General features: G+C 41.5%; 1 protein-coding gene and 1 non-coding gene across 2 annotated transcripts; both read left to right on the top strand.

Moving 5' to 3' along the window:
- The first annotated feature begins 41,949 nt into the window (after positions 1–41,949).
- LOC137498997 (uncharacterized) lies at positions 41,950–44,554 on the top strand. Its single transcript, XM_068227000.1, has 2 exons — positions 41,950–42,202; positions 43,606–44,554. The coding sequence occupies exons 1-2, from the start codon at positions 42,058–42,060 to the stop codon at positions 44,271–44,273; spliced, it is 813 nt and encodes a 270-aa protein (XP_068083101.1). The 5' UTR covers positions 41,950–42,057; the 3' UTR covers positions 44,274–44,554.
- A 2,502-nt stretch (positions 44,555–47,056) lies between these two features.
- LOC136867508 (5S ribosomal RNA) lies at positions 47,057–47,175 on the top strand. The gene has a single exon (XR_010859707.2). It is a non-coding gene; the product is annotated as a 5S ribosomal RNA (ribosomal RNA).
- Positions 47,176–72,089: the final 24,914 nt, after the last annotated feature.

Here is a 72,089-nt window from a genome sequence, read left to right as displayed (position 1 = left end):
TTGTGACGACTGCCCATTAAAACCCCTAGAACTGATGTTACTCTCACTACACTACGGCTAGCCAACACTTCCTATCAGTCAAATTAGTTTGCATTCTGACCTATCGCTGCTTAAATATTCGGTGACTACTTATAGTAGATTATAGTTATTCCAAGTATGTAATTGGTGTTATTTTACGGACTTACTACATACTGTAGATACTGTGGTAGCCGGTCTCGCAGTGTAGGGGAAGCGTGCTTGCCTTTTACCCGAAGGTCTCGGGCTCGAATCCTGACCAAATCAGAGATATTTACAAGAGCCTCCGTGGCTCAGGCGGCAGCGCATCGGCCTCTCACCGCTGAGTCCCGTGGATCAAATCCCGGTCACTTCATGTGAGATTTGTGTTGGACAAAACGGAAACGGGACAGTTTTTCTCCTGGTACTCCGGTTTTCCCTGTCATCTTTCATTCCAGCAACACTCTCCAATATCATTTCAATGCATTAATCATTGCCCCAGAGGAGTGCAACAGGCCTCGGTAGCCGGAACAATTCCCATCCTCGCCGGTAGAAGGGGGCTTCATTCATTCAACTCCTCGCCAAGTCGAATAACTGGAAACAGGCTGTGGATTTTCATTTCCATCAGGGATATTTACATAGATCTGAGGGATGGTTCGAGGTCCAATCAGCATATGTGATTACAATTTAGGAGTTATCTGTCGCAGCAGCCCCGGTGTAGAAAGCCAAGAATAACGGCCGAGAGGATTCATCCTGCCGATCAAACGACATCTCGCAATCTATCGCTATTTCAGCATGGGGAAAAGAAAGGAAAAGGACTACTTACTGTAAGAATCTTAGAACACAGTCCTAATTACCGAAAGAAAAATTTGGCAGTTGATGGCTGATATAGTCCCAGGAATTACATAAATTTTCACTATAGGGTTAGGTACAACATCACCTGGTTCAACCTTCTAAAATGTTATAATTTATGTCCTTTTTGCAGTCCCAGCTTAAAGTTTTAGGAAGCAGGAAATCATGCCTGAATTTATACCTGATTTGTCTATCAGAGAGCACTTGAAATTGGGTAGTTAATATATGGGGAAGGCAACAGATTTCATTGTTACCGGGCGCGTTAGCCGTGCGGTTAGGGGCGGACAGCTGTGAGCTTGCATCCGAGAGATAGCGGGTTTTCCATGTTTTTAATTTTTTTACTTCATTTTTTAATTAATGATGTTTTCTTATTTCTTCCTTGTTTTTCCTTTTCTTAGTTCTTTCTCCTTAAGGACGACACACACACCCAGTCCCCGAGCCAGTGGAAATAACTAACTAAGGTTAAAAATCCCGACCCCCCCGGGAACCGAACCCGGGACCTCTTCATCCATTTAGCCATGAAGTCGGACAGTTCGAACCCCACTGTCGGCAGCCCTGAACTGAAGGCCTGAAGATGGTTATTTGTGGTTTCCCATTTTCGCATTAGGCAAATGCCGGGGCTGTACCTTAATTATGATACAGGGCAACTTCACTCACACACCTAGCCGTTTCCTACCCGTCGTCGCCATAAGACCTATCTGCATCGGTGCGACGTAAAGCAAATCTTTAAAAAGATTTCATTGTTTGTTACGAGAGCATTAATATAATAGTAGTCGTTCGTTCTTTGTTTTGATATGGATTGCATTGAAGATGTCGAAGTATAACTTGGAGTACAAATTTAAGGAAGGTAATAAATCTGAGTTCCCACTTCTTTGATAAGGAAGAAATGTATCTGAAGCAGAATGGTTGTTTTGAAAATCTCACGAGCAGATGAAATGTGAAATGTCGTATGGCTTTTAGTGCCGGGAGTGTCCGATGACATGTTCGGCTCGCCAGGTGCAGGTTTTTTTATTTGATTCCCGTAGGCGACCTGCGCGACGTGATGGGGATGAAATGATGATGAAGACAACACATACACCCAGCCCCCGTGCCAGTGAAATTAACCAGTGATGGTTAAAATTCCCGACCCTGTCGGGAAACGAACCCGGGACCCCTGTGACCAAAGGCCAGCACGCTAACCATTTAGCCATGGAGCCGGACTCTCGAGCAGATATTCTGAAGAAACAATCCCAGACCATAGTGCTGTCGTGGAAAGGATGCCTTCTTTGTTAGATTTCTATTGGACGGATGAGAGAAATAAGCTAAGTACAGAATGTACCAGGAATTTGCTTCCTTAAAATATGCCACTTGTTCTTAAGTCTATGACAGCATCAAATATAGAGAAGAGTGTCCTCGAGACGTAAGTAATATTTTACCGTAGTCTCAAAAAAAAAAAAAAAAAGAATGTTAAAGTAAAGAGTTCCCAGTGTCGTAACCAAACCTAGTCGTTGGCAAAATGGTCATTGCACATAGCTAAGCCATGGACTACTGGCCAGGCATTATGAGCCACAGTTTTCTTGCGGTAAGGTGGCTAGTTTCTTTCCGCTCGGCACGTGGCTACCCATCCAGGTGATGACCAAGCCCAATGTTGCTTACCCTCATACATCTCGCGGGTTCCTGTGTTTCATCATGGATACTCCCTTGGTTGAAAGTCAAGAATTTTTCTAGCCTCCCCCACCCCGCCTGAATTCGGCACTGATGTAGATTAAGCCTAGTTTTGCGGCCAGATTACAATAGAGGGATTCACTCATTATTGTGGGCTTTTGGTGGGTGGTAGTTTGATGTTTTGAATGTAGATGAAGATGCGTATTAAGATAATCACGAACACCCAGTCTCCAAACCAGAGGAATTAATTATACACAGTTAAAATTGTCGGCTCGACCAGGAATCGAACCAGGGGCCGTCTGAGCGGAAGGCCAGTACATTGATTATTTTTCAGCAAAGAAATCGTATGGCCAAAAATTGATAATTATTGATTAATTCAAACATGTCATAATACCCTCCGGTTTTTCTTCTTTAATAAATAAATAGACCGCCTCTGTGGTGTAGTGGTTAGTGTGACTAGCTGCCACCCCCGGAGGCGCGGGTACGACTCCCGGCTCTGCCACGAAATTGGAAAAGTGGTACGAGGGCTGGAACGAGGTCTACTCAGCCTCGGGCGGTCAACTGAATAGAGGTGTGTTCGATTCCCACCTCAGCTACCCTGGAAGTGGTTTTCCGTGGTTTACCACTTCTCCTCCAGGCAAGTCGCGGGATGGTACCTAACATGGCCACGGTCGCTTTCTTCCCTTTTCCTCGTCAATCCCTTCCAATCTTCCCATCCCCTCGGCAAGGCCCCTGTTCAGCATAGCATGTGAAGCCACCTGGGCGAGGTACTGGGCATCCTTCCTAGTTGTATCCCCCGGCGCAGAGTCTGAAGCTGCAGGACACTGCACTTGAGTAGGTAGAGGTGGGATCCCTCGCTGAGTCCGAGGAAAAAACCGACCCTGGAGGGTAAACTGATTAAGAAGAAGAAGAAGAAGAAGAAGAAGAAGAAGAAGCAATAAATAACTTAAAAATAAAAATGAAAAATAAGAAAGAAAAATATGTTTTTAACTAAAAACATTAAAATGAAAAGAACATTTGTTCTTAAATAAATTAAATTAAAAATAATAAAAAGGAAGTGAGCTCCTGGACGAAACTATCTTTACACCCGTTTGTTTTCAGACCAGCTCTGCTTTACGGGCGCGAAAGCTGGGTGCACTCAGGATATCTTATTCATGAGATAGAACTAAATGACATTAAAGCAGTGAGAATGATTGCTGGTGCAAAGAGGTGTGAACAATGGCAGGAGGGTACTCAGAATGAGGAGATAAAAGCTAAATTAGTAATGAACACGATGTATGAAACTGTAAGCATAAACCAGCTTCGGTGATGGGATCTTGTGAGGTAAATGGAGGAGGATGTGTTATCTAGGAGAGTAATGGACTCTGCTATGGAGGGTAAGTGAAGTAGAGGGAGACCGAGATGATGATGGTTAGATTCAGTTTCTAACGATTTAAAGAAATAAACGAGGCCATAGTTACGAATAGGGTATTTTGGTGTCGGTTAACAAATTCACAGAGGCTTGCAGACTGAACGCTGAAAGGCATAACAGTCAATTATGAAGTTTTTTTTTTTTTGTTGAACATGGTAACCTTTACTGTTGCAACAGCACTGCAGAAGAGCTGCGTCAAAGCATATTAATCTCACTCGAATTTTATCCGAGGCTCTCGATATCATTGTTTTATTATTATTATTATTATTATTATTATTATTATTATTATTATTATTATTATTATTATTATTATTATTCACTTACGGCTGTATTCTCCTAGAGAAACCTGTATCATTGACGTAAGGTGACACCCGAAGCAGCTGGGCGCCATAACAGTCAACACGAGACGAGAGTAGTTGTGTTTGTTGAAGTCTCCAGACTTCTAGTCCTTGGCGACAACACGAGACAGGCAAGGCCACTCACAACCACCCACGTCGTGGCCAATCCGCCCCCGCGTGCTAGCCTCATCTTCCCGGACATCGATCGTGCCGGGGATCACTGACTCCAGCGAGACGTAGCACTTTCATCTTTACCGATAGCAAATGTATAGAAAATACTCTAGGACAGCCTCTTGACGGAGTGCACACACGGACAGCTGATTTCATCTCTTTCATAAACAATATCATTTCTGTTTCCAGTACAGTAAACACAGACTGAATGTTCTACAACTCTCAGCACACCTCAACCAACAAGTCACACTTATGTTACTGATGAATCAGTTTTAGGTGCTTTGGACTTTGTAGTCCACGATATTCCTCCCCCTTTATAATTTCTTCTCGTGTTAAAATAACGTCTACCTCTGTGGTGTAGTGGTTAGTGTGATTAGCTGCCACCCCCGGAGGCCCGGGTTCGATTCCCGGCTCTGCCACGAAATTTGAAAAGTGGTACGAGGGCTGGAATGGGGTCCAATCAGCCTCGGGAGTTCAACTGAGTAGAGGTGGGTTCGATTCCCACCTCAGTCATCCTGGAAATGGTTTTCCGTGGTTTCCCACTTCTCCTCCAGGCAAATGCCGGGATGGTACCTAACATAAGGCCACGGCCGCTTCCTTCCCTCTTCCTTGTCTATCCCTTCCAATGTTTCCATCCCCCGCAAGGCCCCTGTTCAGCATAGCAGGTGAGGCCGCCTGGGCGAAGTACTGGTCATCCTCCCAGTTGTATCCCCGACCCAAAGTCTGAAGCTCCAGGGCACTGCCCTTGAGGCGGTAGAGGTGGAATCCCTCGCTGAGTCCGAGGGAAAAACCGACCCTGGAGGCTAAACAGATAAAGAAGAAGAAGAAGTAGAAATGTTAAAATAACCAACGATGGCAGAAGACGTAAAATGAAGACTTTTCTTAAGAAAAGAAATTTGCTCACTTCGAACATTGATATATTAATTAGAAAGATGTGTGTGAAGACTTTCGTTTGGAGTCTGGCATTGTATGGAAGTGAAACATGGACGACAACTAGCTCAGAAAGAAAGACAATTGAAGCTTTTGAAATGTGGTGTTACAGAAAACTTCTGAAGGGGGGATGGATAGATGTAATCACGAATGAAGAGATACTGAATACAGCTGGTGAGAAGAGATCGATTTGGTTCAATTTGACGAGGAGAAGAGATAGAATAATAAAAAAGATCTTAAGGCACCCGGGATTTGTTCAGCTATTTTTTGAGGGAAATATAGGCAGTAAGTGCGGAACGAGTAGATATAGGATGGTAGTAATTACGCAGAAATTAAAATATTAGCACAAAATAGGGTGGCAGGGAAAACTGCATCAACCAGTATATGGACTGATGATTCAAACAACAACACATATAGATAATCACGACCAACCATCACTTTCACGTCATCAAAAACCCCTATTGATGGACTTGTCAAAAGAACTTTGAAATAGTTAATATCTATCTTTCAAAATATGCTGTCAAGGCATGACATGTGCAAAATATCATTTAAAGTAAGTTCTTTATATCACATACAAACCGTTTCAACTCACCGCTTAAACCACTTTCCTCCTTCGAATATTGTAATGCCAATTAGCCCAAAATCTAACACAACTGCAAAGTATATGCCTAGGTTCATCAGACTTCCTGCGTGATATCGTCGTATCCGTGATCACTATTTGTATTTTTAGTAGTAGACAATGTTTCGCTTATTTATAATTGACATGGTCGTATTATGATGTTAGACTTGTATGAAAATTTGTAATAATTCTGTAGCTTTCGATCAGCTGAATGTACATAGTCAGACGAATACAATTATTTTATCTCTGTCCCCTGGTGGCGGGGAGGGGATTCTACTGGGGATGTACATTAATTAAGTTCAAGGACGCTTCTTTCACGGTTCTAATTCTGTCCTATTCCATCGTCGCCGTAAGACATTTTGTGATGCAGTGTGACGTAAAATAGTAGTTAATTGGGGTGGATGTCCATTTCTGTCGTTTAAGGGTTATTGCTATGAGCTACCGTCCTCGAAGGTCCAGGTTCAATTCTCTTTCCTGTCAGAGATATGAGTCTGACAGGAGGGCTGCCGCGTGGTTTTAAGTATACAGTCGCTCAATAAAACAATGAGCATGCGGTACTTCATACTTTCCCCGTAGTTACACTTTCTCAGGAACAACTGTACTTATGTACATAATGTTTGGTGTGGATATCCAAGGAGTTTGTTTCTGCATGGGGGCTAAGTTATATTTTAATAATAATTCAAATTAAATCTGATAAAATATTAAATGCAATGAACGTAGGATACCATGAGATTTATTATTATTATTATTATTATTATTATTATTATTATTATTATTATTATTATTATTATTATTATTATTATTATTATTATTATTGGTTCGTTTTGGCCTACTAGGGACCACGGGGATCATCTTAACTCTTAGCTAAGGTCTTCTGCTTTTTCTTAGCCCAGTATATTTTCATTTTCTGGCTGTGTGCCTGCTTCCTTCCATCCTTTCACTTAGGTCTGGTGGTCTCTGTACTCTTTTTGCCTGTGAGGGACAGTGGGAAGATTACCTGTATGATGGCCTGTCGGTACTGATATCGGTTCTCTATGGTCTCTTATGGGATCTGTAGTTCCTCTAGGTCTGATTTTACTGAGGTGATCCACTTGGTTCTGGAAGTCGTTCCCCTACTTGTCACTGTGACGATTCTGTTGGTGAGTCTGCGGGGTTCAAGCGGCTCATGTGCCCGTAGAAAGTAAGTCGCCTTTTTCTCATACATGTGACTATGTCCTCCTGATGTTCGTAGTGCTCGTTGTTGTGCCTGATCCTGTAGGTGCCATCCTCCTCTGTTATGTGTCATAGTATCCTCCTCAGGATCTTCCTCTCTAGTTTTAGTTTCCTCAGTGGGCTCTTTCGATTCATCAATAGGTGCTCAGAGGCGTAGAGTACAGGGGGGCAATGTGGCAGTCCGTTCTCTGATGATCTTCTCTAGTACACAGTTGAAGAGGATGCAAGAGAGACCATATCGCTGTCTGACTCCTGTCTGGATGAGAAAGCTCTCAGAGAACTCACCCCTGAATTTGACTTTGGAGGTGGTGTTCGTCAAGGTAGCTTGGACCGGTCTGGTGGTCTTCTCATTTAGGCCTAGTTTCCTCAGGGTACAGAAGAGGGTCTATCTACTGAATCGTATGCCTTTTGGAAATCCACCATAATGGCTACCCAGGGGTGTCCCCCTCGGCTCCTATATGTGATTATTATTATTTATTATTATTATTATTATTATTATTATTATTATTATTATTATTATTATTATTATTATTATTATTATTATTATTCATTCCGTGGCTCAGACGGCAGTGCGTTGGCCTCTAATCACTGAGGTCCGTGTTTCAAATCCCGGTCACTCGACGTGAGATTTGTGCTGGACAATGCGGAGGCGGGTCTGGTTTTTCTCCGAGTACTTCGGTTTTCCCTGTCATCTTTCATTCCAGCAACACTTTCCAGTATCATTTCATTTCATCTGTCAGCCATTAAGCATTGCCCCAGAGGAGTGTGACAACCTTCGGTAGCCGGCACAATTCTATTCATTCCATTCCTGACCCGGTCAAATGACTGTAAACAGGCTCTGGATTATTATTATTATTATTATTATTATTATTATTATTATTATTATTATTATTATTATTATTATTATTATTATTATTATTATTATTATGTTAGCCACGGTACTTGCAGCTTGCTTCTATCAGGGGGTAGGGGTATTTGAAAGGAGCTACACCGCCCTGAGAAATACGAGAACGCACGTTTATATTTACAAATTCCAGATTACACAGACAGATTCTGCACTGTTTGAACACCTCGCTCGTGCGACCGCTAGCAGCTGAGCTGCCTCTGTTTCACAGTGTTTTCCCAAGGGACTTCTTCAAACATTTTCCGTGCTCACATCGTGTTTCTCATTAGTGGGTCTGCTGCAGTCGGCTCACTTAGACATTTGGCTTCCCACTTAATTCCCATATGCGTACAGGCGACGATGGCTCTTGGCGGCGTGGTAGATGATGGCCTTCCCTATCCGTAACCTCAGCACTGGGGTAGAGTGATTAGTTCTATGCCCGGCCGCCTTTGCCCCCAGGAATTAACTTAGGAGGCTGAGTCATGAGCTCCTCAAAAAGTGGAAATGTTTAGACTTCCTGACGCGGAATCGAGCCCACGTCCTCCAAGGTGAATCGAACGCGCCTCTATAGTCTCGACTACGTAGCACCGAGCGTACAGTATAAACTTATATGCTTCAACCGACTTTGAAAGTCATTCAGTCTCCAAGCCAGAAGAATTAAAGTGGCGATTGAAATCCGAAACCCAGCCGGGAATCGAACCTGGGATTCTCTGAACCGAAGGGATGAACACTCGCCATTCAGCCAAGGAGTCGAGAAAATAAGTTTTGGAACATTACTCTATCAATAAATATATTGAGAGAGATCTTGAAATCTAAAGGACATTTGTTTATTTCTTCTTCTGTAAAATTAGTTAAATTGGACATCGTAGTCGATTAAAGTCCTCTCTATGGAAGGTAGATTAAGAACTTCGTAGACACCTCCATGATTAAAGGAGAGCTCAATCCAATTTAGCAAGGAAACAAAGCGGTTCCCCGGGCTTAATCAGCAGCTCGATATAGAGCTGGCCCGTCGTCTCTGTCTCAGTACACAATGCACCCGTCTTCGTGTCGCCAACAACAACAATACCTGAGATGTTCTCCTCCATTTCAGTTACTTTTTCCTTTTCTTCAGCTTTACAGAACTTGATACTCTCTTTCTCCTAGCCCACGTCCGCCTCCGTACCGTAATGGTTAGCACTATTAGCTACCGTTCTCGGTGACCTGAGTTCAATTCCGGTTACTACCAGAAATATTAGGCCTGGTGTGCGGTTACCCCTTTCAAATCCAGGTCCCATTGCAATGTAAATAGCTCTTGTAAATACTGTGTCTGTAATTATTCGTCTCGGTTTACAAATGTAAATGGCTTTTACATATAGCAGGACTTCCTTATTTTTGCTTTTCGTAACAAAGTGCTGTGTATCACGACCTACACAAGTAGAGGATATAAATGAATAACGAATAAATAAATAATGATAATAATAATAATTATTATAAATAAAAGACAAAGTATATCTGAACATACATCAGGTGAGGCAGTCAAAATATCTTGAATTTTACGAGTAAGGAATGTCACTGAATGGTACTGAACACATGTTTTCTTGGCTATGTTTCACCTTTCGTACAACATTATTTCATCGGTGGGACTGAAAAAACTACTACGTGAAATATTTTAGCTCAGAACTTGAGTCGGTAAGGTTCTGTCGTCTTTCTTTCTTTCTCAATCCGTTTACAGTCCAGGGTTGGTTTCTCCGTCGGAGGGATCCCACCTCTACCGTCTCAAGGGCAGTGTTCTGGAGCGTAAGACATTTGGACCAGTACTTCGCTCAGGTGGCCTCACACGGGCCTTGTGGGAGGTGGAAAGATTGGAAGGGATAGCGAAGGAAGAGGGTAGGAAGTAGGCGTGACTTTAAGTTAGGCACCATCCCGGAATTTGCCCTCAGAAAAAGTGGGAAACCACGGGAAACCAGTTCGAGAATGGCTGAAGTGGGAATCAAATCCCCCTCTACTCAGTCGATCTCCCGTGGTTAAGTGGAACCTGTTCCATTCCTCGTACCACTGTTCAAATTTCGTAGCAGAACCGGGAATCGAACCCGAGATTCCGGGAGTGGCAGTTATTCACACTAACCACTGCACCACAGAGGCGGACGGTTCTGCCATTTAAAGTTCAATATTGTGCGAATATTGTCAAGGAATTCTCGGTCTGACTTCTTGGCTGAATGGTCAGCGCTGAGGCCTTCAGTTCAGAAGGTTCCGGGTTCGATTTCCGGCCGAGTCGGGGATTTTAATCGTGTGTGATTAATTCTTCTGGTTCGGGGACTGTTTCTTTTGTGTTTGTGCTATCACTCTCTTCTTCATATTAAGGCAACACACCACACTACGAACCACCTCAGAAGCACGCAATAGTGATTACAAACCTCCAGACAGAGTTGCTTCAGGAAGGGAATCTGGCCGTAAAACAGGGCCAAATCCACATTTGCGACACAGTTCGCACCCGCGACTCCAAATGTTGTGGGAAAAACAGTATAAAGATAATATTGTCAAGGAATTAATGTCTTTGCATACTTTCACCCTGTTACGAATATATCGTCTTGCGCCTGCGAAAAGCGCCATGTGATAATATTTGTAGAGAAATACTGACCCGCTGCACATTTATTATGAAGAGAGAGAATAACATAATTTCTTCATGAACACAGAAGTGTCAAAAACATTAACAAAAACAATAGCTAAAATGTTTGGGAAACTGACACTAATTTTGGGTACATTCAGAAGACCAAATTTAATTAAAAGTTAATTGTATAACCCAGGAACAGAAATCAGGTATGAAAGTGTTGTACATGCAATTCACCTCCATTGGGTCCGACTCGTTGGCTGAATGATCAGCGTACTGGCCTTCGGTTCAGAGGGTCCCGGGTTCGATTCCCGGCCGGGTCGGGGATTTTAACCTTCGTTGGTTAATTCCAATGGCCCGAGGGCTGGGTGTGTGTGCTGTCCCCAACATCCCTGCAACTCACACACCACACATAACACTATCCTCCACCACAATTACATGCAGTTGCCTACACATGGCAGATGCCGCCCACCCTCATCGGAGGGTCCGCCTTACAAGGACTTCATTCGGCTAAAAAAAGCCACACAAAATTATTATTACCACCATTGGGGATATGCGAGAAAAGAGCTGCACCACCTCGAAAAGAGGACAAGAGTTTGCTTTTTACTTTCCTAGCCGGCAGTGTAGAATGCGGTAGGCCTGCTCAGTAAATCGGACGAGTTTTTAGAGCGCTTAAATGCGAAGATTCTCAAGATCACCAACAGGAATTTGCTGAACATTGAAAAATCCTCTCTCCTAGTCCTGTCATGTCAAGTACCCTTTATTTATTTATTTATTTATTTATTTATTTATTTATTTATTTATTTATTTATTTATTTATTTATTTATTTATTTATTGAAATATAAAATGCCCGAGAGAACTACCCACGATGATTAGGAAAAAGGCCGCCAAATTCATTGGACACACCCTGCGATACACAGATTCCTGAAGAACCTTATTGAGGAGAAACGTTCTGAAAAACAAAGAGCAAGGAAGAACATACGGTTTTAGAATGGGCTGCAGAAAGGTCATGTATATCTGTGCCAAGTTATTATTTGAAAACTGTGAAAATTGATTCCAAAATATCACATTTTAGATCTAATGAGTTCTGTCGCTGCCTCTTCCGCAAAACAATAATTTTCGAAACTGAAACTTACAAAGAACTACCTACGAAATGTTATGACCCAAGACTGACTGTGTGAACTCATCCTCTTCAGCATGGGATGCATCATCCATGGGCATAACCGAGATCGTTAAAGCCTTTGCATTCCAGAATAATAATAATAATAATCGTATGGCCTCAGCTACCGTGTGGAGACATTTCGATTTGACGCCATCTGGCTGTCTGCTCGTCAATTTCGACGTTCCGTTTTACTCTAGGTCCGCTAGATGGCAGACAGAGTAAATCGGACTCTCTTGGGCGTCTATGGCTGAGATTTAATTAATTTTGTCGGGTAAATACCAAATGTATCACCAGAGATCTTTTACATGCCGACATCGTACGACATGGAGTGTCGAATGGACTTTTTTCCGCCCTTCAAAAATCCGACTACCTTTGCCGGGTTTGAACCCGCTATCTTGGGATCCGGAGGCCGACACTCTACCACGGATCCACAGAGGCATTCCAGAAAGTACAGAGCATGGTCCATTTTCTTTAGAACAAAATTTGATTACAATACTTTTAAAACATGAAGACAAAAGTTAGAAACATGCACTTATTTCGTTGTATTTCAATTCCCACGAAATGTTTAACTCTAAAAATAAAATCTGTTATTAAATTAACTAGTTTAGTAGGTACTCTTATAGTGTGTCCTTTGTATGTAATGAATACACTGCCGGAAAAGAAAAATGCAACATCCTCGAGGACTGTGTTCAGCGGCACCGGGGTATAATATATGCGTACTGAGGGCTTGTTGTGTTAGTGATTCACTTTTCACGGACATCAGCGATCAGATGGCGCTCAGGAGGCCAGTCCGTGCGAACTCTGTTTGGACTCTGCAGGCGGTTAGAGGTGAACAGTGTTTGCAACATTCATTCTGGGGTATAATCATGCCCTGCTAACGTGCTCCTGTTGAACAACTGAAGCCATTTGAACAGGTTCGCAATATGGGCCTGCGGGAAGCTGGATGGACTGCTGCACATGTTGGGTACAATGAGTTGGTGGTGTGCCGCTGCTTTCAGCGTTGGTCTGTGAAACATTCCCACACCCGTAGACTAGGCTCCACGTACTACAGACGCACGACAAGATCGACGCATTTTGCAAGCAGCGGTAGCCAACCGAACACTATCCAGGAACAAAATCGGTCACATGTTGCACCGCCTGTCACCAAAGACTACTGGGAACCGTCTGCTTGCATCAAGATTACGATCACGTGTACCTCTGGCCAGGCTAACACCGCCATTCATGGCTAATCTTGTGTCGTGAAAGTGTCGACTGGACACGGGAATGTGCTCTGTTGTATGCAGTGACAAGAGTAGGTTCTGTATGTATGCAAGCGATGGACGTACAGTGTACGGCGTACACCTGGTGAGCGGCCTATTCGAGAGTGCATTCGCTCACGTAACCCGGGCTGCATAGTGTGGGGAGTGATCAGTTACATCTCACGGTCACGGTTGGTGTTTCTGCAGGGTAACGTAAGCAATGCCCGCTACATTGCACAGGTTGTTATCTCCGTGCTACTGCAATTTCTTCGTCAGGAAGGTGTTGTGCTTTTTCAGCAGTACAATGCACGTTCACATACGCAACGTGCTCTACGTGGTTTACAACAACTACCCTGGCCGTCAAGATCACCGGATCTCTCGCCAATTCAAGACGTATGGGACATGATGAAACGGGAATTTACGCGTTCTCCAGAACCTGCACGAACCATTGCCGAATTGCATCAGAAGGTGCTAGATGCTTGGGACAGTCTATAGCACGATGCCATTAGGAACCTTTATTTCGTTTGCATGCGCGAATTCACGCCTGCTTTGTCGCCAGAGGGGGGATACACTGTGAATTAATAGGATTGTTTAGGCACCTTTTATTATGACATGTGTGTTTCCTTTGGTCTGATTTTGTGTTCAAATATTTCTACAATTATGAACTACCTCTCGCATCGCTTTGTTGCACATTTTACTTTTCGGCATTATAGTCCCTGCTATGAATGGTGTGAAAATGTTGCTCATAGGGTCAGTTGGTGCCTTCATTTCAGTGGGCTTGGCAGACTGATATGTATTAGCAACTCTGGCTCGGTGACGAAAGCAATGGGAAACTACCTCACTCCTCATTTCCCTAGTTCGCCTCTTCAGTGATGCCTAGGCCATCTATGACAGCTGATGGCAGAGCTGTTGAGGATCCCACCAGCGGAATCGCTGACGGACTGAACATACATACAGATACAGGTGCATTAAAGTATCTGCTTTAGTTAAATGTATATGTGTTATTCATTAAAATCTTAGGTTTTTTAAAATTTGCTAGAGGGGGTGGGGGGAATTTTGTTTCCTTCAGGCAGGTCCGTACCATATTCGTTACGCATCTTGTGGAAACCCTGACGTGGAGTCCTTTATTAACTCCATCAATCTTACGCCAATAATTACACTCCTATCTAAACCCAAGGTAAAGAGCTGTCATTGTTCGGGGAAACAGCATGAAGTAAGTTCTATATTGGACCACAGATTTACGAGGACAGGAACCAACCTCTCCTAAAGATCTATCAATGACAGAGTACGATGACGTCATGTGGTGTGTGTGAACACGTCATCGGATCTGTTCTCTAAAGTGAAGATAAATATTAGTGACCTTGTGGAAGGCTTGCTCATCCATTGAACAATACTCAAGGTTTTGGAAGATACTTGTGACATCATTCATTGAAGAGAAAGGGAATTATTCTGAAATGACGAAATTTTCTGGCAACACATTATCCTGGATGGAGTCATAAATTAGGGGATATCAGTAGCGTGTATCAGTGGGAAACGATACAACTTCGTGGTGAACCACTGAAATGAAATCGTCTGTTCTGTATTAAATATTATCAGTTTTGCCTGGGGCTCCAAAGTTGATGATCTATAAATTGCATATAAAAGACCTAAAATCTGGCAAAAAGAACATAATAATGTGAACCAAATTAATTCAGATTTTAGATTTAATTACCTATTTAAAGAAGGAATATAATGTTTATAAAAACAAAATTCTGGTTCTATGCAACATACAGTGTAAAATATATCAGTAAAATACTTTTCTCAGACAGTATAAGAACTTGCTTCAGCTCATCGCAGTTATTTCTGGGGTTGCTGGAGCCACACAGGGTCATTTTGATTTTGGCTGGGGTTTAGGGCCGGACGCCCTTCCTGACGCCGCAGGTCTCGCCACAGGATTGACCAGGATTCGAGCCTCAGCCTTCCGGGTGGGAAGCCAGAAGCTAAGAAGCCACTGAGCTAATCACCCCCCCCCCCTATCGCGAACTTTTTCAAACAGTATATTTAGATTAACACAATTTTACAAAATGAATTCCGTGTGAATGAGAAAAGTATTTCCAGAATTTAGAATGGAATATCTTTTTTTCGATACAGAATTAATTCAGCGAACCGACAATGGACAAATATGGAGAAATAAATTTAAATTAGCACAATTGGAATCACATTTGGCTTAACCACTCTAAGGTTTCTGAAATTGGAATTGGTGAACCTTACCTCAGTTGGCTTTGTAGCGTATCACAATAGTCAACTTTGGATACTTGGCTGTAAAGGATCGTCTGTTTACAGGCAGCACGTTGCGAAACATCGAGAAACTTCTCTCCTCAACAACGGATGTTAGGGTTTCGTACTAGAAGCAAGTGAGTTCTTCCTCTTCAAAAACACTCACATCAAAATCAATGTTTCACTTATCTTGCACATTATTTGATACCCCTGGATTTTTTAAGCACTAGTTTCACTGTTTCATTTTCATTTCATTTCCAAATATGGCTCAAATATATATACCAGTATATACTAGAGAAAAGATGTGTAAGAGGTGATGGATGAACTAAATGATTATTCGAAATGAGAATGGCTGGTAAAAATGTCGAAAGAAGGTGCTGAAAAAGAATCCATTAAACCTAAAAGTGGCTAAAAAGGACCAATAAGCCAAAATAGGCCGAAAAAGGGAAGAAAGGACAAATAAAACCCACCTTATTCTGGTCTACAATGATCCAGAATGGACATATATTATGTTGGGGATTGTCTTCGGCCGCTCAAGATAAAAGGGTTTTTTCTTTACTTTTAGACAACTGAAAATAAAAAATGTCGGCCAACTGTGTTTCTATATAGTCTACTCTTTTCTAATCTTGACAATATTAAATAGTTTAATCGACTTAAAGGTATAAAAAATATACTTCAAATGTTGCCATTGACGCTTTCACACTTAATTGATAGCCAGTCTCAGACACTGTATGTAATATCTGGTTGCCAGCCATTAAGGAGTTGCATACGTAGTTCCCTTCCCTGTCCCTTCACTATTGTTATTTCTAGAGTCCGGATTTTTATGTATTAATAGGTTAGAATGCAAACTTACTGAAGCGAGCAGCAAGTATAGTCTACCTTCACAACGATAGTGCTATGGGGTTTGCATTAACATTAGGGGTACGGCCCATCAGAACCCTTACAATTTATGTTACTCTTGCTACACTATGGAAGAGCGGGTGGCCGACACTTTCTACTAACCAAATTGGTTTGCAATCTAACCCATTACTGCATGAAAATCCGGTCTTTAGTTATTTCGTTTCGGTTTTTCCCAAATCGCCAGATGTTTCATTCCAGGCTTGTGTCAATGTCATATCTTCATATGTGCGTACGCATGTTATGTTATGTGACCCTCTCAGACTGATTCTGATCGTTCCGTCAGCTTCCTCTTCGAACGCTAGCGCTGTACCACGTCCGGGGAGCCGTTTTACAACACTATATTGTGTAATATGTTACGCGATTTACACTGTATGACATTATTGTTTAATATTTGACGTATATTGTTTATGCCCTTAAATCGACTTGACTATTAATACTGCCAAAATTACAAAAGAGCAGACTATATAAATTATTGAAAGAAACAAATATGACTTTATCATAAAATATGGAAGAATTTTAAAAATTAAAATACAAACATAAGCCATAATACTAGGAATATACGATAATTCTTGTATATTTAGTGCATTAAAACTGTTACATATTTAATTACAGATTTCACTGCCCTCGAGGTGGTAGAGGTGGGATCACTCGCTGAGTGTGATGGAAAAACCAACCCTGGAGGGTAAATGGATGAACAAAGAACATCATGAATACAAATAATAACAAAAACCAATAAAATATTGAATGCAGAAAACCGAAATCTAGAAATACAAGAAATGGCAATACAAAAAGAGAAAGAAAATAGAAATGAATAATAATTTATACAGTAAAAAAACATTACTGGATAAAGCAAATTCGTATCCTCATGTGCTCTTTTCTGGCACCCCACACCTTCAACCCCCAGAAGCACAATCATTTTAACTACATACAAGATCTCCCGCCATTATTAGATATCTGGCAGTACCGGGAACCGAACCCAGACCTCGGAAGACGGCAGCTAACCGCTACGAAATTACAGGATGAGGACATGACTTAATTTATAATAGAATCTACAGTTGTTGCTTCAGCTGAATAGCTGACATCGATGCTGTCAGGAGGTCGTCGACAGTTCCTGAGAAGACCCTGAGAGGGCCTGAAGACAATGTGGTTTTCTTTCCCACAGTCGCAACTTGAAAAAGATGGTCGGCTCAATAACTCAGAAAAGAGCCACTTCTATCCTTCACATTGAGTGTCAATCAATCGTCAATGAATTAACATTGATCTGCATTTAGGGCAGTCGCCCAGGTGGCGGATTCCCTACCTGTTGTTTTCCAAGCTTTTCTTAAAATATTGCAATGGATTTGGAAATTTACTGAATATCTCCCGTGGTAAATTATTCCATTCCCTAACTCCCCCACCTATAAAAGAATATTTGCCCCAGTCTGCTCTCTTAAATTAGAACTTCATATTGTGACCTTTCCTACTTTAAAAAACTCAAAAACGTATTCGTCTACTAACATCATTCCACGCCATCCCTCCACTGACAACTCGGAAAATACCACTTAGTCGAGCAGCTCGTCTCCTTTCTTTCAAGTCTTCCCAGCCCAAATTTTGCAACATTTTCGTAACGCTACTCTTTTGTCGTAAATCACCCATAACAAATCGAGCTGCTGCTTCTTTGGATTTTTTCCAGTTCTCGAACCAAGTAATCCTGGCGAGGGCCCCATGCACTGGGACCATACTCTAGTTGGGGTCTTACCAGAGATTTATACGCCATTTCCTTTAGATCCTTACTACAACCCTTGAATACCCTCATGGTCATGTGCGGAGATATGTGCCCTTTATTTGCAATCCCTTTATGTGATTACCCCAATGAAAATCTTTCCTTGTATTAACACCTATGTACTTACAATAATTTCCATAAGGAACTTTCACCCCATCAACACAGTAATTAAAACTGAGATCACTTTTCCTATTTGTAAAACTCACAACCTGACTTTTAACCCCGTTTATTCTCATACCGTTCCGTACTGCCCATCTCACAACATTGTCGAGTGGTTTTTTGCAGTTGCTTACAATCTTGTAACTTATTTATTACTCTATACAGAATAACATCATCCACAAAATAGCCTTATCTCTGATTCCACTTCTTTACCCATATCATTTATATATGTATAAGAAGATAAAAAGGTCCAATAATACTGCCCTTAGGAATTCCCCTCTTAATGATTACAGGCTCATATAAAGTTTCACCTACTCTAATTCTCTGAGATCTATTTTCTAGTAACAGCCTCCCATTCAACTACTCTTTTTTTTCTAGTCCAATAGCCCTCCTTTTTTGCCAGTAGTCTCCCGTGATCTATCCTATCAAATGCCTTAGATAGGTCAATCGTCATACAGTCCATTTGACCTCCTGAATTCTAGATATCTGCTAGATCTTGCTTTAATTATGCCTGTTTATAGGGACTTATACACATAGTGGAAGGTAAAATTGAGGAGTTTCGTAGGGTCGAAGATCGATTTCCAATGTTCGGGGGTCTTTGCAGTCCATTCTTCATTCTATGTTCCCAGTCCAGCATAATTTTTATAGATCATTTTTTAAAACAGCAGCTGAGAAGTGTGTCTCATCATTTTCAATAGTGAAGACACCCTGCACGTAAGGATGCATTTGGTGAGGGTGTGGGGGGGGCTTAATTAAATTCCAGTACCAGTTTGCTAATCCCTTATTGATCTTCTCGCCTGGAGCTGCTTAGAAGGTAAGTATATGTGAAGTAATAATAATAATAATAATAATAATAATAATTAATAATAGTACTGGTCGACAAAAATTAACATTTTTTTTCACAAGAATAAAATTAAGAATTTTAGAAGTATTTTTGATGCTGAATTCAAATATAATTTCAGTTTTTTCCCATCAGGCAGGAGTTTTGTGACATATTCACCTAAATTTTTTACAATTTGTACTGGAACTTTTCATTGCGTAAGACTGGCCTCATTACAAGTGGAAAATTCGGATACGTAACTTTACATTTTTATGTAGATGTGATTCCTTTAATATTTGTTAAACAAAAATAACAATCACTTCGATGATCCTTCGGTCCCCTCCAAATCATGGGAATTGCAAAATGGCATATGACGTGTACCATTTTCCACCCAGTCAACAATCCAACACACGAAATACAGCATATATTTAGGGCCTAGCTCTTATCAAAATCACCCACTCGACAATCAGCGTAAAGTTCAAAACACTCTTTCACAAGTCGCGTGAAACGTCGCCTCTGAGACGTGAAGGTCAGTTCACCACAAATATATAAAGCTGCCTCTGTGGATCAGCGATCGAGTGTCGGCCTCCGGATCCCAAGATAGCGGGTTCAAACCCGGCAAAGGTAGTCGGATTTTTGAAGGGCGGAAAAAAGTCCATTCGACACTCCATGTCGTACGATGTCGGCATGTAAAAGATCTCTGGTGACACATTTGGTGTTTACACGACAAAATTCATTAAATCTCAGCCATAGACGCCCAAGAGAGTTTCGGTTTACTCGGTCTGCCATCTAGTGGGGGCCTAGAGTAAAACGGAACGTCGAAATTGAAGAGCAGACAGCTAGATGGCGTCAAATTAAAATGTCTGCACACGGTAGCTGAGGCCATACGATTATTATTATTATTATTACCACAAATATAGGAAAAATAATTTGCATAATTTACACTCTTTCTTGGCATGATGCAAAAACAAAACAATAAAACACAACATACACAATACACTGCAAACAGAGAAGAATGAAAAATTTCACTAGAGATATTGATGCTAACACGCTCACAGTCTGCACAATACTGATATCTCGCAATGCCAGATTAACAGGTCTGTGCGTGTCAAAACAGGAATGAACCTGCCCAATCTTATCTTCTGGTGCTTCAGCGTAATATTACATACAGTACATGTGACAATAAAGTTCGGTGATTAGTCCTGTACTATCATCATAGATGAACAATGCACGACAGTGACCTTACTGTCCTTCGAAATAGTACCCCTCCCACACCTATGCACTGCTGAGATCGGTGATACATGTCCCGGAAACTTTGCTAGAAGGCTTCCTTTGGGATGGTGTTCAAAAGCCTCGTTACGTTGCGTTGGATGTCAGGAATATCGTCAAATCTCTTTCTTTTCAAAGTGAGTTTGAGTAGTGGGAATAGGAAGAATTCTGTTGGATTGAGATATGGAGAGTATGGGGGATGTTCAAGTTGCACCACCCCCTTTCTTGCCATGAGCTGTTTGACGATTTTGTCTGTGTGTGAGCGAGCGTTGCCCTGCACACAAAAGAACATGAACCTTGCTGTGCGTACTGGGATCGTACCCTGCGTAGACGTTTCGTGAAACGGGTCAAAATTTCAATGTACCCTGCAGCATTCAACGTCGTTCCCACGGGTAGAAATTCCTTGTGGATAATGCCTTGACCATTGAAAAAGGTAATGAGCATCGTTTTAATGAGTGACTTTTCGGCTCTGACCTTTTTCCGACGAGGGGATCCCGGAGAACGCCATTCCATGCTTTGCCGTTTCGTTTCAGGTCGTACCTGAGACACCGGGTTTCATTCTCAGTGACAATACAGTTCAAGAAATTTGATATCGCATCCGCCGTTTCGACAAAATCCTGTGAAGCCTCTGTGAAGCTTCTGATCGTCAGTTGAGTGATGTGGCACAAGACGAGAACACGTTTTCCTCTTCCCTAACTTCTGGGTAACGATTTGTCGCACGGATTCACGGTTAATCTGCAGTTCACCCTCTATCATGCCCACAGTTAATCGCCGATCGTTCGTGATTAATGTCCTCACCTTCTCAATGTTTTCGTCACTGACGGCGGTCGCCGGTCTTCCGCTACGGGGGTTGTCAGAAACACTTTCCCGGCCTCCTCAAAAACGGGCGAACTACTCGTACACACTCTTTAAGGACAGTGCTTGATCTGCATACACACGTACCAGCATCGCATGCGTTTCTTTTGGTGTCTTGCCAAGCTTAAAACAAAACTGTACATTGACCTCTTGGTCGTTTATGTTCCCGTTCGCAGTTCAGAACCAATGCACTAAACACGCACTGTGTCAAACAGGTCTTACATGGCACACACACGATGCTCAATTGAACAACGTTGGGAGCAAGTGCTCAAAGCCTGCTGCTAAGCAGGTGCAAGGTTGCGTGTTGCCAGTGTTGCCGGATCGACCCTGCTGACTTCATTCACCGAATTTTATTGTCACAGGTTTTAATTTCCTTTAATCCATCTTGAATGAAATAGATCCATATGATATAAAGGCTCCTATGGGCAGATAAAAGAGAATGATAAAATCAAATTTTAAGAAGTTGCTGTCACAAAAAGACTGTGCTTGATGGATAAATTCTGACTACATATCTGAATTCAGTATGAGAAAATGCACTAGATTCACTAATCAGATTTCTTATGGAGAAAACTTTGTCGTCTAGTGTAATAATAATAAGAAGAACAATTGTTTTTTGCTTCTGTGTAGATAACATCTGTTCAGTCACACGGTGCCTAAAGAAATTCGAATCATTTAATTTAATGTACGAAGCAGCTCTTCGAACAGGGAATTGTTCATTGATTTTCTAAACTTAATGCTGGAATTTTTCTCCGGAGTTGTATATATAATTTTATTCCAAATTCAAGCTATATTTATTTGAAGTTGTGAATTTGTAAAAGAAAGGAAAGTTCGGGTTGATGTAATTTTGTATATTTCTTTGTGAATCGGGTGTGCAATACTTTATGTACTTCTGCTAAGAAGGTTGTCAATGAGACGTGACCCTGGTAGAAGGATGTGGCTACTGACTGGAATCCAGTGCAATGGGCTTATTTTTATGAAAACCTTGATTATTCGCCTTCTTGTTGTACCTTTCAGTTATGAATAATTTTTGCATTGCAGCAGTAGTACCATCTAGCGGAAATCAGTGGCAGCTGGTAGGAGAAGAGATAGACCACACCTCAACAATAACACAACAGTCCCTCACTGTTTGTTATTGTTGATTAGATAGTCGGTGTTTGCTGAGTAGGCTTCTACCTACAAGTAGCCATGGCACTATGAGCAGGGGTGGCCACGGCGACGATGGAATGGTTAGCCGAGCTCTGTGTTTGAGTCCATTCAAGTCATCTCTGTACAGGGCATGAAAACCCCTGGAGGGTTGAAAGGTAAAGGCTTCCACTATTCTTAACCTGTACGGCTCCATGGCTAAATGGTTAGTACGCTGGTCTTTTGTCAGAGGGGTCCCGGGTTCAATTCCTGGCAGGGTCATAAATCTTAACCAAAATTGGTTAATTCCGCTGACACGGGGGCTGGGTGCATGTGACGCCTTCACCATCATTTCATTCTCATCACGACGCACAGGTCACCTACAGGGGTCAAATCAAAAGACCTGCATCTGAAAAGCCGAACTTGTCCTTGGACACTCCCGGCACTAAAAGCCATACTCCCATTTCATTTCATTTCATTTCATTTTATTTCATTTCATCCTTAACCTCGGCATGCTCGTTTGCCTTTGCCTCCCAAGAAATTAATCTGGTACTCAAGTTTGGAATAGTGAACTTCAGGGCCATCTGCACATCCGGAAGTGGAAATATCGTTTCCTACTTTTTTAACTTCATGAGCGGAATTGAACGCAAGTCCTTACGGGTGAACGAAGCAATCGTTTACAACCCCCGCCAGACAGTCCCTACCATTGTTTTCTTCTTTTTACAATTGTCTTTAGGTCGCAATGATACAGATAGGTCTTGTGGAGACGATAAGGAAGGGAAAGACCTAGGAGTGTGAAGGAGGCGACCGTGGCTGTAATTAGGGTACAACGCCAGCATTTTCCTGGTGTGAAAATGGAAAACCATGGAAAACCATTTTCAGCATTGCCGACAATGGGGTTCGAACTCACTATCTCCCGAATGTAAACTCACTGCTGTGCGCCCCTAACCGCACGGCCCAATCATTGTGTTCAGTCCTGCTAATTTGTGCGTGTTCGCGTGGCTGGATTCGCTTCCTATTGTGTATGAAGTCTGAGTGGGTTTTCTGCACGTTTTGTGAGACAAGTTGCCATTATTCCTCCTGACTGTGATGTCTGCAAAGTTCATCTTCTTGTTAGTTTCTGGTTCCATTGTGAACTTTTCGTTGTAAGTTGTTATGCTCAAGCACAAAAATCTAATCAACTACTGCTGCTATTACTACCAAACTGTGACGCCGTCTCTCAAGCCAGGAGATTTGTGATTGAGAAAATGCTTTTTTTTTTTTTTTTGCTAGGGGCTTTGCATCGCACCGACACAGATAGGTCTTATGGCGACGATGGGATAGGAAACGCCTAGGAGTTGGAAGGAAGCGGGGCCGTGGCCTTAGTTAAGGTACAGCCCCAGCATTTGCCTGGTGTGAAAATGGGAAACCACGGAAAACCTTCTTCAGGGCTGCCGATAGAGGGATTCGAACCTACTATCTCCCGGATGCAAGCTCACAGCCGCGCGCCTCTACGCGCACGGCCAACTCGCCCGGTATTGAGAAAATGAGGGTCTATAATAATGTTACTGTCTTTACGTGCCACTAACCACTTTTTCAGTTTTCGGAGATGCCGAGGTGCCGTAAATTAGTCCCGCAGGAGTTCTTTTACGTGCCGGCAAATTTGCTGACACGAGGCTGACGTATTTGAACACCTTTAAATACCACCGGTCTGAGCCAGGATCGAACCTGCCAAGTTGGGGTCAGAAGGCCAGTGCCTCAACATCTGAACCACTCAGCCCGGCATGAGAGTCTATACTAGGTACTGCCCTGGTATTCGCCTTAGTGCAGGAGAATGGGAAACCACGGTAAAATATTCTAAGGACAGCCGACGGTGGAGACCAGTACCTCCTCTCCGTCTCCTGAATGCAGAAGTGTAGACCCGGGAATCGAACGCAACCTCCGGGGATGGCAGCTAATCACTACACCACAGAGGCGGTATTTCTTTTTTTTAGAATTTAATCAATTATGGACTGTATAGAACTTATGGCTTCTTGGCCTTTCTTCTCTTCTCTTCTCTTCTCTTCTCTTCTCTTCTCTTCTCTTCTCTTCTCTTCTCTTCTCAAATGGTTTTAGACTGTTAACTCTTCTTCTGAACTCTTCTATTGTACATCATCTGTAGTGTAGTTCCAACTTCTTCTGCATCCATATTGACCTCTTCTACGCACTTAGAGGTGGCCTTTAACCCCATGATGTATTTGTAGATCTTATTAACATTATTATGTCCGACTCGTTGGCTGAATTGTCAGCGTACTGGCCTTCGGTTCAGAGGGTCCCGGGTTCGATTCCCGGCCGGGTTGGGGATTTTAACTTTCATTGATTAATTCCAATGGCTCTGGGGCTGGGTGTTTGTGCTGTCCCCAACATCCCTGCAACTCACACACCGCACATAACACTATCCTCCACCACAATAACACGCAGTTACGTACGCATGGCAGACGCCACCCACCCTTATCGGAGGGTCTGCCTTACAAGGGCTGCACCCGGCTAGAAATAGCCACACGAAATTAATTAACATTTTTGTATATATTTAGAGTATGGCTCCTAGTGTTGGGAGTGTTGGAGGACATACTTGGCTCGCGTGGTGAAGTTCTATTTATTTGACGCTCAAGAGCCACCTGCATGTGTGGGTGTGATATGATGATGATGATGATGATGATGATGATGATGATGATGATGATGATGATGATGATGATGATGATGATGACAAAGAGGTAGGCATAGGGTGAAGCCCAGTATTGCTCTTTCCTATCCAATAACACCAAGGGGTCTGCTCAAGGCTTAACTCCTTCATCCGACAGACGAATCACCATCAACAGCATCATATGCCCTAACTCCATATGAACACTCCTGTGAGGTTTTGTAGTTGAGTCCAGGCTTTTCGCAAGGAATCCAGTGATTAGAAATTTAATACCCCCACCCCCCAACTAAATTGTTTCCGTCAATGGGACTCGAACCGGCTGACCACGGTGCCACACATTAGTTATGTGACACCCTAAAAATCACGGTCGTCGCCGTAAGACTTATTGGTGTCGGCCCGACGTAAACCATATTGTGAAATAATAATAATAATAATAATAATAACAATAATAATAATAATAATCATAATAATAATAATAATAATAATAATAATAATATAATAATAATAATAATAATAATAATAATAATAATAATAATAATAATAATATCCTCGTTGGTTCACATTGGTTCACATTAACCTACTCCATTAGCATTGCATTTGTGCTGATAAAAGCTTACTTTCTTCACGGTAACTCAATCTTGATGCTCGTTCTCTCTCGAACACAAGAACGGCTCGGTATTGCGCTGTTTATCTTCACAAGTTAACTCGTACTTTCGCTTTCTAGATCACGTATCTTCACAGGCAGGCAAGTGTGGTCCGTGCTCGCGTGAAATCGCATTACCTCTTCCTGTAATGTCGGTGTTTCCTCATCGTGAATTATAAGTGTACACACTTACCCCAGAGTTCAGATTCTAAAGTCTTTTATTTATTTATTTATTTATTTATTTATTTATTTATTTATTTATTTATTTATTTATTTATTTATTTATTTATTTATTAGACATTTACAGACATTAGAGACCACAATAAGCAACATTTACACTTTGTTAGAAGCTTTCTTTGCAGCCCAGTATCGTTGCGTTCTTTCTCTGACAGCTTGTCTCCTTTCTGCTGTCCACCCGCTGTTCTGCAGTTCTTCTTCATGAAAGCCTTTGAACTTATTGATCTGGTGTCGGTACTTGGTTCTGTTAACAATGTCTTCACGATTTAGGCCAATATTCTTTTTTCAGACACTTCCTCACCTCCCTGAACCACCGATCACATCTGTTAGGTCTATTATCGAGTATGGTAAAAATGTGTCAAACGTTTGTCTTCTATCCTAAATAAGTGGCCATAGAACTTAAGTCCTCGCTTCTTGATGGATTCCAACAGTTGTTCGGTTTTCTGAAATAGTTCTTCTCGTCCTTGCAATCTGTATTATTATTATTATTATTATTATTATTATTATTATTATTATTATTATTATTATTATTATTATTATTATTATTATTATTATTATTATTATTATTATTATTATTATTATTATATTCTTCTCTTCTTCGTTTCGGCCTACTGTGCACCACGAGAAATGATCGGTTTGTTGGTTAGTCTTTTCTTCTTCTCAGAGTATTTCTTCATTTTTCCGCTGAGGAAAAACCTTTGCCATTGTACTTCGATTTTCTTCGGGTCCTTTGAATTCGTCAACATTCATTCGAAGCTCCTCCGTATTCCAGATCTCTTCTGAATTCATCCATCTTCTGTATGCCTTTTCTTATTTCTTCAATCCATGTTATGCTTGCCTTTAATTTAGTGACGTCATTGAAAACAACAGAACATCCGCTCAATCTAGAAAATAGAACTCAGAGAATTAGAGTAGGTGAAGCGTTATCTGATCGTGTAATGATAAAGAGCGGTTGCCCCGATGGAGTATTATTGGACCCTTATATTTTCATGAGTAAAGAATTCGAATCAGATTATGTTATACTGTATGGAGTATTGAATAAGTTACAAGATTGTGTGCAATTGCAAAAAAGGACTTCGACCAAGACGTGAGCACGCAAAAGGGCTGAAAAGAAAGGTTGTTCGTAAGTTTCACAGAGAAGTCCTGTTGGTTTGGATTACTGTGTTAATGTGATAACAGTAATTTATTGCGATCACTGTAAGTACGTAGGTGTTAATATAAGGAAAGATATTTATTGGAGTAATCATATAAATGAGATTGGAAATAAAAGTTACAAATCTTTTCCTGTAGTTATGATAGTATTTAAGGTTTGTAGTAAGGATGTAAAGGAGAGGGCGTATAAGTCACTGTTAAGACCCCAATAACAGTATCATTCTAGTGTATGGGTCCCACACTATGAACATTTACTACAAGAACTCGAAAAGATACAAAAGAAAGCAGCATGTGTTTTTCTAGGTAATTTCCTGCAAAAGAGTAGTGTTACTAAGATGTTTGAAATTTTTGGCCGGGAAGACTTGGAAGTAAGGAGGCGACACTCCGGAGATAAAAATATATTTTTACATAATGCATGGATTTTCACGAAACTTTGTGGGATTGTCACTTACATAAAAGCAGAGATATCACGAACACTTCTTTCATATACAATTAATAGTTTTTCCAAACAATTTTTTGAAATTTATAATTCCATTTTTTCAAGAAATTTAATTAATATGTTAATGTAAATTCCTAATTAGGTACATAATACTTCTTTTAAAAGCACTACGTATCGATGTTTCTGTACATTATTTATATAAGGAGTAATATCGTACTAAACCCAAACCCAAACCCCAAACCCCATGGCACTACAGCCCTTGAAGGTCCTTGGCCTACCAAGCGACCGCTGCTCAGCCCGAAGGCCTGCAGATTACGAGGTGCCTTGTGGTCAGCACGACGAATCCTCTCGGCCGTTATTCTTGGCTTTCTAGACCGGGGCCGCTATCTCACCGTCAGATATCTCCTCAATTCTAATCACGTAGGTTGAGTGGACCTCGAACCAGCCCTCAGGTCCAGGTAAAAATCCCTGACCTGGCCGGGAATCGAACCCGGAGCCTCCGGGTAAGAGGCAGGCACGCTACCCCTAAACCACGGGGCCGGCCCTATATCGTACTAAAGGTTATGTAATTATCACGTTCTAAAACATTGGACTTAAGAATCCCAACTACTTGAAAAAATTCTGCAATCAAAAATTCCATACGCTAGGTTTCTTAATATATCTGTGATACATATATCATACATATTTTGTTATATTTTGCAGAATATTGTGGGAGAAAATGGGATTCAAATGTAAAATTACAATTGACAAACAAAGCATTATCACAGTGTTAAATTGTTTGAATTCAGCGAAATAACTTCGTGACAAGAAAAAAGTAACTCAATCCTTTCAATTTCAGCCATGAAAAATATCAGCAAAATAACCAAAATATCTATTTTTATCTCCGGAATGTCGCCTTGAGCGGAATGTTCCAAGGTGTCAGTGGAGAGATGGCGTGGAATGACATAAGTAGATGAATAAGCTTCAGTGGAGTTACTAAAAATAAGATAGATCAAAAAATTAGGGTAAATCAGGAATTGTACAAGACAAATTTGGTCAAAAACTTGTTTATAGGAAGAGGAATTAGAGACTGAAATAGTTTTACAAGGCATATTTTTTATAAATTTCCAAATAATAATAATAATAATAATAATAATAATAGTAAACATAAAAAGCGTACGGCCTCACTTACCGTCTGCAGGGCCTGTAATTTTTCGCCATTCAGGCTGCTCTTTTATCAATATCGACGTTGTTTTGCTCTGCCTGATGCCTGATCCATAGCTGAGTTTTAATTAACTTTGTCGGGTAAATACGATATATGTTACCAGAGACCATTCACAAGCGGAAATTGGATTTTAATGCGAAGTATTACACATGTGAGACCTTGTAGATTACTAACTGAATCATCCCCGCAAATTTCTAATCCGGCATTTTCTGTTTTGAAACAATGGAGCTTTAAAAGGACGTCTCCTGCATATAGCCACACATATTTCTCACAAAGTATACAGCTGTCTCTCCCGTCTCTGCATTGCTGTATATTTGTTCTTTTTACTACAATGCATAAACATTTTATTTCCTCGTCTGGTCATGGAAATGTGTGCTCCGGTGGACTGAGATCGTAGAAACTGTAAAAGGCAGTGTTTGTGAGAGCCCCATTCTCCCTTCAAGTGCTCGTAACTGGGAACTCCCCAGATGGCTATTCCATTTTTAACCTCAGTGCTACCTGCTTTCCCTGCAGCCCACAAATTTCCATTGTGATTCAAAAGTGCCAAAAAGCGCCAGAAAATTTATCGAAACATGTTCGTAAGAAATTACCATATCCAAAAAGCAAAGAAAGAAAATGTTGAAACTAGTCTACAACGTAATAAAAATGGAAAAAAATTAGATAATAATTGTACAAAGGATATATATGTATATAGTAGCTATGTTTGAAAGCGCGGGAACGTGTATGCGACAGAGAATAAACTAATTCAGAGATACATATAATAATAATAATAATAATAATAATAATAATAATAATAATAATAATAATAATAATAATAATAATAATAATAATAATAATAATAATACATATTTACAGCTGAGAAACAAAGTAATTTGTGGCTTCACAATTGAATATCAATTTTTTCAATCCAACGTTCAGCATCTGAAGATACCAGCAGAAAGTCATCTTCATCACCGTGATAGGCTCGAACCTTACATTCCCTGATGATATGACAAATAGTCAGATGTAGAGCTCCGCAGTCACATTCTGGATTATATAATTTTTTCCACTTATGGAGAGCGGCTCTGCACCGGCCATGTCCTGTTCTGATTCTATTCGGGGCAGTCCAGCTCTTGCGTGGTAGGTGGGATCTGCTTGGAAGTCTGGGACCTGAGAAGAAGGTATGAAGGCGCACATCCGTTGCTGCTTCCCATCTACTTTTCCACTCATCAAGAGATATAAAATCCTTAGCATCCATGTTAGCAGCATCCCGCAGAGTTGGATGGCGTGATTTTAGTCTATTAAGATTCAGAAGTGCCGCCGGTAGACTAGGATTTTTTGAGATCTTGAGGAATTCCTTCATAAGGACATTAGATCGGCGTAGATCAGATGGCATTATACCAGTTAGCAGTGGAAGCCAATGAACTGGAGTAGATGTGATTGCGCCAGATATGATGCGCATTGTGGTATTAAGGTGGGTGTCAACAAGCCTTGTATGATGACTGTTCATTCAAACAGGTGCACAATACTCAGCATTTGAATACACCAAACTCAGGGCTGAAGATCGCAAAGTGGTTGCTGAAGATCCCCAGGTAGTTCCACACAGTTTATGAAGGATGTTATTTCGAGACTTCAACTTTTGTGCTACGTTCAGGAGGTGTTTTTGAAGGATAGTGTACGGTCCAAGATGACACCAAGGTATTTTGGGTTCCAATTATGATGAAGAATTCTCCCTCTGAAACTAACATTCCGTTTCACGTTCGCCAAACGATTATTTAAATGAAAGCAAGACACTTCTGTTTTACTCACACTGGGTTGAAGTCTCCAGATTTTGAAGTAGTTTTCCAGTAAAGACAGGTCTTTGGTCAGAATCTCTTCAGTCGTCTCCATTACCTGATCTTGTATAGATATAGCCAAGTCGTCGGCATAGTGGAATTTTCTGGATGAAGTGTCAGGCAAGTCAGAGAGATATAAGTTGAACAATAATGGTGAGAGAACTGATCCTTGGGGCAATCCGTTGTTTAGTTTCTTCTCCTTGCTTATCTTGCTTCCAGTGATTACTTGGAACTTCCGATCACTTAACATGTTATTAATCATTTGAACCATCGTTCTGCATGGTATGATACGAAGAAATTTGTAGATAAGACCTTTCCTCCATACAGTGTCAAAGGCAGCAGTAAGATCAACAAATGCTACAGATGTTTTCAGCTTAATTTGACATCCTGCCTCAATGAAGGATGTAAGAGACAATACTTGGTCACAGCAGCTACGTTCTGGTCTGAAGCCTGTCTATTCAACTGGAATATGCTCTAGGATTGCGCTACTTATTCTGTTATATATCAACTTTTAAAAAAGTTTGCAGCAGCAGCTAAGAAGGGCAATGGGTCGATAGCTTTCTAGATTGTTGCTGGGTATGCCAGGTTTTAGAATAGATATTATCTTTCCCTTCTTGAACTCCAATGGAAGTTGACCAGTCAGCAGGATGTCAGTAAAGAACTCTGCCAACCATTTCTTAGCATATCTTCCCAAATGAATCCGAAATTCTGGATGGATGCCATCGAAACCAGGGGACTAAAAAGGTAGGTCCTTCAGTCCCATGTCAACGTCTAAAACTGTGAAGGGACGTGCATATTCAGATGAGGGAGATGTTGTTTTTTTCAAGTCATGAAGCTGCCGTCTAATATGTTTGGTATGTTTCTTGTCGGGAGGCACTCTTGATGTGGGAAGCAATTTGGTCAGGTGTTACTCCTGAAGGTTTTCTGCATATTGATCCACTTCCTACCAATCTCCTCAGAAGGCTCCATGCTTCCCTGCTTGAGTGGGTAAAGTCCATACTTTCAACTGTCTCTGTACATTTCTGCCTTCGAGATAAGTCTAAGCTGGTCAAAAGTTCTGTAGCTATCTCACGGTGACAAATTTTCTGGAACTGTTGGTACAATGTTTCACTTTCATCACTCCATCCTGGGATATATTCTTTTCGCTATCCTCTTGGCATACACTTTTTAGCGGTTTTTGTTACTGCACCGATGAACCGATGATAGTTCTTATGAGATGGAGGAATCCAGCGAATGTACTTATCCAGTTCCCTTGAAAATTTTGCCCAGTCAGCTTTCTGGAAGTTCCATCGAGCATGTGGAGTTGATCGTATGACAGGGACCGTGCAACCAATTTGTATTAATACAGGTCTGTGCTGGCTGTGGGGGAAGGCATCTATCACTTTTCTTGTGGCATTGATCGGGAAACCTCTTTCATTGCAGGTAACAAATCACAATTCAGGATTGGAATCCTTGCCCCAAGCAGTTGACCTGAAAGTACCTTGATCTTTAGCAACGAACACTAGATAAAGTCTGTTCACTTCAGCCCATTCCGCAAGCATACATCCATTTTCATAATTGTCAGAGTATTTCCAATATTCATGGTGACTATTGAAGTCCCCTATACTGAGCTCGATAGCTGTAGTCGCTTAAGTGCGGCCAGTATCCAGTAATCGGGAGATGGTTGGTTCGAACCCCACTGTCGACAGCCCTGCAGATGGTTTTCCGTGGTTTCCCATTTTCACACCAGGCAAATGCTGGAGCTGTATCTTAATTAAAGCCACGGCCGCTTCACTCCCATTCCTAGGCCTTTCCTATCCCATCGTCGCCATAAGACATATCTGTGTCAGTGCGACGTAAAGCAAATAGCATTAACGAAGTCCCCTATATAAAATGCAGGATGTTCTGCAGTTTCTAAGACAAAATCGGGCCAGGGTGTCTTAGGTGGCTTACAAACATTTGTTATAGTGATATCATGCACTTGTATGACAACCGTATGTATATCTTCCTTCACATTAACAGAAATTAGTGAATCCTCGTTTAGGTTGCTCCGAACATACGTAGCAATACCATATACCTCGTGATAAGTTGCATCAAGAGCAGTATATCCAGGAATTCGCCCTCTGCTTCGGAATGCTTCTTCATTGGAAACACGAGTTTCCTGAATGGCGACAATGTCGATGTTATTGTCCAACAGGAATTTCGACAAATAGTCACACTTTGCCTTGCTAATACTCTCGACATTCAGTTGTAGGAGTCTGATAGATGGACCAATGTTTCTCGTTAATGAGTTCTGAGAAGAACAGGAGATCCTGTGGATAGTCTGGCTGCCTGTTTTCACTGTTGTTCTGTTAGCACCATCAGGAGGCACTTGTAGGGCAATTAGAGGTTAAACCTACGGACGTGAGCAACGCTACCTCCCAATAATAATAATAATAATAATAATAATAATAATAATAATAATAATAATAATAATAATAATAATAATAATAATAATAGATACGGGGTTTCTGTGGTTCACAGAGGGATAAGAAACTTCTGGGTTGAATTGCTGGACAAACAATTAACTACAGCAGAACTTAACACACCGCGTCTGTGGTATAGTGGTTAGTGTGATTAGCTGCCGCCCCCGGCGGCCCGGATGCGATTCTCGGCTCTGCCACGAAATTTGAAAAGTGGTACGAGGGCTGGAACGGAGTCAACTCAGCCTCGGGAGGTCAACTTAGTAGAGGTGGGTTCTATTCCCACCTCAGCCATCCTGGAGGTGGTTTTCCGTGGTTTCCCCACTTCTCCTCCAGGCAAATGCCGGGATGGTACCTCACTTACGGCCACGGCCGCATCCTTCCCCCTTCCTTGTCTATCCCTTCCTATCATCCCATCCCCTTACACGGCCCCTGTTCAGAATAGCAGGTGAGGCCGCCTCGGCGAGGTACTGGTCATCCTCCCCAGTTGTATCTCCCGACCCAGATTCTGAATCTCCAGGACACTGCCCTTGAGGCGTTTGAGGTGGGATCCCTCGCTGAGTCCGACGGAAAAACCAACAAGAAGAAGAACTTAACACAACGAACTTGGAAATTTTATTTCTTTCCTTTTGTAAAAATTGAGAGATAGAAAATCTGAATGAATAACCAACAAGTAGAACAGGTTATTAATGAGCTCGTCAGCTCTATCAACATCATGGACTTAGAAGTCCGAAAATCAGGTACAATAATTTGTGATAATACCAGGCAGGTAAGTTACATAGAAGAAAACCGTACTGCTCTTGACAGACACAATATTTTGCAAGAGAACGATTTGCTCACAAAAGATACACTACTCAGGATCGCGAGCTAAAAGCTACCATACTCTAGCCTCGCAGAGGCATCAGATTCTTAATGCGCACTAAAATTCCACCTGACAACCTATCGGTTGGCCTCACATTAAAGTATTCATGCACAGTTGCTCCGATGTGGGCTTATCTCTGGCTCAACAGTTTCATTGGTCACTGTTCGTAAAGGAAAATAACAAAATAAGAATTTACACTCAGAAATAATTAAACATGGGCGTAATTGCCCATACTACGTGGCCTTAATGGTAAAAGAACAGGTTGCATATAACAGGCTATAAACAAAACGAAGGAGGCAAATCACCGGCACTCCTTGTAGAAATAGTTAAAACCCTAAGTGGGCTTACGGCCCGATGATGCAGAGGCTAATACCAAATTACACGGGGGTGACTAAAAGGGAAACATTAATGCCAAAATAAGATTTAACAAATTTAGAGGTTGAAAGATTTAGTCACCAATGCAAGGTTGAATGGAAAACGACAGAGGGTCATCGCTCTTCGTTCTCTCGCATTACATGTTTCCCAGTAGGGAATAGAACCAGAGTCCTCAGACTTGCCGGAAATTCTACATTGAAACCACAATTTACAAAATTACATTAAAAGAAAAGAGGTTGAAAACTTCCCCTCAAACTATCCGCAGGAGCTCTCATATATCTAGGTAAATTCTGCCATTACCTTGTGCCACTGGATCATCCTCATGAAGGCCTCGCCCCTGCCTCCCTTAGGTTAGGTTGCACTCTCAAACACTGGAACAATTCAGACAAGGCTGCCCTAAAGTGTCCTGATTTTATAGTACTCTAAGGGGTACCAGAGTGCCTGTATGCTTCAGAAAGCCTAGTATTAACGACCAGAAGAGACAATGAAGAAATCGAGAAGACGGAAAAAAATTCTGGGACCAAAAAATTGTTCAGACACATACCGATTACGCAGTAACAATGAAGTATATGAAACGTACAGCAGGATTCCAGATACAATACGCAAACGAAGGGTTAAATTCTTTGGACATACTTTAGGATTGCCCGACGGCGGACTCACGAAGGACATTTTTAAGCATTTCAGCAAGCCCAATAGGAAAGGCAACTCTTATGACAAATGGTTTGTTAACACCAAGAAGTATCTCCAACGAATGAATATCATGGATCAAGACATCCACACCAGAACCACTTTCAGAAACAAGACACACACATTTGTGAGGTTTGCAGAGCGAGAAACAACGACCAAAAAGAAACAATATTGGACGGCTGAAAAGAAAGGAACAAGATAATGAAGGACTACTGGCGGCAAAGTAACTCCGTTAGCTTGGAACACTAAATAAGCCCCGCCTCTGGGCGTATTAGACTATGCGTACGCTGCGCTTTATTCTCCACTCAGTCTGGTGAAAGAGAGAGATTTTTTTTCTGCGGGGACTAATTTCACCTTCTTCTTTCTCTCGTTCGCCGAGTTTTCTTTCGCGGGTCTGTTTCTAGCTACACGTCGATCGAGTCCCGGTGACGTTCCCTTTGCCCAAACATGCTACAAATAACGCAATTTCTGCATGATTTTGACAAGATGGAAAGCTGCATATAATGCCAGTGAGCTATACAGGAAACTGTACGGTTTCAGTACATACATACATACATACATACATACATACATACATACATACATACATACATACATACATACATACATACATACATACATACATACATCTTTATATACAGTTCAGGATTCAGCATTTAGTCTGCAACCAACTGTGAACGAAAACGGAACCTCCAAACACTCTGTTTAACTTACGCCTTATCTTAAATTCATTAAACACTGATTCAAACCCTGGTCATCAAAGTCTTCCTCTGCTTCTCTTACTCTCCACGGTCAAGTCCATTCTTCTCCTAAGTAACCTATTCCCCTCCATCAACATAGTGTATCTTTAGATTGATGTTTTTACCGCCCGTATTATTAGACATGATAACGAAACTTTTGGAATCCTCCATGGCTCAGTCAGCAGCGCGCCGACCTCTCATCGCTGGGTTCCGTGGGTTAAATCCCTGTCACTCCATGTGAGATTTGTGATGAACAAAGCAGATACTGGACAGGTTTTCCTCCGTTTACTCCGGTTTTCCCTGACATCTTTCATTCCAGCAACACTCTCCAATATCATTTTATTTCATCTCCCAGTCACTAAACATTGTCCCAGAAGAGTGCGACCGAGATCGATAGCTGCAGTCGCTTAAGTGCGGCCAGTATCCAGTAATCGGGAGATAGTTTGTTCGAGCTCCACTGTCGACAGCCCTGAAGATGGTTTTCCGTGGTTTCCCGTTTTCACCCCCGCTAAATGCTGGGGCTGTACCTTAATTAAGGCCACGGCCGCTTCCTTCCAATTCCTAGGCATTTCCTATCCCATCGTCTCTATAAGACATATCTGTGTTGGTGTGACGTAAAGCAAATAGCAAAAAAAAAAAAAAAAAAAAAAAAGAAGAGTGCGAAAGGCTTCGGAAGCCGGTACAGTTCCTACTCCTACCGCCAGATGGGGGCTTCTATCATTCCATTCCCGGCCATGTTTGAAACTGGAAACAGCCTGTGGATTTTCATCTTCAATGCAGCGTTTGGGCTTTTGCATGTCAAGAAAACGAGGGAAATTATTTGTGGTTCTTGGAGATTCAGCTCCGCGTCTTCGAGAGAGAAAACACCTCTGTTCACGAGAAATATTTATCTAATAATGGCGATTCGAATTTCAGAAGGCCGTTGATCTATTGTAAGTGGTGCTCTCTTCGTCACCAGATGGCTCACAGTGCGCTAACCTTCAGAGTGGCAAGTGACGACGCCATCTTAGCTCCACTTACGGTGTTTCCTGTTTATGTGCGTTGCGAAGTAGACAGCAAGGTCGTCATATGAATCAAAGACAATGGGGGAGGAATAAAGTAGAAGAAATTAATAAAATAAAATAAAGTTCCACGGAAGGCTGGAAAGGAGAGAAGAATAGACTAGAGATTTACCGTTCTCTTCCAGGTACACGTCATGTTTGTGTAATTTGCTTTATCTCTCACATACAGTGTATCGGACATCGTTCCCGACAACCAGATAGGGTATGCTTGTACGCTGCCATGGTCACAGTCACCTTAAACCATTGTCAAGTATAACTTCAGAGATAGGGCTGAGTGGCTGAGACAGTTGAGATGTTGGCCTTCTGACCCCACCTTGGCAGGCTCGATCCTGGCTCAGACAGTTTGTATTTGAAGGAGCTCAAATAGGTCAGGCTCGTGTCGGTAGATTTAGTGGCACGAAAAAACTCCTGCGGGACAAAATTCTGGCAACTTGGCGTCTCCGTTAACAAAAGTAGATAGTGGGTCGTAAAAACAATGACGTAATTATTATAACTTCAGAGTGTGAAAAAATGCCTATTGATTATACTACATGTTTCATGTACTTTTTTCTGCATTTCCGGAACTGTTATGGTAAATAATAAGTAGCTATTGGACGACAATTGGCAATACAGTGAAATATGCCTGAAAACCACGCCTATTAAATGCCGTTTATTACAGGAACCGAATTAAAATCCCGTTAGGATAACATATTTTGTACCTCTATTTAACGACAAGCCCTCCTCCCGACAAAAAAAAACCGTTCTTTTTTTTTTTTTGTCTAACCCCTTTCTAAGAACGACTTTTCAGTGAAATTTGGAGGAGTATAACACGCTTGAGAAAGATGACTAGGCCTAGAGCCCGAATGTTTAGGCATTAATATATTAGACTTCAAATTTACGAAAGCGAGTAACAAGTATACTAGCCTGCACAAGTTTTCTACTAAGAGGTTTGCATAAGCACTAGGAGTAAGGCATATTAGAAGCCCAAGAAACTATGTTATTCTCGCTACATTACGGAAGAAGCGGTGCGTGAGTAATCGCCCGAGCAACATATACATAATGAAGTCAGGGATTCTTCCTCCAATTAGGAAGGAAGCCCGCTGATCACTCTTTGTTAGAAGTTTATATAAATTGATCTGTGCAGTTTTAAAAGCAGAGAGTGTGTGTCTTGTGAATTTACGTTTTGTGACAAGCTAAAATGGTGGAGACCGTAAAGGATGTGAGAAGCGTGTTACTGTTTGAAGATCACGTAAAAGAGTGAACCCGATTGTGGAAGTTGGCTATCGGAAAGTAAGTTAACCGAAAGATTAAATGTAACAGAAGTCACGTCACTTCCATTTTAAAATCGAAAAAGCATTTAAAATGGGTTGGACAATCTGGAAAATGGTTATGAAAAATTTAATGAACATGAAACCAACTTCAATTGTTGGTTTCTTTAAAAGATAGTAAAAGATCAGGCATGAAGTTCGTACTGTGCTCTGTAAATATTGTTGTAAAGCACTGTAGTGTAGAAGTGTAAATAAACTGTCGTAAACTAAGCTTTTTAAGTCACGTAAATTTTGCTTACGATTTTTTTAAACTTAATTGAACAATTTTCCTCCTTTCAAGCGACCATACCTATAAAGGACCATTTCTTCACAGAACATTCAAAAGGCGCTTGATTCAGGTTTCACTTTAATTATAAAAATGTAAAATGATAATGTACGATCCTAATCCTTTTTCAATTAATACAGAAGATAAGGGAAAAATTACTCTGAAAATGGACGAATTCCTATTATAAAATGTTATAAAATATTTTCATTCGCATCTTTGTGACCTTCCTTCTTTTTTTCGTTTAAGCCAACTGTGAACCGCGTTAATTCGATTTCAGCTACTTCCAGGCGTTGATCCACACCTCATACTCCCTTATACTTTTACTTTGCATTCTTCTCCATTCTTCCATCCCTAGTAGTTCAGTTCGGGATGTAACCTTTCCTAGGAAACACTTGGTGTTGATTATTGTAGCCTTGTAGGCTTCCGGTTGTTGATTTCACTACTTGTATTACTAAATACTTCATATTCCATTCCTGTTGCCAGCGCACTGCAGTTCTCTCGATCTCGAAGTATCTCATTATCTGTATGTTTAGTCTTCCTGGATCCTTTCTGTAGTTATTTCCAAAGAACATGTCTCTTGCTTCGTTTCATTGTTACACAAATCGTTTTCATGAAAACTGTTTAAAGACTTGGTTTGTTTTATTACTAATTTTAAAATGAATATGTTAATGTTTTTGTGCTGGTTTCAATCTGAAATTACCCTAAACAATTTCACGACACCATTGTAACCATGGCAACCAGCGGTCGTCTTTGCACGCTATGTCAGTAGCGTCACCTTCCCACTGTGTGTGTTCTTTCTGTAACAAAGAGGTTAAGAAAATCTCGCATCAGATAAACCCCGTTCTACTCCCCAGTCCAGAATTAAAATCCTTGAACCGGCCGAAAAACGAACCGAGGGCCTTGGATTAAGAGAAAGGCACGTTGCATTTACACCATAGCCCTGGCTAAGGAGAAGAAGAAGAAGAAGAGGAATTCGAATACTACCTATTATATTTAAGAGGTCTAGAATCATTTTCTCACAATTCATATCCGTCATTCTATGCCAGGGCCTCTCAAACGCCCAAAATCTCACGCGTGCAAATTGAGGCGCAAAGTCCCTGTGCACAGTGCATCGGTCCCATTCGGCTCAGCTCGGACCAACGCCTCGTCTCTGGGCTACTCGGCAAAGCTCGGCTCAACTCGGCTCAACTCGGCTCGGATTTGGAGCGCTACGGAGCAAGTGAGGAAGAGGGAGACAGGCGGAGCGAGCGATACAGGCGTGGGGAAAGAGAGAGACAGCGCTATTGCTCCAAATCGAGGAGTGGAGGTCTGCACTCTGGTCAACCGAGCGAAATCGTCTTTTGCACCGTGCACAGTGAATGCATGCACTCTGAGAGGCCCTGTTCTATGCTTTACAGTTCACGAGTGCGAAGTTTCATCATCTGTCCATAATTAATTTACAATATCGCGAGCTAACCGACAGCAAACTCCAAGATTTTTATATTCACTCAAAATTTTTGCATCTCAAGCTTATGAAACCACAGTTATATTTATGTTATTAACGTATAAAACGTGAAAATAAATCTTGGAGGCTACGATGATTCAATAGTAATTCATAAGATATCCCGGTGCCACAATTAAAATTAATGACCTCAGATCATTTTGAATGATTTCTAAATCCTATTGTAATGGTAGATCTTACCTCACCAATACCTATAAATATTCTACTGAGGGAAAGGTAAATTAGCCTCTTAACTCACAAACATAGTCTAAGTGTCTTCCTAACACTCCAAGAGCAAAGATTAAGAAAGGATTATGCTGTTCAACTTCATACTGTACTAATAAAATTGAGGCTCGATCTATTCCGCTGTAACTGAAATATAACTTTCCTGATGCTTTATCCCAGCGTGAGGAGAAGATTCGGAGACAGGCTTCTTTAAGTTGAATCTGTCTCTCCCTATTGTTCCCTCGATTCTGAGTATCGTGATCTCGGGGGTGGATATTGTTTAGTTGTCTCCATCTCCTGCGGCCATGGACAAGACGTGCTGCACCAAAGTGGTTCAACCCAGAGTCCTCGGTTTTGGCAGTAATAGGTTAGAATGGAAACCTACTGAATTATTTAATACTGTATATGCATGCGTGCACAACGGCTATGCTATGAGGTCTGCATAAGCATTAGGAGTACGGCCCATCAGAACCCCCTAGAATTCATGTTATTCTCACTATATTACGAAAGAGCGGCCTGAAGTTTGAGCTATTTAGTAATGAAATCCTTGGTGCAGATTGCTGCCCAAAGAATGCGTAACATTTTTCGTCAGCTGCGCATTTCAAAAGAAGCGATTTTATTCATATATTTAGCATGAAGATTGCACGTCCTTGGAGAAAACATGAAAATGCCACACTGGATACGATTCTCATTTTCAGTGGTAATGGGATAGAGTGGTCCTTCATTAAATACGACCATTTCATAATTACATTTTTGGCCATAGCTGTTCTCTTAATCTCAGAAGCACATTGAATGAACTGGAAATTACTGAGCAGAGCAATATTATTTCTGAGACGCTCTCCATTTTTTTAGAATATCTGTTCTAGCCAATTTATAGGCTCTATCAACAATCATTGCTTTGGTTTCGTTCATGTTAATGTGCAGTCCCATCAAGTGCAGCTCTCGTGATGTATTCGACATAGGTATTCAAGACCACGGGTTACACTATACAGCCATTCCAGTAATGGTGAGTACTGTACATCTACAGTATGTATTACTACTTATTTGCAGCGTTATAGGAAATGAATTTATGGGCTACAGTGGTATTACCCAGAGTGGGAAATGCAATTACCTGGACGGTGCAGATTTATGCCGGGTATTACGATTACAATTAGATAAGTAAGTGGAAAAGTAAATTATAATGCTTTGTTGTACTACTAAATAAATATAGTATAAGTGAAAGTTGTTCCAGTGTATAAATACTATTTTGGCTCTTAACCTAATTCGCTACGCACTGAATATTGAAATATCCAATCCAGTAGCGGCGATTCGGAATTAGAAGTGAGGTAGAGGACAAACATTTATAGACAAGTAAAAGTATCCGAGTTTGTAGAATATAGCGTAATAGCAAGTAACTAGTTATGAAGAAAAATGACGAAATTGTTTTAAGAAATACATCACTTCGGACTGGACTATAGAAGATCTATATTTTGTATCCATTACACTGCTTCAGGCGTTGCTAAATGAACATCTTCCACTCTTCCAGAGAAGGCACGAAGTGCACAGTCTAGCACAATGTGTTTTATTATTTACTGAACTTCTATGCAATAAATTCAAGTAAATAATAATATACCTATGTTATGTTAATTTTATTAATATTGTTAGTCCACCTCTGTGGTGTAGTGGCTAGTGTGATCAGCTGCCACCTTCAGAGGCTTGGGTTCGCTCCCCGGCTCTGCCACGAAATTTGAAAAATGGCACGAGGACTGGAATGACGTCCACTCAACATCTGGAGGCCAACTGAGTAGAGGAATGTTCAATTCACGCCTCTACCATTCCGTGGTTTCCCACTTCGTCTCCAGGCAAATGTCGGGATGGTACCTAGCTCAAAGCAACGGCCGCTTCCTACCCTTTCTCTTGTCTCTCCCTTCCAATCATTCCATCCCCCTACAAGGCCCCTGTTCAGCATATTAGGTGAGGCCACCTGGGCGAGGTACTGGTTCTTACCCCCAGTTTTATCGCCAACCAAAAGTCTAAGGCGGGCCGCACACCGGACGCGTCAAGTCACGTCAGCGACACAGAGACATGACGCATCAGAAAGGAGCACAGTGATAAGCAATGGAAAAACACAAATCGCCGCACACCGGTCTGCGTCTTGATGATATCATCAGCATCCTGCTGCAGACACGAGCGATAAGACACTGCATGTTCCATTTCTATGCGTCATGTCTTAAGCAAACACCTTCTCGTATAGTTCTGTTCCTGCTTTTTCTGAGCAGTGCCAGTGAACACAAGTGCCAGCATGAATGAAGAACAAATCAACATTAAATTAGTGCAATCCGTGGAGAAATATCGAATAATATATGATTATTCGCTACCAGGACATTCGAATAAGAACGAGGTGGATAAAGCGTGGCATGCAGTGTCCAAAGAATTAAATTTAAATGGTAAGTAACTTACATTCAGTAACATATTTATTACTTAGGTCCATGTACAGTAATTACATGTTTAATTATGTAAGAATAAACATTTCTTGCGCAACCAGAATTACTGATAATGTATAGTGCAGCTATATTTATATTTATTCTATAGCGTACTTATTCTGCCAAGAAAGGGCTACGTTTGGTTTCATAAAGTAAGAACACAAGTGATTTCTTAATTCAACAGCCTCGACTGTTGCTCTTCTGTTGCAGGGTTGCAATCTCTGCAACACACGCATCGTATTGTCAGTATTTTCATCCTTATCTGTTACACTCGGTTCACTAAAAACGCCGTCTTTTAGTCTAATGAAGTTATGCAGAACACAAATTGCTCGTATTATGTTGTCTATTTTATCAGGTTTGCAGGCTATAGCTGTACCGAGAACTCTAAATTTAGAAGCAAGCATTCCAAAACCACATTCTACACTCTTTCTAGCTCTGCTAAGCCTATAATTAAAAATCCGCCTTTCATTTGTAAGTTCTCTTCGCGGATAGGGTCTCATGATATGCTTCTGTAATGGGAAAGCTTCATCACCAACGAAAAAATAAGGAAATGGTGAACAGTGATCATCTTTCGGTAGCCTCTTGGGATCAGGTATATTCAGTGTGCCCTGCTGAAGGTTTCTTCCTAAAGCTGAGTTTCGCAACACGCCACCATCACTGTTTCTGCCATAGTCACCAGCTTCTATAACAATGAAAAGTCCATCTGCATCAACCAAAGCTAATAGAACAATAGAAAAATAGCCCTTGTAGTTATAGAAGGATGAGCCACTGTTTCTCGGACACTGGATACGAACGTGTTTCCCGTCTATGGCACCAATGCAGTTAGGCATATTCCAGAGTTCCAAATATCTTTCGGAAATATTCTCCCATAACTCCTTTGAGGGTGCAGGCATAAACTCAGGTTGAAGTGTTGTCCATACTGCCGAACACACTTCATCCACAATTTTGCCGATTGTTGTTTCTCCTCTTTTAAACTGAAAGCTCAAGCATCTGAAGCTGTTGCCAGTAGCTAAGTACCTGGAAATAAAGGACCATGAATACTATTACTGCTAAATTAAATTTTAAAAAGCTTGTAAAAAATTATTTTAGCCAAATTAAACTATTGACAATTGCACTCATATACACACATTCTATAAATTTAATATCATTGAACTGCACTGTTTTTGTTATAAAATGTTTGTTGTGAATTTATTTTTTATGTGTTAATAAGCATTCATTGGTATAGCTATTGTATGTATAGTCCTACTATAGGGCTCTGGCCTCAAGGACATCCTTTATATGAAATAAAATAAATAAATAAAAATAATAATAATAATAATAATAATAATAATAATAATAATAATAATAAGTGTATTTTCTCATTGCAGTGGCCACCTGTAAAGACAAATGGAGAAACTGTAGGAACTGTTGGTCCAGATACTTAAGGCAAGCTCCTACCAGTGGTTCAGCAGTAACCAAAAAGCCCTACTATCTTGCAGACTACTTGGCGTTTTTGACACCATTTACGAAATCAAGAAGACAAGTGGGAAACGTAGAAAATCCGTATGAAGAGGAGCAATCTGCTACAGAGGAACAACCATCATCAGTGGCCATGACAAAAGAAAACGACGAGGAGAATAGTGCTCAAGAAATTATGCAGCCGCTACCTCGAACACGTAGAAGAGATACAAAAAGAAGCGCCATTAAAATGGATATTGACGAAGTTTTCTCTTCATATATTCAGATGAAAACAAAGCGTACGGCTGAAGCGGAGTGTAATAACCCTGATGAGTTGTTTTTCAAAAGCCTGCTACCAGATGTGGCTAAATTATCACCTGCAGCTAAAAGCTCATTTAAGTTGTTTGTGCAGCAAAAATTAAATGACATGCTGTACGGATCAGCCAGGAATGTTCAGTGTAGTGATACTCATTCCCATCCATCAACTTCCGTATTGCATTACGGTGGTCAGACGGGCTCCTCATATACTATCTCACCATTCTCGTATGCAGAGAATTTACCAGAAGAAAACGAGGAAGAACGTGATCACTCATACTGATAAGACGTAGTTACAAAGACAGCACTGTATGGTATGAAGTTATAAGTGAAAAAACCAAAACATTGCACACATATTATTTATATACTTTGTCAATATGAACAATTTCGCAGCTGTGTTCATCATCTAATAAATAATTTAATTATTTTAACAACAAATTATTATTCTAAGCTTTGAACTTACCTTAGTGTTATAAGTAGCTTTTCATCAGGACTTATAGCCTTCCTGTAGTTTGTGTCTTGTTTTCTTAATAATGGAGAAATTTTCTGAAGAAGTTCTGTGTAGCTTTCGGGGTACATTCGGTAGTATGACTGGAATTTTACCGGATCTTTTAGTAAATCATGCGCTAAGGTATAAGCACCATGTTGAGCACACGACATATTAAAATCATGAATCCATTTTATTTTCCTCTTGTTACGCAATTTCAACCACATGTACAGCAAAACATCATCTTCACTCGAGGAGGCCATGTTAACAGCTGATAATGCGTAGCGTATTGATGCAGACACATGCTTCTCCGGTGTGCGGGTACAAGTCTGCATCACGAGTGCGACAAACAAGCGAGTCGTTTTTCATGTTGCGTTGCAGATGTTGACGCGTCCGGTGTGCGGCCTCACTAACGCTCCAGGACACTGCTCTTGAGGCGGTAGAGGTGGGACCCCTCGCTGAGTAGAGGGAAAATCCAACCTTGGAGGGTAAACGGATTAAGAAAGAAAGCACTAAAGAAAGAAAAAATATGACAGAATGAAACCACCAGTTGTATTTGGTAACACAATTTACCGAATGAAACAGTTTAATAAACATCATTATTTAATCCTCTACTGCATACTGTTGCCATTAGGCCACCTCACCTGCCATGATGAACAGGGGCCTTGTGGGGGGAAGGGAAGATTGGAAGGGATAGACGAGGAAGAGGGAAGGTAGCGGCCGTGGCCTTACGTTAGGTACCATTCAGGCATTTGCCTGGATGAGAAGTGAGAAACTACGGAAAACCACTTCCAGGATGGCTGAGGAGGCAACCGAAACCCCCTCTACTCAATTAACCTCCCGAGGCTGAGTGAACACCGTTCCAGCCCCCGTACCACTTTTCAAATTTCTTGGCAGAGCCGGGAGTCGAACCCTGGCCTCCTGAGGTGGCAGCTAATCACACTAACCACTACACTACAGGGGCGGACTCATTTTGTCATATTACCCTTGATAATCATTCAAAAATTGGCTCATATTCCTATTTTGTCTTAATGCTGCGAATTTGCTAGACTGAAATAAGACGTAACACCGTACTGTACCGTTGAGATAAATAAATGAAAGGAGAAGTCAGATCAGAAAAATAGGAGAAAACGAAAGTGAAAATATTTGTACTCCTAATGAGACGCAATAGTTTCATTTGAAACATCATGGAAGGAGATGTTCTTGTAAAAAGCGATGACAATGATCAGACCTTCAAAATTCAAGAACCTCACAGCAGCACCTATGAGAAAATGAAGATGCAGGTAATGCACAGGTGAAGTTGGTTGAAGCAACATTTAGAAAATGATGTTGCTGATTTACACGAGTGTCTCCTTTGTGTCATTAACTTATTAATCTACCTTATTCCATACATAGTTGGCGACAGTCATGGAGAGTTTCCCCAGTTTGAGTTTCCCTTATGGAAGGTGCCGCATCCTACAGTACATGTCGAACCGCTGTCAGACGTTTCCTGTCCAGGACGATCTTCTCCAATTACATAGACGCTTTCCTTCGGTATACAGGTGTAAAAATATGTACGACACAACTTGCAGGACAAGTTCCTTATACATAGATGAAGAAATTATGTTATATGAACATGGGTTCGGAAACGGCTTGTTTCCATGTTACACCTCGTTGTTTCCAACTCATCAATCATGGGAAACACACGAGAACGGAACGTACCAGCATACCACTTGCAAATCCTTCACACAGGAGATGTTAAATGCGCCCTCCGTGAGCTCTGATACGTGCTTGTCAAGGTCGAACTGATCACTGGAACAGTTGTTGCTATCTCTAAACAAGCAATGACGTAAGTCGCATGGCACATGTGAAACAAACTAAGACACTGGCAGTGCACCTACGATAATGGCGCCGTTACCAGACGTGCATATTTCCTATGATTAATCAGTTGAAGAAAATGCTGTGTAACATGGAAACAAAGCGCTTCCGGACCCATGTTCATATAATATAATTTCTTCGCCTACGTGTAAGGAACGTGTCCTGTAATTTGCGCCGTATATTTTTGTTACTTCCTGTATATCTAAACCTAATCTCATTCCTCTATGGGTCGGGTATGAAGTGAGGTGAATCTTTGTAGTGAGGTTTTACGGCCAAATGCCTTTCCTGTCGTCAACCTCATCACAGGAGTTAATGGGATTAAATAAATAATGTCATATATGATAGTAGAAAGTAAGAGGGTGTGAAATGCGGTCCCGGAGTACAGGATAATCCTGTCGAATGCGCAAAGGGTCTGCGCAAGTCTTTTCGTCTCCATCCGACAGATGAATCTCCATCGACAGCTTCATATGCCCTCACCCCATATGAACACTTCGTGGAGGTTTGGAAATGAATCTAGGATTTTGGTACGCAGTCTGGTGATCAGAAATTGAGCACCACCAGCTCTACTACCCTGCCGACCAACATTCTGATGGTAACAATGTTTTCTGCCAAGAGAACTCGAACAGGCTAACCATGTTTCAGACCATAGAGACTTGACGCTTTACCGATCATGGCCATCAGGCGTGCCGCGCTTAACTTCTGTTATTATTAAGTGCACGGTGGCCAACGGCCATACCATGTTGAATACACCGGTTCTCGTCCGATCACCACAGTTAAGCAACATTGGGCGTGGTCAGTACTTGGATGGGTGACCGTCTGGGAAAACCACGTGCCGTTACCTCAATTCTCTAAGGGGCCAAAGATCCCCATAGGCTGACGCCCCGAACAAATTCAGAAACGAAAAGTGCACGTTGTATGTAACATGGATGAAATACATTTTTGAAGTCGTCGACGACGATGGGATAGGAAAGGGTTAGGAGTTGGAAGGAAGCGGACTTGGCCTCAGCATTTGCCTGGTGTAAAAATGTGAAAACAGGGAAAACCATCTTCAGGGCTGCCGACAATGGAGTTAGAACCCACTATCTCTCGAATGCAAGCTCACAGCTGCGCGCCCCTAACCGCACGGCCAACTTACTGGGTATCTTTCTTTTTTTAGATTCCAAATTCTTTCTCGGTAGGTTTATTGATAATTGTGTTGCATAACGTGTTAGAAACATTCATATAGTTCTTCTTAAAAGCCGTCTCCATACGGAGGTTGGCGAGACATGTAGCCAGCTCTGTCTGATCTTAACAACGCAACTTGAAAAGCTTCTTCTGATGTACATCTGTGCCATCTTCGAACGTCCTTTAGTGATGAATTTCTCCGTCTACCAACGGATCGTTTCCCTTATATAATTCCTTCAATAATTACCTGTAAGCCGGCCCCGTGGTGTAGGGGTAGCGTGCCTGCTTCTTACCCGGAGGCTCCGGGTTCGATTCCCAACCAGGAGAAGGGATTTTTACCTGGACCTGAGGGCTGGTTCGAGGTCCACTGAGCCTACGTGATTAGAATTGAGGAGCTATCTGACGGTGAGATAGCGGCCCCGGTCTAGAAAGCCAAGAATTACGGCCGAGAGGATTCGTCGTGCTGACCACACGACACCTCGTGATCTTCAGGCCTTCGGGCTGAGCAGCGGTCGCTTGGTAGGCCAAGGCCTTTCAAGAGCTGTAGTGCCATGGGGTTTGGTTTTAATTACCTGTAATCATTGATACCGCTCGCACCTCAACACATGCCTTAAGTATTGTGTTTTCTTTTGTTTTATAATATACAACAGTTCTTTTTGCTTTTTCATCCAATGAAGGAGCTCGACATTTGAAATTCTCAGTATACAAATGCGCCAGAGACGGCGATACAGATATATTTCAAAGTCATCTGTACGTTTTCAGTGTCAGAAGGACGTCAGCTCCATTCCTCGTCAGAAAGCCGAAAATTTAAGAAAAGGTATTACTTCCGGAGGTGCACATGACCCTGAGGTACACTCAGCCTACACCAAAAATGAGTACCATATTAATTCCTGGGAGAAAGGCGGACGAACATAGAGCTAAACACTCTACCGACCATGTGGCGAGGACAGGGATAGTGGAAACCTTTACCTTCCACCGCTCCCCCCCCCCCCTCCCCAAGGGCCTTCATGGCCTGTATGGAGGTGACTTTGTATTGCTTTTTTCTTTTACTTAATACATCTGTCACTGGTTATAAGAGTTTTTCATACTTTCGTGGTTAAGAGTTAGGAAGTTATAGGCCTATTTTACACTTCAACACAGTTTCATAGAATCTAGTGTAACTTTTATCGCATGGAGGAGAGGAACAATTAAATTTTTGCTTGAAAATATTGAAAAGTTTACGTGATCACAAAACGTAATTTGACAACTTGATCTTTAATAATAATGCCATAGAATTTACGTGCCACTAACTACTTTTACGGTTTTCGGAAATACCGAGGTGCCGGAATATTGTCCTAGAGGAGTTCTTTAACCTGCCAGTAAAAATACGGACACGAGGCTGACGAATTTGAGCACCTTCAAATACCACCGGACTGAGCCAGATCGAACCTGCCAAGTTCGGCTCAGAAGTCCTGGGTTCTACCGTCAGAGCTACTCAGCCCGGCACTTGGCCTTTCGTTACTTGCTTTATATTATTAAATCAGCATTGCTAAAGACAACTAGGTCGTAAATATTACGTGGCTTTGCAGCTGGTCACCGGGAGGCAATACAATTCATTTCTTCGATTTTTCGTCATTACCAACCTGACACGAGATTTTCAAACTTTGGTGCAAATATTTCTTCTTATTCTTCTCCTTTCTTCTTCTTCTTCTTCTTCTTCTTAATCTGCTTACCCTCCAGCGTTGGTTTTTCCGTCGGACTTAGGGAGGGATCCCACCTCTACCGCCTCAAGGGCAGTGTCCTGGAACGTGAGACATTGGGTCGGGAATACAACAGGGGAGGATGACCAGTACCTCGCCCAGGCGGCCTCACCTGCTATTCTGAACAGGGCCCTAGGTGGGGGATAGGAAGATTGGAAGGGATAGACAAGGAAGAGGGAAGGAAGCGGGCGTGGCCTTAAGTTAGGGGTACCATCCCGGCATTTGCCTGGAGGAAAAGTGGGAAACCACAGAAAACCACTTCCAGGATGGCTGAGGTGGGAATCGAACCCACCTCTACTCAGTTGACCTCCCGAGGCTGAGTGGACCCGGTTCCAGTCCTTGTACCTAATTCTTCTTCTTAATCTGCTTACACTCCATGGTTGGCTTTTCCCTCGGACTCAGCGAGGGATCCCACCTCAACCGCCTCAAGGGCAGTGTCCTGGAGATTCAGAATCTGGGTCGGGAGATACAACTGGGGAGGATGACCAGTACCTCGCCGAGGCGGCCGCACCTGCTATTCTGAACAGGGGCCGTGTAAGGGGATGGGATGATAGGAAGGGATAGACAAGGAAGAGGGAAGGATGCTGTTGTAACCAAGGTTGAAGTTTACAAATCACAACTTTATTGCTTCACTTTATGATATTTACACAAATAACTGAAATTTATTTTGAAGCAAAAAGGAATATTGAATCTTGAGAAAAGTCTGTCTTTATACAATATGTACAGGTTTACAGTCTTTATATACACTTCTGTCTTGAAAAGATAGTCTTTGTGAATTGACACGTTGATAGTCGAGAACTATCTGGCACACTAACATTGAGAGTCCTTGTTTGTTGAAGTGCCTGAATTCCTAAAAAGCAAGTTCAATTGATTGAAGAAATTCCACCTAGCGAAACTAAGGGAGCTTGCGTAAATTAGGTAATGAAAATGGCTTGTAAAAGAATTACGGAACATAGGCAGCGGAAACAGGAAAGGGAGCGGTGACCAGAGGTGAAACCTCGTACTGCCAGAAATTCAGTCCACCTGGTCGAAGCACATTTTCAAGAGGAGTAGCCTCCGTGCTCGACGTAGGGTGTATTCTGGAGCTGGACACCAGGGCAAGTGGGCCATTGAGCAGGCAGGGAGCTCCTATTTATAGTACACTCGATGGTCAGGCACGCGCACTGAGGGCTGCGCGTCGAAGCTGGCAGAATGATACACAGGCGCGCGTGCAGCTGGCTGGTCGGAGCGAGAAGAGAGCGCCGGACATACAACACCCTCCCCTCCTAAATACGCCGGTACGGCGTGAAACGGCGGCGGCGCTGGCGGCGACTGCGATGCTGGGGCGGAGCTGCTGATTTCTCTGTTGTATTGTCCGGAGCTGGAACTGGGCGGAGTGGCGCTGTCTCGTCCTGAAAGGAACCCATTGTTATTAAATGATCTAAGGCTCGTTCAGCAATAGATTTATCGGGTTTAGCACTAGCATCAATGGCTGGACAGGGGCGGAAGCGCAGACGTATCTGATCTTGATGGCGGCAGATACGTTTCTCCGTAGTCTGTATCTCGTATAGACGATGACCCAAAGATCTGCAGATGACTCCAGGTATCCAGAGTGGGTTGGATTTGAATGTCCTGGTGTAGACCTTGTCGTTGAGGGAGAACTTCGTTGGTGATGTCTTATGCTGGGCCGGAAGAGGCTGTAACAGAGAAAGTAACGTTCTGTGAGGTCGTCCATGGAGCTTCTGTGCAGGAGTGACATTATCAGCGCCTGGTAGAGTTCGGTAGTTGTTTAAGAGTTGGAGCAAGGCTTGGTCTTTAGTTAAGCCTGAAGAGACAGCTTTCTTCATACTTCGTTTAAATGTTTGTACGAAGCGTTCAGCTTCACCATTAGATTGAGGGTGAAAAGGTGGTGCTAGGATATGACGAATGCCATTATGTGTACAAAAGTTCTGAAAAACAGTAGCTGTAAATTGAGGTCCGTTGTCCGAAATGAGTACTTGCGGTAAACCTTCTGTAGTAAAGATTTTCTGGAGAGCACGAATGGTAGCTTCGGTTGTAGTAGTCGAATGCATATCCACGACATATGGAAAGTTTGACAGTGAATCGATGACTATTAACCACATGGAATTGAGGAAAGGACCTGCGAAATCGATGTGAACTCGTTCCCATGGAGTAGTAGCAGGAGGCCATGAAGCAAGATCAGAAGACGGGGCGTTCTGATTCGTTTGACATTGCTCACAATGACGTATTAGCTTTTCGATGGCGGCATCAATACCGGGCCAGTAGCAGTGTTGACGGGCGAGTTGCTTTGTTCTGGAGATACCCCAATGGCTTTGGTGTAATAATGCGAGAACTTGTTTCTGTAGGCTAAGTGGGATAACCACTCGGAAGATGGTGCCTGCTTCTAGTAATACAACTCCGGCACGAGTCGTGAGACGATGCTGCATGCGATGATAAGGTGCCAGGTGGGCAGGAAGTGTGCTCTGAAGAGGCCAACCGTTGCGGATGTAAGTACGTACCGTAGCAAGTGTACTGTCCTTATCCGTAGCTTTAGCTATGCAGGTAGCATCTATAGGAAAACTGGATACAGTATCTTCAAGTTCGATGTCCAACTGAAGACATTCAGATTCTTGAGAATCGAAGGCAGTATCAGGACCAACGGGTAAGCGGGAGAGGGCATCAGCATTACAATGCTGGGATGTGGCTCGATATACAATCTGATAGGAATAATCAGAAAGGAACATGGACCATCTTTGAAGCTTTCTGAGGGAATTCTCTGGGATCTTATTACCAGGATGGAATAAGTGTACGAGAGGCTTATGGTCGGTAATGAGCAGGAAATGGTTGCCATAGAGATATTCATTGAAACGGCGAATACCAAAGATGATGGCTAAAGCTTCTTTCTCTATCTGTGAGTATCGACGTTGATGGTCATTAAGTGTTTTCGAAGCGAAGGCGATGGGGCGTTCTTGTCCATGACGATCCTTCTGGGAGAGAACGGCACCGACACCGTAGTCTGAAGCGTCAGTAGCTAGCGTGATGATCTTGTCAGGCTGAAAATGAGTGAGTTGTATAGCTTGAATTAAGGCGTTGTTGATTGTTTTCCATGCCTGTTGGCATTGCGGAGTCCACTGAAACTTAACACCTTTTTTACGTAGAGCGTTTAATGGAGCTGCCACTGTAGCGAAGCGTGGAATGAACTTATTATAATAGTTCGCTTTTCCTATGAAGGACTGAAGCTGCTTGAGGTTCTGAGGTGCTGGCATGTTTACTATCGCTGAGACATTCTGTGTACTAGGACGAATTCCATTCTTATCAAGTATATGTCCTAGGTAGTGAACTTGAGGCTGAAAGAAGGTACATTTAGCGAGATTCGCTCGTAGGCCATTGTCTTTCAATTTCTGGAGAAGGAGGCGTAGATTGGTTAGATGTTCCTGATGATCTTTTCCAGTAACAATAATATCATCCAGGTAGTTAGCACAACCGGGAATGGAGGCGGTGAGTTGAGCCAAATAGCGCTGAAAAATAGCCGCTGAGGATGAAACACCGAATGGGAGCCGCTGGAGCTGGAGCAGTCCGAGAGGAGTGTTGAGTGTGAGAAATTTCTTAGATTCTTCGTCTAAAAGTAGCTGGAGATCTGCTTCTTTAAGATCAACTCGAGAGAAGAATTGTCCACCAGAGAGACGACGGAATAAGTCTTCTGGACGTGGAATAGGAAAGATATCTGTGTCGAGTTGTGCGTTGACTGTAGATCGAAAATCGCCACAAAGTCGAACATTACCATCAGGTTTCTTGATTATCACGAGTGGAGTAGCCCATTGACTAGAAGTAACTGGTACAACAATTCCAGTTTGTATCCATCTGTCTAATTCTTTCGTGACCTGGTCTTGAAGTGCTAGGGGTACTGGACGAGCTTTGAGGAAGCGAGGCTTAGCTCCGGATTTCAGCTGTATGTGAGCTGTATAGTCTTTGGCTGTTCCGAGTTGAGAGTCGAAGACTTCAGGAAACTGCGCTAGGAGAGCGGTAACGTCAGAAGTAGGATGCAATGTAGATACGACGTTAATGTTGTCATGTATCTGGAAACCAAATAAGTTAAATAGATCCATGCCCATAATGTTGGATGCAGTGTAGTTGTTAACTACGAGAAGAGGAATGGCCTTCTGAATTCCTTTATAACTAGCCTGAAGCTTGATTCGACCTTTGATGTCAATTTTCTTCTTGTTAAATGTCACGAGCTGGATGTCAGCTGGAGAGCATGAAGGTGAACCTAAGTCGTGGTAGGTAGTCAGGTTAATAATAGAGACAGGTGATCCAGTATCTAATTGAAAATCGACAGATCGATCAGAGAATGAGAGAGGAATGATGATTTTGTGAGAATCCTTTGTGGGAAGAATAAGATTAATCTGATCAACTTCCATGTCTTGGCGGGGCTGTATATGCTTCCGGCGTGCTGCAGTAGTCTTAGCAGGGCGGAGCGAACTTTGACAGACAGTCTTAATGTGTCCAAGTTTATTACATCGTTCACAAGTAGCTTTGAAAAAACGACAGTCACGACGTTCATGATGCTTGAAACAACCTCGGCAGGAAGGCAGGAGTTTCGAGGTGCTGTTAGAATTGGGCTTCCGTGTAGCATTACGAGAGGGAACCTGGCGAGAATGCTTGGTGGAGAGCGCCTTATCCGTACGGTTCACTGTAGCAGAGGACTTGCGGGCCTGAGGCGAGACTTGTGCAACTTCGTGTGGAGAAGCTATGGCTGCGGCAGTCTTGGTAGTGAGCTCATAAACCGTAGCAATACGCTGGACGTCTTCTAAAGAAGGGTTACTCTGCTTGACAGCGTCAAAACGTATTTTGTTTTCAGGAGTATGTAAAATTATCATGTCCCGAATGAGAGAATCAGTGTAGGATGAACCACAACCGTCCTTGGAGCAGATGAACTGGCAGGGTTTAGCTAGACCACGCAATTCAGTTATCCATTCAGTATGTGTCTGATGGGGTTGCTTTCTGCTCTGAAAAAATTTATAGCGAGCAGCCACTATGTGAGGAGCTTTGGCATAGTGTTCCGTGAGACGGGCCAAGAGCTGCGTGAAGGGTACCTCAGATAAGTGTTCTTCCGGACTTAATTTACGTAGTAATTCACACGTAGCATTGCCAACCGAACTAAGAAATAGTGCGCGGCGGCGTTGATCATCTGTGACAGAATGGCAGATGAAATGCTGTTGTAAACGGGCTAAATAAACTGACCATTCTTCCTTAGCTGGATCAAAAGCAGAGAACGGAGGAATAGCTGATGGCTGTGTAGAGACAGAAATAGCTTGAATAGCCTGAAGTAATGCTGCCTGTTGTTGTTGCATAAACTGTTGTTGTTGCTGCTGTAAGGCTTGGAAGACCGTAGCGAGTTGTTCCGCAGTAGCCATTGCGAGATGCGTGCAAGAAAGAGTAAGGTAAGCTGTGTGTCAGAACTGGTTGGAGTGTCGGTGTTGTTTAGCACGTCGCCGTAGAGTGGACAACTGGGCCTGTAGAATTGTAGTGTCGTGTTTACCTCGTTGCTATAGAGTTGGCGATTGGGGCTGATGACGTGTAGTTTGTTGCTTTTTACCTCGTCGCTATAGAGTTGGCAACTGGGGTCGAAGAATTGTAGGTTGTTGCTTTTTTACCTCGTCGCCATAGAGTTGGCGACTGGGGCCGAAGAATGGTAGTGGTGTGCTTTTTTACCTCGTCGCCATAGAGTTGTGTTGTAACCAAGGTTGAAGTTTACAAATCACAACTTTATTGCTTCACTTTATGATATTTACACAAATAACTGAAATTTATTTTGAAGCAAAAAGGAATATTGAATCTTGAGAAAAGTCTGTCTTTATACAATATGTACAGGTTTACAGTCTTTATATACACTTCTATCTTGAAAAGATAGTCTTTGTGAATTGACACGTTGATAGTCGAGAACTATCTGGCACACTAACATAAATGTCTTTGAGAGTCCTTGTTTGTTGAAGTGCCTGAATTCCTAAAAAGCAAGTTCAATTGATTGAAGAAATTCCACCTAGCGAAACTAAGGGAGCTTGCGTAAATTAGGTAATGAAAATGGCTTGTAAAAGAATTACGGAACATAGGCAGCGGAAACAGGAAAGGGAGCGGTGACCAGAGGTGAAACCTCGTACTGCCAGAAATTCAGTCCACCTGGTCGAAGCACATTTTCAAGAGGAGTAGCCTCCGTGCTCGACGTAGGGTGTATTCTGGAGCTGGACACCAGGGCAAGTGGGCCATTGAGCAGGCAGGGAGCTCCTATTTATAGTACACTCGATGGTCAGGCACGCGCACTGAGGGCTGCGCGTCGAAGCTGGCAGAATGATACACAGGCGCGCGTGCAGCTGGCTGGTCGGAGCGAGAAGAGAGCGCCGGACATACAACAGATGCGGCCGTGGCCGTAAGTTAGGTACCATCCCGGCATTTGCCTGGAGGAGAAGTGGGGAAACCACGGAAAACCACCTCCAGGATGGCTGAGGTGGGAATCGAACCCACCTCTACTCAGTTGACCTCCCGATGCTGAGTGGACTCCGTTCCAGCCCTCGTACCAATTTTCAAATTTCTTGGCAGAGCCGGGAATCGACCCCGGACCTCCAGGGGTGGCAGCTAATCACACTAACCACTACACCACAGAGGCGGACCCAAATATTTCTAATCAGAAAAAATCTACTAACGCGGTTTTCATTCTTAGGTGTTAGTCATTGTAACGTAAGGGTGAACGTACATGTTTTCGTCCTATGTGAAAATTAGTTACAGAGGAAGACGTTCCATCTGATAATAGCCTGTCGTAATAAAGGAGATCATGAAAATTCAAGCCATCTAAGTGATCATTTTCATTTAGATTCAAATGGGAAAAGTAAGGTAATGTTGTTTTAGACGAAGTATGTGATCCAAGTGTCTTGAAAGGAGCCCCCACAAGGTTTTATTATCAAGCTTATGTTGCAAAACTCACTTCTCCGTGTCTAGTGGTCATGAGACATCAAGATCATTGGGGTAATCACATTAACGAGGTTGTAATTTTTTACAATTTGCTTTATCTCGCACCGACACATGGCATGTGGCCTCCTAAGAAGTCTGGTGTAGGTCTTTCGAGTTGACACCGTATAAGCGACCTGCGCGTCTGTGAGAATAAGGCCCTACCTGTGATTAATTCTAACGATGAAGACGGCCGGGCTGAGTGGTTCAGGCGGTTGAGGCGCTGGCTTTCTGATCCCAACTTCGTAGGTTAGATCCTGGCTTAGACCTGTGGTATTTGAAGGTGCTCAAATACGTCAGCCTCGTGTCGGTGGAATTACTGGTACGTAAAGGAACTCCTGCTGAACTAAATTCCGGCAATTCGGCGTCTCCGAAAACCATAAAAGTAGATAGTGAGACGTAAAGCCAATAATGAAGACGACACCCCCACCCTAAGACATTGGAATTAACCAATGAAGTTAAAATCTCCGACGCGGCCGGGAATCGAACCCGGGACCCCTTAAGCCAAAGACCTGCAAGCTAACCATTTAACCATGGGGCCGGACTTTATAGGATAGGAAAGGCTAGGAGTGGGAAATAAGCTTCAATTAAGGTACAGACCCAGCATTTGCCTGGTGTGAAAATGGGAAACCACGGGAACCATATTCAGGGCTGCCGAAGGTGGGTTTGGTATCTATTGTCTTCCGAATGCAAGCTCACAGCTGCGTGCCCCTAACCGCACGCCCAACTCGCTCGGGGTGAAGTTGTAAATAAAAGTTACAGGTCTCTTCATATGGTTGTGAAGGTATTCTAGCGCTGTAGTGGGGATATAAAGGAGAGCACGGTTCCAGTGCATGGAACCCACGCCAGGACTACTTGATTCGAGAATTAGAAAAATGTTATAAGAAAGCAGCACAAAGGAGTAGTGTTACGAAAATATTGCAAACTTTGGACTGCAAAGACTCGTCTGTAAGGAGACGAGCTGTCAGTGGGGAGATGGCGTCGAATAACATTATTAGACGAATAAGCTTGAGTGGAGATGTTCAAAGTAAGAAAGATCGTAATATGATTTGGAAGTCGAGAGGATAAATTGTTGCCAATACGGCGTTCGTTTTGTACGGAGAGATATTGGAGACCAGAGTAATGTATCAAGGAAGATTTTCGGTAAATTTGCAATCCTCTGAAATTATTTAAGAAAAGAGTAGGTAAACTGCTTTTTGGGTTACAGCCGTAAATTCAGATCAGTGATAAATGATAATGATGATGATCACTCATAAACCGAATATCAAACTTTTACTTGAATACAATTTTCTCTTCACTCACATTGCAGTCTCAAAGTAACCGGGCGAGTTGGCCGTGCAGTTAGCGGCGTGCAGCTGTGAACTTGCATCTGGGAGATAGTGGGTTCGAACCCCACTATCGGCAGCTATGAAAAAGTTTTTCGTGGTTTCCCATTTTCACACCAGGCAAATGCAGGGGCTGTACTTTAATTAAGGCCATGACCGTTTCCTTCACACTCCTAGGACTTTCCCATCCCATGGCCGCCGCCATAAGACCTATCTGTGTCCGTGCGACGTAAAACAAATTGTAAAAAAAAAAAAAAAGGTTTCAAACTAAAGAATGGAACTCATTTTCTACGTAATCTATATATATATAAAATAACTTGTCCTGACTGACTGATTCATCATCGCCGAGCCAAAACTACTGGACATAAAGAGATGAAATTTTGGGGATATATTCATATTAAGACGTAGGTGCTCGCTAAGAGAGGATTTTGGGATATTCCTTCGCTAAGGGGGTGAAAACGGGGGTGAAATTTTAAAATGAGTTGCTCTATATCTCAAAACTTTAAAAGTTTACAGATGTAAAAATTGGTATTTAGAATCGTCTTTAAAAATAAGGAAACACGTATTTTTTTGTTTTCAGAAAATCCCAATAGGAGGGGTGAAAAAGGGTGAAAATGGGGAAAATGGGTTGAATGCCTTTAATCAGGATACCGGTACCTATATCTCAGAAACTGAAGATATTACAGACCTGAAAATTGGTACGTTTGATCTCTTTTAAAAATAAAGAAACACGTATTTTTTTGTTTTTGGAAAATCCAATTAATGGGAGGGTGAAAAGGGGGTGAATTTTTAAAATGAGTGAATCTATATCTCCAAACTTTTAAAGTTTGCAGCTGTAAAAATTGGTATTTAGAACCTTCCTTAAAAATAAAGGAACACGTATTTTTTTGTTTTCAGAAAATCGCAATAGGAGGGATGAAAAAGGGTGAAAATGTGGGGAAATGGGTTGAATGCCTTTAATCAGGATACCGGTACTTATATCTCAGAAACTGAAGATGTTACAGACCTGAAACTTGGTACTTTTGATCTCTATTAAAAATAAAGAAACACGTATTTTTTTGTTTTTGGAAAATCCAATTAATGGGAGGGTGAAAAGGGGGCGAATTTTTAAAATGAGTGAATTTATATCTCCAAACTTTTAAAGTTTGCAGATGTAAAAATTGATATTTAGAATCTTCATTAAGAATAAAGAAACACGTATTTTTTGGTTTTTTGAAAATCGCAATAGGAATCGTAAAAATGGGTGAAAAAGGGGTTGAATGCCTTTAATGAGGCTACTTATATCTCAGAACCTGAAGATATTACAGACCTGAAAATTGATGTTTGGGATCTCTTTAAAAAATAAAGAATCACGTATTTTTTTGTTTTTCGAAAATCCAATTAATGGGGGGGGGGGGTGAAAAGGGGGTGATTTTTTAAAATGAGTGTATCTATATCTCAAAACTTTTAAAGTGTATGGATGTAAAAATTGGTATTTAGAATCTCCTTTAAAAATAAAGAAACGCGTAATCTTTTGTTCTCGGAAAATCCCAATAGGAAGGGTGTAAAAGGGTGAATAATGGGTTGAATGCCTTTAATGAGGCTTCTTATATTTCAGAACCTGAAGATATTACAGACCTGAAAATTGGTATGTGGTATCTACTTTAAAAGTAAAGAAACACGTATTTTTTCGTTTTTTGAAGATATAAATATTGGGGGTTGAAAGTGGGGGGTGAATTTTTAGAAATGAGTGTGTTTACATCTTAAAACTTAAAAATTTACAGATGTAAAAATTGGTAGTTAGAATCTCCTCTAAAAATAAAGGAACACGTATTTTTTTGTTTCCTGTAAATCCCAATAGGAGGGGTGTAAAAGGGTGAAAAATGGGTTGAATGCCTTTAATGAGGATACTTATATTTCAGAACCTGAAGATATTACAGAACCGAAAATTTGTATATGGGACCTCCTTTAAAAATAAAGAAACACGTATTTTTTAGTTTTTGGAAATCCAATTAATGGCGGTTAAACAGGAGTGACAAATTGGGTGAATTTTTTGAAAGACTATATCTACAGAATATCTTGGAAACGTAAAATGTTACAGACGTAAAAAGTGGGTGTTTGGAATCTCCTGTAAATGTAAAGAAACATAGGTGATTTGTTTTTGGAAATCCACCTAAGGGGAACTCAAAAGTGGTGAAATTTTAAAATGAGAATTTTTACAGTATATCTAAAAAAACTTAACATGTTACAGAAGTGAAAAATGGTATTTTTTATCTCTATTAAACATAACGAATCGTGTATTTTTATTTTTCGGAAATACCACTTGGGTGGTGGGGGGTGGGTAAGAGTGACTGAAAATGGTGTTGAATTCTTTTAATTAGGCTACTGATATCTCAAAAATGAAGATGTTACAGACGTGAAATTCGATATTTGCAATCTGCTTTAAAAGTAAAGAAACACGTATTCTCGGAAAATCCAATGAGGGGGGGGGGGGTGAAAGTATTGAAAGTTTAATTGACTTAATTGTATGAGAATGCAAACATCTAATAAAAACTAAAGTTGTTACAGACGTGAAAATTCGTATTTAGATCTCCTTTAAAAACAAAGAAAAACGCGTTTCGGTGGGGAAACCATCTTGGAGGGTGGGAGTGTAAAGGAGTTGAATTCCTTTCATGACGACACATAAATCAAAAGCTGAAGAAGTTAGAGTCGTGATAATTGGTATTTAGAAGATCTTTTACTATTAAAGAAGCAAGTATTTTTTGCGGGAAAATTCACTTACGGGTGGGGGGGGAGTAGTGTGAGATGAAGTGAAAAAAATAAATTATTTTTATGGGGATACTTATATCTCAAATCTGACGGCAATAGACGTGAACATTGGTGTTTGGAATCTCCTTTAAACATAAAGAAACAAGCCTTCTTTTAATTTTTTTTTGGGGGGGGGGGTTTGCCGGTAAATAAACTTAACGGCGGTGGGGTGTAGAAGGAGGTGAACCCATTGATTTTACTGTTCTTAATGTACTTATAAGTATCCTCCTTTGCTAAGGCGGCAGCGCGCGGGCCTCTCTCACAGCTGGGTTCCGTGGTTCAAATCCCGGTCACTCCATGTGACATTCGTGCTGGAAAAAACGGAGGTGGGACAGGTTTTTCTCCGGATACTCCGGTTTTCCCTGTCATCATTCATCCCAGCAACACATAATAGTAATAATAAGAAGAAGAATAAGAATAAGAATATCATTAATAATAATAATAATAATAATAATAATAATAATAATAATAATGTTCCGGACCGTCGTCAAATGTGCGGATCGCGCTGGAAACGGCTCCTGGACGGGTAATGACTAAGAATGCAGTCCGGCCGCGGGTTCAGTGCCGCCAAAGCACCCAATATGACACCACGCCGGATCTCCTGAAGGATTTTATACATATTAAAATGATTATAGGAAAAGATGGCAAAGATTTACGGAGCCAACTGACCGGGAGGAATACCTGAGCCTAGCCCGGGAAGTACGAAATCGATTGCTGGAAAGGAAGATTGAAAAATGGGAGGAAACGTGCCGTAATCTAATAGAAAACGAGTCAGATCGGGAATTTTGGTGGATTCTCACAGAAAACGAGTCAGATCGCGAATTTCGGCGGATTATATATCTAAAACAATAAGCATTCAATTATAAATTTCAGTACAATACCGTAGCGAAGCACGGGTATCTTGCTAGTCTATATATATAAAGTAACTTGTCCTGACTGACTGACTGACTGATTCATCATCGCCGAGCCAAAACTACTGGACATAAAGAAATGAAATTTTGGGGATATATTCATATTAAGATGTAGGTGCTCGCTAAGAGAGGATTTTTTGATATTCCGTCGCTAAGGGGGTGAAAAGGGGGGTGAAATTTTAAAAAGAGTGTATCTATATCTCAAAACTTTAAAAGTTTACAGATGTAAAAATTGGTATTTAAAATCTTCTTTTAAAATAAGGATACACGTATTTTTTTGTTTTCTGAAAATCCCAATAGGAGGGGTGAAAAGGGTGAAAATGGGGAAAAATGGGTTGAATGCCTTCAATCAGGATACCGGTACTTATATCTCAGAAACTGAAGATATTACAGACCTGAAAATTGGTACTTTTGATCTCTTTTAAAAATAAAGAAACACGTATTTTTTTGTTTTCGGAAAATCCAATTAATGGGAGGGTGAAAAGGGGGTGAATTTTTTAAATTAGTGAATCTCTATCTCCAAACTTTTAAAGTTTGCAGATGTAAAAACTGGTATTTAGAATCTTCATTAAAAATAAAGAAACACGTATTTTTTTGTTTTCGGAAAATCGCAATAGGAGGAATGAAAAGGGGTGGAAAAAGGGTTGAATGCCTTTAATGAGGCTACTTATATCTCAGAAACTGAAGATATTACAGACCTGAAAATCGGTGTTTGGGATCTCCTTTAAAAATAAAGAAACTAGTATTTTTTTCCCTGGAAAATCCAATTAAGGGAGGGGGTGAAAGGGGGGGTAATATTTTAAAATGAGTGTATCTATATCTCAAAACTTTTAAAGGTTGTAGATGTGAAAATTGGTATTTAGAATCTCCTTTCAAAATAAAGAAACACGTATATTTTGTTTTCGGAAAATCCAATTAATGGCGGTTAAACAGGAGTGACAAATTGGGGTGAATTTTTGAAAGACTATATCTACAGAATATCTTGGAAACGTAAAATGTTACAGACGTAAAAAGTGGGTGTTTGGAATCTCCTGTAAATGTAAAGAAACATAGGTGATTTGTTTTTGGAAACGCCACTTAAGGGGAACTCAAAAGGGGTGAAATTTTGAAATGAGAATTTTTACATTATATCCAGAAAACATAACATGTTACAAAAGTGAAAAGTGGTATTTTTTATCTCTATTAAACATAAAGAAACATGTATTTTTAGTTTTCGGAAATATCACCGTGGCGGAGGGGGGGGGGGGTAAAAGTGACTGAAAATGGTGTTGAATTCTTTTAATTAGGCTACTGATATATCAAAAATGAATATTTTACAGACGTGAAATTTGATATTTTCAATCTGCTTTAAAAGTAAAAGTACACGTATTCTCTTAAAATCCAATGAAGCGGGGGGGGGGGGGAAGAATTGAAAAATTAATTGGCTTAATTGTATGAGAATACATACATCTAATAAAAACTAAAGTTATTACAGATGTGAAAATTCGTATTTGGATCTCCTTTAAAAACAAAGAAAAACGCGTTTTGGGCGGGAAACCATCTTGGAGGGCGGGAGTGTTAAGGAGTTGAATTCCTTTCATGAGGACACATAAATCAAAAACTGAAGAAGTTAGAGTCGTGATAATTGGTATTTAGAAGATCCTTTACTATTAAATAAACAAGTATTTTTTTCGGGAAAGTTCACTTGGGGGGGGGGGAGTAGTGTGAAATGAAGTGAAAAAAGTAAATTACTTTTATGGGGATAGTTATATCTCAAAACTGAAGGTAATAGACGTGAACATTGGTGTTTGGAATCTCCCTTAAACATAAAGAAACAAGCCTTCATTTAATTTTTTTGCGGGTTGGTGGGGGTGGCTATAAATAAACTTAACGGCGGTGGGGTGTAGAAGGAGGTGAGACCAATTGATTTTACTGTTATTAATGTACTTATGAGGATCCTCCGTTGCTCAGGCGGCACCGCGCCGGCCTCTCAAAGCTGGGTTCCGTGGTTCAAATCCCGGTCACTCCATGTGACATTCGTGCTGGACAAAACGGAGGCGGGACAGGTTTTTCTCCGGATACTCCGGTTTTCCCTGTCATCAGCCATTCCAGCAACACATAATAATAATAATAATAATAATGTTCCGGACCGTCGTCAAATGTGCGGACCGCGCTGGCAACGGCTCCTGGACGGGTAATGACTAAAAATGCAGTCCGGCCGCGGGTTCAGTGCCGCCAAGGCACCCAATATGACACCACGCCGGATCTCCTGAAGGATTTTATCCATATTAAAAATGATTATAGGAAAGGATGGCAAAGATTTACGGACCCAACTGACCGGGAGGAATACCTGAGCCTAGCCCGGGATGTACGAAATCGATTGCTGGAAAGGAGGATTGAAAAATGTGAGGAAACGTGCCGCAAAATAATAGAAAACCAGTCAGATCGGGAATTTTGGCGGATTCTCGCAGAAAACGAGTCAGATCGCGAATTTCGGCGGATTATATATCTAAAACAATAAGCATTCAATTATAAATTTCAGTATAATACCGTAGCGAAGCACGGGTATCTTGCTAGTACATTATAAAATAATATGACAGAAGACTAAAAATCCACAGTTCTTGCCCTTCAACCCAATGTTGAAAATATCCTAGAGACATGAGCTATGAATTTTAGGTAAATAAAATATATTCATTATGTATTCCTAAAATTTAGAATCCTTTTCTTAGTTATCCGGTGAATTAAACTAGCAGTTTGCCTTTTTCTACCACTACGAGAGCTAATGTGAGTCAGTGCAGAGTTTCGTGTAAGCCCTTATAACTACATTCAATGTGGACATTTTCAAAAAAAAACGCCTTGGGGTATTGAACCAAGGAACACATTGCAGAAAGAATTAAGTAAATTGGCTAGGATTTGACTGAAGAAGGAAACGAGTAAAGAAACAAGCGATTTTAGTTTCTCCGGATCTGCATTTAGGCCGGAAGTTCGTTCGTAATCTGTTTACCCTCCAGGGTCAGTTTTTCCCTCGGACTCTGCGAGGGATCCCACCTCTACCGCCTCATGGGCAGTGTCCTGAAGCTTCAGACTCTGGGCCGGGGGATACAACTGGGGAGAATGACCAGTACCTCGCCCAGGCGGTCTCACCTTCTATGCTGAACAGGGGCCTTGTGGGGGGATGGGAAGTTTGGAAGGAATAGACAAGGAAGAGGGAAGGAAGCGGCCGTGGCCTTAAGTTAGGTACCATCCCAGCATTTGCCTGGAGGAGAAGTGGGTAACCACGGAAAACCACTTCCAGGATGGCTGAGGAGGGAGTCGAACCCCCACTCTACTCAATTGACCTCCTGCTGAGTGGACCCCGTTCGAGCCGTCGTACCACTTTTCAAATTTCGTGGCAGAGCCGGGAATCGAACCCGGGCCTCTGGGGGTAGCAGCTAATGACACTAACCACTACACCACAGAGGCGGACTAGGCCCGAAGTAATTTTCGATTATTATTATTTTTTTTTTTTTTTTTTTTTTTTAGTTTTAGTTGCAAGACTCGTAATTTGAAACCTTTTCGGGCCATTTATAGCTTCAACTTTCGGCACAATTGACTAAATTGCTTAATTTTGTGTTTTTAATTAGTATGAAGATCTAATGAAGGGACCGCATCACACCCGCCTGGTATTAATGGCGTGTAGCCCCCGGAGACATGGTCCTTGCCTTTAGAGATAGCCGACCTGCCAGTCTGTGAGAATGGGGCCCTACATATGATAAATTCTAACGCTCAATCCCCTGAGCCATAGGAATTACCTAATGAAAGTTAAAATCCCTGCCACAGCTGGGAATCAAACCCGGGACGCTTGAACCTAGCACCAGCGGGCTAACCATTTAGCCATGGAGCCGAATAGCTGGTAATTTATGATTACAATAGTACATGCCTTACTTTCCCCAGTTGACTGTGGAATTAGAATTGTGAGTTTGAGGTTTCGTTCCTATGTTCATTTCAATTGTCCTAAAAAATGTATGGCTTTTCTTGTAGTGCCGGGATATCCCAGGACGGGTTCGGCTCGCCAGGTGCAGGTCTTTCTATTTGACACCCGTAGGCGACCTGCGCGTCGTGATGAGGATGAAATGATGATGAAGACAACACATACACCCAGCCCCCGTGCCATTGGAATCAACCAGTTAAGGTTAAAATCCCCGACCCGGCCGGGAATCGAACCCGGGACCCTCTGAACCGAAGGCCAGTACGCTGACCGTTCAGTCAACGAGTCGGACTCAATTGTCCTGATCCCTCTTAACACCTCCAAATATTATTGGACGAAACATTCCCTACACTCTATAAAATGCCTCAGTTGCTCCTTGTAGCCATCACGATCACGTGCCAGTCACTGACTTTCAGTAGCCAACGCCTACCACTCCAGGGGATCGCCGGGTTAACTTTGCCGATACATTTGTCATTTTAGTCATCTGTAGTGATCAGAGTCGTCAGTTATTGTTTATAGAGTAAAATCTTCACTAACTGATACCTCATTAACCGAATTGATCAGTTACTTCTTTTAAAGTATAATATTTGTTTAGATTTCCACACAAAAGGGCAATGACAGGGGAGTTGAGTCACTGAGGGACGTGGCCCTGGTCAGTGCTCGCTAGACTCTTAACAAAGGTTCATTGGAACATTATACGACTGAATCCCTTTGTGATGTCATTTACGCTCGGTTTCATAAACTCGGTGTTAAATTTGACTTGACAAATTTTAACTGAATGAAAACCTACAACCTGTTTTCCAGTCTTTGAGCGGGTCAGGGATGTAAAGAGTGAATGAGATATAGGCTGTTATTACGATGGGGTCGCCACTCCTAAAGTGATTTATATTAATGAGTGATAGATGCTATGAAAAAGGCCTCCGTGGCTCAGACGGCAGCGCGTCGGCCTCTCACCGCTGAATACCGTGGTCACTCCATGTGAGATGAAATGAGAATGGAGAGTGTCGCTGGAATGAAAGATGACAGGGAAACCGGAGTACCCGGAGAAAAACCTGTCCCGCCTCCGCTTTGTCCAGCACAAATCTCACATGGAGTGACCGGGATTTGAACCACGGTATCCAGCGGTGAGAGGCCAACGCGCTGCCGTCTGAGCCACGGAGGCTCTCTACAAATTTTAACTAACAATTGTTATTAATTTAACATTTCGGTTCGTTTGAAGGTGTTCAAATACGTCATTCTCGTGTCGGTAGGTTTACTGGCATGTAAAGGAACTCATGTAGGACTAAATTCCGGCACCGTGGTGTCTCCGAAAACCGTAAAAGTACAGTAGTGACTTTGACGTAAAGCAAATAACATTATTAAAAGTCTCCTGTTGCACGAACACATTTCCAACATTTCAATTTTACTTAACAAATGTTAACTGACAATTGTTATTAATTTCCACGTAAAGGGGGAATGGGCAGATACCAATTGCCATAAAGAAACAATAGAAAAAGTGACATCTTAAAGCTTAGTTTGTGTGTGGTTGTTATTCAGAAGACAGCAATAATATAGCTTATGAGGAAACTTGGTAGAAGTTTCGGATTTAAACTAAATAATTATGGTAAGGTGGCAGACAGAAAGACAGTGTTTTGTAAGAAATACAGAACACCGTTCACTTTTACTGAATGTACAAGTAGTGTTCAATATCATCTCAAACATATTTATCATTTCCAAAGTGTATCTGCATCTGTCGATGTCACTTGTAGTTCATCTTCTCAGTCAATGTTGGAGCACCTTACAGTGAAGCCTGTGTCCTCTAAGAGGGAAACTGAAATTACGAATAAACTAGTGAAGCAGATTGTGGCCGTCAACATTGTCTCTAATTATGGTCTGGAAGAGTTTTTACGGGAAGCTTTCAATTCTCACACTTACTATCTTACCTCCAGAGACACGGTAACAAAGAAATGACAAGGTGTATGACGAAGAAAGGTGAAAATTATTAGATGAACTGAAAAGTGCAGAATTTGATAATCTCACGGGGGATTTTTGGTCTTCCATATCTACAGATCGCTGGTTTAATTCAAATTGGGTATATCGTAATGCAAAATTATAAGTTAAATATGCTACAGAAAATCACAATACCGCTAACTGCACTGAAGGGTTTGAGGATTTAGTTCATGAATGTGGTTTGGAAGATAAAGTAGTCACTGTTTGCACTGACGGGTATATTTACTAGTAGTTACCTAATAATTACTAATAATTACGGTAATAATAAGAGATGTCGATCGATTAAAAATTTTGATCGCTTAACCGAATGACTTTAATCGGTCGACGATAAATCGAATTTTAATCGGTTTCACATAAAATAACTTAGAGAAAAACACCTGGCATAAAATATTTTTATAATTCGATATGCTATAGAGAAGAAATACTTTTTATTTTAAATTGTAATTGTATTGATGGAATGCAAGTAATAAACAATTAAAAAGAGTTGTTAATAATTTCAATATTGCTAATTCAGTGGTATAACAGTTTGAAACTGTGAAGTTTACAATTACTTACAGTCACACATCTTTGCCCCAAGACTTCAGATATGTCATTACGTTGACATGTTCAAGACTAAGAGCTGCCCTTCTCTTAGTAACGATATTTCCAACATTAGTCTGTAACCGAGGGAAAAATTCCAGGATGGTTGAAATTTTCGCTTTTTACCCGCAAAAAATATTCAAATATGGAGGTGCTTTTAATGACGGTGCCGCAGACCTTCCTTTCGATGTATTTGGAGGCTAAACGGTAAGTCGTATCGCAAAGCGGATGGCACAGTCTTCGTTCAATTTGGAGTGATCTACAGCTTTGGTCCTATGAATTTTTGCCTATCTCTCTACCTTTTGCGTTAGATTTGGCTGTTTTTCTCTATTGTGCGTAAATTTTGTGCCTTTTACACGCATATTTCATAGTTTGACACTCTTACAGGAAAGGTGGAGTCATTAAATTTGTTACGCTCATTCGCTCGACAGACTGCCATATGTGAGCCAAATTTCATAATTCTAGCTTCCACATAAGTATGCGAAACATAATTTTAAATGTTAAAAATGTAGCCAAAATTCACCCTATTATAAGTTTCCAACTCAATTTGACCCATAAATATTGGAGACACGAGAAAATGTTACAGGACCAACTACGTAGTACAATTAAAGGGTCGTTTGACGACGCAAACCATTTGTTGATATCATGTAACGTTTTGGAGCAGTAAATCTTGAAATGAATTCCTGGAGTATTGAAGTCGATTTGTAGCGATCTTGTAGGAGAGTGTCTGCCATTATAAATAATCCTTTACAAATTGATCATAACCGTCCGCAGGACAGTAGAAGGGTCACCTGCAATTATTGTAATGAATTCTCCACACATCGACTTTGACGGGCAGTAGGAATCAGGACCTTCTACATCTTCTGTGTATCTGGCATTAGGAAGGAGGGCCTACCGTTGTAATGAATAATTCCCTTCTCAATTTGATTGGCAGAAGGCAAAGAAGCATGCAATTTTGTTCAAAATTTCCCTACCCGGGCAAGTGCGCCCGCCATTATAAACAATTTTACCGATCTAAATTGTGAATGGTATTAGTCAAAGTGACCTGCTATTATAATCGAAATTCACCAACTAGTGTGTGACTGACAGTAAGGTGATTGGCATTAGGAAAACGTTCCTTTCATTATAATGATAACAGTACAACACAATTTGGCTGGCAGTAGGGAAAGCGCCTGCCAATGTAATGAGAACTCCTCGACTGGAATGTGTCTGGAAGTAGGAAAGGGGGCGTGCCATTGTAACGATATCTCCCCAAATCGATTGTGACCGGCGGTAGGGAAAGGGGCCTGCCATTACAACGATAACTCCCCAAGTCGATTGTGAATGGCAGTAGGCAAGTGAGCCTGCCGTTATATTGGAACCAACTTATGGTGACTTCCCCATACACTTTCTTTAACGCTAAGAGACATGCAGTTCAAAAAATCTTATTCACCCCGTGTACAGAAAGTTACTTCGATATGTGTATACAATGTAGAATACATATTTTTGGTAGCGGTAGTTTTTGCAGTGTTTATGTCAAATATTGACTACGTTACGTTATAACAATTTCATTGTATCTTGTCCGAAGTGGAGAGTACATTTAGTAACATATATATTTGCACCAATTTCTAGCCTTGTCCATAATATTCCTGAAATTCTACAACTCTAAATCTGCTAAGGGGACGAAATATGGGCCGCCTACCTTATATTTATTTCCCATCAGAAGTTTCAAAGTATTAACCCGTGCCGTGTACTATAATATATCTCCAGGTCAAATTGTGTCCGTAGTTAGGTGGGGGTAATTTTTTTTTCCAAGACAGTGGGACATTATTAATAGTAAGTTTACCAGATCTTGGCCGACGCTGGCTGAAAATAATTGACCGAGTTTTGCTGGAATTTATATTCATCTTGTTTCGGTCACACCGCTCCAAGGAAGACGTGATCCACTTTTGCAGTGCGAGGACGGCATGGTCATTTATCCTCGTGCAGATGTAGATCGCAATGTCATCCGCGTATTGCTGGGCCTCGTCCCCGAGCAAGAAGAATTAATCAGACGCGATTCAAATCCCGATCCATCCTGGAATCGAAGCTGGGGCCCTCTCAGCCGAAGGCCTGAACGCTGACAATTCAGCCAAGGAGTTAAATTGACGGCAAGCTGTCCCGAGATCGATTCCCGGCAGGGTTGTAGATTTTAACTTTCTTTATTGGGTAATTCCCCTGGCTCGGGAACAGGGTGTTTGTGTCTTCTTCATCATCAGAATTCATCGCAGGCAGGACTCATCCTCATAGACGCGCAAGTGGTTGTATGGCTTCAACTCGAAAGACCTGCAACAGGCCTCCCCGGAGGCCACACACCATTATTATTATTATTATTATTATTATTATTATTATTATTATTATTATTATTCCATTAAGTTGAGGATCATGAATTCATCATTTCTCACGAAGTTCATTGAAATCAGCGTGATCCAAGCCAAACCATTCCCTTCTGAGATATCCATGACGGAACCAGAACCTGTTTTCAGAAATTCTTGTTAAATACTTCTTCCTCTATAGGAACTTGTTTCTTCTATGTTTAATGATCTAGTGTTAACTCTGTAGACCAGGAAAAAAGTGGACGATGCATTGATTTCCTTCATGTGATTCTGCAGTAATCCGGATAAATACTTGCCAGCCACGTTTTGTCATCAGATCACGTGTCCCGTTGCTGAACAACAAACATGTGACGTCAGTTAGGACGATAAAGCTTCCATCTTAATTAGCATCACGTTACGACACTCCTTGTAGGCGGTGCCGGGGATCCCTCAACACGGGGTTGTTCAATGAATGCCTTAAGAGGCACAGATATTATCGTAGGAGAGAAATTTCCTCCCGTTAGTTACCTAGGCCAGTCACCTATGATAGAGTCGGTGGAACGCAATCGGTTCCCGTGGTCAACAAATATCACCACTTGGCTGCTTGATTAGTAACCACAGTTGCCTCCTATATAATTTATTTCATCGCCCAAATATAGGTATGGAAAATATACATAGCCAGACTTCACTAATTCGCGCATGCCTGCGAAAATACATGTTAAGACATAAATATATCTTATGGCTGGGTGTCTTCTGAAAAATTATGTAAAGTGACGCGACAAAATGTGTGACGGAGATGTAACAGATGGTCAGATGGTCAGACAATGCTACCTAGCAACCGTGCAGGCAGTAACGTAAGGTATGGATGGATGGTCAAACAATGTTACCTAGCAACCGAGCTGGTAGTGATGTAAGGTATGGATGGATGATCAAACAATGTTACCTAGCAACCGAGCTGGTAGTGATGTAAGGTATGGATGGATGGTCAAACAATGTTACCTAGCAACCGTGCTGGTAGTGATGTAAGGTATGGATGGATGGTCAAACAATGTTACCTAGCAACCGTGCTGGTAGTGATGTAAGGTATGGATGGATGGTCAAACAATGTTACCTAGCAACCGAGCTGGTAGTGATGTAAGGTATGGATGGATGGTCAGACGGTGTCGTCCCATTTGCGGTCAGTCTCATTTGCGGTCAGTCCCATTTGCGGTCACTCAGGTAGAATACAAAAATAAACTAGTTTTGACGGGTGAGACATTGTCCCATTTGCGATCACTCTTATCAGTGGGGATATGGAATTCCCTACTCAAGGACTGGTACAGGCAGACAGCCTTTTAAATAATTGATGACAGCTGCATGCTTGGATTCGGATGCTGAAACTCATTAAATTAATCATGTTTACCGCTTGAGTACGATGCGTTAATATCGGGACAAGGAGACTAAATATGACTTATTTGTACCTTTTATTTAGGGTTAGCAGATGGTTATGGGTGTAATCAAATGATTTTTGAAATGCAGGACAAAAGCAGGGCGTATTAAACCGTTAAACTACTTCAAATTCGAAATAAATGTTTTGCTGTAACATTCTACTTCCTCGATATTGCGACCCTTTTTGGGCTGTGTCCTGATTGCGGACAAGGCAAAAACCGTCCAGATTCCGAACAACTAAATATACCATGTCCAGATTGCGAACAAGAGATTAGTGTTGACGTGGGATACATAAAACAGATACAATTTTCAAAACAGTCTCATATGAAATTTTTGTTCTAAGAGTAGTAACATTAACTGATACATTTGGGATGTTTTGGATAACCCAGCAATATTTATAAAAATATTTTTCTTATTGAAAATGTTTAATAATTTAGTTTGGGGTAATCTTATGATTTAGAATATCCTTTTTATTGTATAACATAACTAGAGGGGCATTTGTTTTTGGTGGATTAGTGAGAGTTATATATTATTAATAGATTATTATTATCTTTTTTTGCTACTAGGTCTTTTGGT

This window comes from Anabrus simplex, chromosome 3 (genome assembly GCF_040414725.1).
Source record: "Anabrus simplex isolate iqAnaSimp1 chromosome 3, ASM4041472v1, whole genome shotgun sequence".
Classification (NCBI taxonomy): Eukaryota; Metazoa; Arthropoda; class Insecta; order Orthoptera; family Tettigoniidae; genus Anabrus; species Anabrus simplex.
Note: the sequence above shows the minus strand (reverse complement) of the source record. Positions and strands in the feature narration are given on the sequence as shown.

Excerpts from the sequence above, each read along its gene's own strand:
- LOC137498997 (XM_068227000.1), top strand. The coding sequence starts at position 42,058 with ATGAATGAAGAACAAATCAACATTAAATTAGTGCAATCCGTGGAGAAA. Across the intron at positions 42,203-43,605 it reads CAAAGAATTAAATTTAAATG|TGGCCACCTGTAAAGACAAA; the intron begins GTAAGTAACTTA and ends TTCTCATTGCAG.